This window comes from Myripristis murdjan, chromosome 10, assembly GCF_902150065.1.
Source record: "Myripristis murdjan chromosome 10, fMyrMur1.1, whole genome shotgun sequence".
Classification (NCBI taxonomy): domain Eukaryota; kingdom Metazoa; phylum Chordata; class Actinopteri; order Holocentriformes; family Holocentridae; genus Myripristis; species Myripristis murdjan.
This window is the reverse complement of record NC_043989.1, coordinates 14,157,667-14,212,059: the sequence shown is the minus strand read 5'-3', so window position 1 is coordinate 14,212,059 and position 54,393 is coordinate 14,157,667. Positions and strand designations below refer to the sequence as shown.

Here is a 54,393-nt window from a genome sequence, read left to right as displayed (position 1 = left end):
TTCTAAAGCTCCTACTTCCTCCAAAGGTTTTGTCATCTGTTGACTTGGGAGTGTTGCACACAGAAGACAGATCATGGACATTGACACCAACAGCCACCATGGACAGAACCAGTCTGTGGTGTTCATTAATTACTTTAACTCCAGCTGCCGCTTCGATGAGGAGTTTAAATACATTCTGCTGCCTGTGTCCTACAGTCTGGTGTTTGTGGTCGGCTTGGCACTGAATGCCCTGGCTTTGTGGATGTTCCTCAAGAAGATGCGGCCCTGGAAACCCAGCATTGTATACATGTTCCACCTCGCCCTGTCTGACTTCCTCTATGTTCTGTCCCTTCCCACGCTCATTTACTACTACGCCAACCGCAGCCACTGGCCCTTCGGTGTGGCAGCATGCAAGATAGTGCGCTTCCTGTTCTACGCCAACCTCTACTGCAGCATCCTCTTCCTCACCTGTATCAGCGTGCACCGTTACCTTGGCATCTGCCACCCCATCAAAGCAATGACCCTGGTTAAGTCACGCCACGCCCACCTGGTGTGCTGTCTGGTGTGGGCTATGGTGACAGCGTGCCTGGTGCCCAACCTAATCTTTGTCACCACCTCCCAGAGGGACAACGACACACTGTGCCACGACACCACCAGCCAGGAGGCCTTTGATCAATATGTCGACTATAGCTCTGCTGTTATGGTGCTGCTGTTTGGTATTCCTTTCCTGGTCATCATGGTGTGTTACTGCCTGATGGCACGGGCCCTGTGCCGGCCCAGACGGGGATTATCTGCCAGCCAGCAGGGTGGCGCCTCCCGCCAGAAGTCCATCAAACTGATCATAGTGGTGCTGGTGGTGTTTGCTGTGTGCTTTGTTCCATTCCACATCACACGAACCCTCTACTACACCTCTCGTGTGCTGGATCTAAACTGTGAATTCCTGAACATTGTCAACTTTACTTACAAGATCACCAGGCCGCTGGCAAGTGTGAACAGCTGCATTGATCCCATTCTGTATTTCCTGGCTGGGGATCAGTACCGCTCCAAGCTGGTGACAGCACTGACAGGAAAGAGACAGACTACCAGCGGCCGATCACCTGACCACGCACAAACACCGCCTAACAATAACCATGACATTGCTCTGGTCTATGCAAACTCTCACCTCAAAGATCGTGGGGAGATTGAGAGATAGAGGGATGATCACACCTATCATTGTATAATCTCACCCTTGTAGAAATCCATCAGATTTAAGATTTCTGCTCTGGGCACAGCGTACATTTCGGGTGTCACAGCTACAGGCCTTTGATGGATTTTGCACTCAGAGGTTCAGAGCTGAGAAGATGTCCTTTAAAAACCAAATGTTACGCATTGACACTCCACCAAATATTTGTATTGCCACAACACACAAAAAGAATGCCATACTGAAATACTTTTAACCCTAGACAGAGAGTAGGCTAGTCTAAATGACTATGTAGTACAGTGTATTTATAGTACTATTTATATAGTAACTGTAATCAAAGCTCTTGAGGAAAGTGGTGCTTATATAGAGTGCTGTACATTCAGCCTTCATAGGAACATCACTCATTGAGAAATTTGTATAAAAGATGAGTGAGTAAATCATAATCTTGATGAGAGTGCCTAAGTTGGATGTGACATCTAATGAAGTAAATATTTAACTAGATATCAGACCAAAGATGACAGACAAGGTCTTGTTATTGTCTCAGACATGAAGAACTTCTTTGTGTATTATCAGCAGTGACAGTGTTTGTCCCAAACAGCAGCTACAGCCAGTGCAGCTCCTGCTCCCAGCTGTTTTTGTCCTTCAGCTCCAACGCCCCACAGCTGTCTGTTGCTCCACCGTGAAGAAAACAGAGAGAAGGAGGGACTGACCAGCACTGGCCCAGTGTAGGCTGGACAAGATGTCTCTGTATGCAAGCAGCCCACGCTTCATCGGAGGGTCGAGAAGAAGGGATTTTCCTGTACAGCACCCTTTGGGACTGACAGATGGAGTTTTAATGGCATTTTCTTTCATAAGCCCGAGGTCAATTTCTTAATAGTTTTGCATGATGTGAAGGTAATGCTGGAAAGTTTGACTCAATGCTACAGAGCCCTTGCAGTCACTCCATCCTTGTTTGTGTTGCTGTTGTGTGTGTCTGAGCAGATGCATTCGCTCTCCACAGAGACAGTGGGATAGAGGTGCACTCAAGTTTTGTTGAGTCCTCAGATATTGAAAGCTCTGGCACTGTTAGTCAGAAAGCCTCCTGACATTTTGAATCTGTTTTCACGATGAAGTTATGTAAGGTGTTTTTAATGTGCGCATGGATGATTCTTTGCCAAGTAACAATCTTGTTATCATAACTTTATGAAATATGTCATATGAATACTGTCTTTGGGGAGTGTTTTGTAATGACATATTTGATATGGATTGTAAAGTGTTATTGTATAAGTTACTGAAATAAGAATGTATCATATTGTTATAATAGTAAAAACTTTTTTTTGGTGCTTGTACCTCTCATGACTGAGGTTTTGATGTAAAGCAACCTAAAACTATCAGCCAGACACATGAAATTTGTATCCTCTACCTATAATAGTCCTTGCTTATGTTGCCTGACTGAAACTAGCCTCATTGTGTTTATCTGAGCTAAATGGAGTTATCACAAAAGCAATGTGTGGAAAAGTGGAAGGGGTGTATCTGACTTAAAGAGGAAATATTTTTTAGGTGAATAACTAATATCAGTTAGGAGGAGCTGCAGAGCAGGTTGGGGGAAAAAAAATCCTCATGCTGAGTGTTTCATCCTGGCTAGGAATGGTTATCTCTGCTATCATAGCCACTAATCAATGGATGTCAAGAAAACAATGCAGGCTCCTTCATGATGAGTGTACAAATAAGGCTGTTGCTGGGTGATCCATTGTAATAAACCACTAATTCCACATTGCTTAATACAAAAGAGGAAAAGCATGCTACCAATTACACCATTTAAAAAACAACCTCTCAATCTTTTAAAGTATGTTACATAGTATAAACCTATCTGAATGGTCCACATAGCAAAGTGTGCATTTGTTCAGGAAAAGAAAATATGATATATTATTTTCCTTTTAAGGGGAATACCACTCAATTTAAGAATTCACATGTCTTATTCCAGTGGCAAGAAAGCCAGAAGGTTATGAACAATTACAAACTTCCCGCATTACTCGAAGCCATAGAAGTGAGACCGTAACCTGTGATGCCATGTCTTCAGCTACTCTCCAAAGTGAACGTGGGAGCAGACAGTGTGAATTCATCTGTGGTCTTCATTGAAAATACAATAGAGCTGGGCTGTCCATATAATCATTTCATCAGGTAAGGTAACATCTGGTAATTTAAATTACCTACTGTCCATGATTTGTTTTATCTTTGTGCTGTCAAACATTGTGTATCTTGTTTTTCTCAACAGGATGTCTCATTTTGCAGCAAAATGTTATGAACACGTGTACGGTTGTATTTACACATTAATTTAGCTTCCAATCTGAAATGTATCTACATCGGAAGGCCTACAGCAAGCTGTGCTACGATACATCTAACCTGGCATTCTCTGCTTATTTTGCTCATTTCATTACCAACAGTTTACTTCACAGAGGCAGGTTTCAGCTAACTAGCGCCTCCCTGTGGTCGGACTTGGTCATGACGAACTGGCTGGTTGTCTCGAGCAGGTAAACAGTGCTGAACTTATTCAGGTGCGCTGTGGCTGTGTAATCACCTCAGATGGCTGGAGTCGTGAAAAACTTCTCAAATATGAAGTTGGTTTTGAAAGACGGGCATATTTTAAAAAAATAGTTTTTCTGTTAAAATCATGGCCAAAGGCTGCTGAGCCCTCAGCGCTGTCTTACAGATAACACAGGCGCCATGCTCGCTTGTTTCACCGCCGAGACACGGAGAGGTAATGCACTTAAAACCTGCTGCTAAAGAAATGCGCTCTTTCTACTGCTCAGAGTCTTTGGCATTCTTCGAAAGTCTTTAACTAAATCAAGTAAATGTAGGATATCATATTAATACCACGTGAATGGTATTTTGTCAAAAGCCCCTTGTTAATGCTCAGGCACAGCAGCATTGAGCAACCTGTCTGGAGCACAGGCTGATGGTTAGGAAAAATATGACAAACCGCCACCCTAAAAACCTGTTTGGCAGTTACTTCAAACAGGTGTGTGAAGGTTTGTCCTGATTAGAGACTCTGTTTTGCCATTTTTTTTATTTTTGGCTTAGCTGCTAAATTTTCAAAACCCCTTTTAGGTTAAACAGGTTTTAGGATAGCCTCATTATTTTATCTTATAGGCCTATTTTATGATAGCCCATAGGCTGTTATTTGCTATCATAGCTGGAGGGGGTCATTGTTTTGCTTCAGGTAGGTTGCTACTCAGAGTTGTCTGGTTGGAATTTCACTATTCAAGTCTATCACTATGCATTATATGAAAGTAAGTGACTTGGTCAGGCTGACTTGTATTTGTTTAAATGGTTTCAGTGATTCTGCCACCAAAGTGCATGGTAGGCTACAAGGTTCAGTAGCTTCCATATGTCTTAATGATGGCACCTGTCTTTGTTGTTGTGAGTTCAGCAGCTCATGATGACACCTTCATACTGTGGTCACACTACAGGTTTCCTCTAGTGAATAGATGATCCGACTAGATTTGACATACCTGGCAACATACATTTCCATTTTAATAAGGGAAAAATGTTTTCCTTCTAACTCCAATAAAACTTTAAGACACAGAGTTCATGTTAAATCTGCCTATGTGTTACCTTGAAATATTTATTAACAAATTAATTTGTTTAATCGATGACCTCATTCATGGTTATCAAGGCAATTTATGGGACATGTGGGAGCTCCAATGCCACTTTTACAGAGAGGAGAGGTCTGATGTAGCCTACTTCTGCACTCTGTAGTAAATTAGCACTTTTGCCATTTGATGTAGGCTACAGTCTAAGACCCTTATGGAATGGTATTTGCAAGAAATGCCAAAAATAAGGTCGGTGTAACACAGAGGCTCAGTATCAAGCTATGTTTTGCGCAAAAAAAGAAATGTTATCCACATATTATTTTTAAAATGTTTTTAATGTGTGTTTGAGTGGTTGAGGAATGATTTGTTTTCGGTAGATTGACATTTCTGTGTTTGTGGTGAGTTCAGGTGTTGGCCCGTTTTCCACTGCAAAGAAACGCCCAGAAAGCCTGTGAGCCCTGTGAGACAGCGCAAAGGGCTTAAACAGCCTCTGGGCTAAATCACTTGCCTTAATTCGTCCTTTATGCCAAAGATTTGACGGTTATCTCCGCGAGGGTTGGGGAAAGCAGCGTTTTACTCTGCCTCATAATCGAGTGTTGATCCGAGGGTTTAAAAAACGGCGCTGCAGCCTGCTTGAACTGACAATTATTTTTTTCTATAGGCCTACTTCTCCTATTTGCCTAAAATAAGCCAAATTTAGTGGCACAATTTGCAAGATGATTTCTGATCCGTCAGCAGCTGTTCCGTGTCCTGTTTATTTTAAGTATTATGAATCGATAATAACTGAGGACATTAGATCTTTTCCAACTTTTAGGCCTATTGTTGGCGAAATAGGCTACATGACAAAAATAATAATAATAAAAAATAATAAAAAAATACACAAGCCTATTTTCAATTTTTGATGTCCCACTGAATAAAAATAGTTACGCTTTAAAAGCTTTCAAACTAACAAGAGACTGCTAAAAGATATAATTGAAATGTTTTTGAAAGATTAGAGTTAGGCCTGTGTTAGAAAAGATTAGATTAGATTACAGCAGATTGAAGATTAGATTAACGTGAGAATGGACCGTTTTTAATAAAACCGCAGGGGAAAAAAATCGTTTTATTACAATAAAAGTCGGGCCTTTGAGTCTGTACAGTTCCATCTCTGATAATAACAGGCCCAACCATATTCTTCTGAAATGAAAAATAAATAAATAAATAAATAAATAATAATAAAATATATGATTTCAAATGCGTGCAATGTTGTTGAGACACGGTAATAATGTTTGACAACGAAAAAAATACACCCTGGCCATTTGCAGCCTTTTAACCCAAAATTGGCTTGACAAACAAAATTCTCTCAAGTCTGGCTCAACGAGGAATGAACGTCTCGGACAAAACAGAGCTCTAATTGACCAATTGAGTTTAACTGGCCTCATTCTTTAATGGGCTTATTTTGTCTAACATTGGTCTGTAAACAAACGCGTGTTTTATTTTTGATCGATTCTCCAGGCTCATATGAATTACTTGCAGGTTTATTATCGACCATCACAGGAGCACAGACCCACCCGACCGGCGTCAGTGAATGAAACACCTCATCTCTCCCCAGGCGGTGCAGAGGTCTGTGCTCAAGGACGCGGCAGACGCAGGAAAAGGTGCAATCCGTGATTGCAGTCACGACTTAGAGAATGGCAAATAAAAGATTATTGTAGTGGCAGAAACATCGAACTCGAAGAAGCAGCACATTTCAAATTGCCCCAGATTTGTATGTGGCCTATAGCATACACCTATTCAACTCCCTCCAGCCACTATCATAAAAAGTATCCTTAGCCTATGGTGACCCCCTTTAAAATATTTCCCAAGAAACTTTCTATTATATTATTTAGAATCCTATTGTGCTCAGATTGACTCCCTTTATAAGGTGTGTACAGTTTAGGTCAAAGCACTGTAGATAAAGACCATGCTTTCCCTTCACTGGTAGAGAGTTATAACAAATACACCTACGCCTATTCCCTGTGAAAAAAAAAAAGACAATAAGTCAAAATTAAACAATATTCTGCCATTTTGCATATATTTTTCATCAGGCTGAATTTTGTAAGCTCCTCAGTTCACTATAAAAGTTCATGCTGCACCACTGAGACGATCGTACATTTGCATTTTTAGAGAACATTGATGTTGGGGGACATGCCTGTAGCATTTTGAAAAATAAAATATAGCTAATTGCACAATGTACGCTCAGGAGAAATTGAATCACAATTGATTTGATAAAGTCAAATTTTCTTTAACTCTTTATAACATGATGTGTGTCGGACCTCAGTCTTAGAGTTCTTCAAACTGAAAGGCCACATAGCTTTTCTTTTTTAAGAGTTTGATGATAAAGACCATGTTGGTATAAATGATGTTGATCATATCAACATCATATGAATATAGTATGCCATCATATCCTGTGTAATCGCTCAAGGCTAATTTTATTGAATATAGAGTCAAAGCTACTGAAATATTAAACCGTAATTACTTGTGTTGAAAAATTAAATGTAGTTGCTTTATACACATCTGTAGACTTTCCTGTGTGCACAATTGATTTTGAGATAGTCTACTCCTACGCCTTGGCCTAGAGCGATGCATTTGTTGAGCCTTGAACATTTTTTCTGTGTTTTTCTCTTGTTTGGCAAATTATAAGGCAGAGATGAGGGATTTCAAGGACGCATGGACTCCAATTTAATCGAAGAGGCTGAGAGTGGAGTGGAAGAGTGACATACAGAGGAGAGAAGTTCATTATTCTGCTGAAAAGGAAACCAATGGCTTTCACAGTCACCATGGTAACTGGCCTTTCTTTTGCCGTCAGACCTATGATAAGGTACTTCACAGCATTAAGCACAATTATTGCAAAGTAAAAGGGGAAATATTGCTTTCCAATGCTAATAGATGTTAGATATTGATTGGCATGGCGATTCATGTAGAACTGTGCCCCAACTGTTTCACCTGCCTGGCTCTCTCCTGCCTTTAGAGACAGTGAAATGTAATGTGGATGGAGGTTTGAAAGGCCTGCATGACATGGTGGGCCTTAGCTGCTGCTGAGTCTGTACCTCTGGCTGCTTCCTCTCGCTAGAACTTGTCATCATTACAGTATGTCAGGAAAAACATTTTGATTGTACAGATGAGGACAAATTCACAATGAAAGAGTAAGGCAAAGTCAATGATTTTCTTTAAGAACTAAGGAAACAAAAGGCAGGTGTCATGATTCGTTATTATTTTTGATGTATCAATGATGTAAGAACTCCCTTCTTAGAAAGTTCAGAGATATCTTTTCTGCAAATCCTCTTCTCACTATAAAATGTGCCACAACATATAAATAGTAAACACCTCCTGCTTCCCATCATTAGTATGTCATTCTGTTGCCAAGTGACCCTGCTTGCACTCTCCCACACAATGGTGGGCTGGCCCTGGCAGCAGTGAGGTCAGGGCCAAGTACAAGAGCCTAGTTAGTGAGCGAGAGCACCGAGGATTAGCATAGTGGAAGGCAGGGAGGCTGGGTGGCTGGTTGGCTGGGTGGCTGGGAGGGGGGTTCTTGCACTCCTGGCAAATTGTTTTAACCCCTATTACAGCAACTGCATGGCGCTTCTCTTATCTAGGCTGCTGCAGCCACTCATTAATATTCCGTACATATGGCAGTGCTTTCTGTATCATTGTCTATTAATGGGAGGGATAATCGCTCATTCAATTATCAGGCAGTCAGCGAAAGACCAACCCTGCCTGCCCACCCCTGGTTCACACAGCGGCACAGCCCAAAACAGAGATGCGCCAGTGAGAAGGTGAGAGCGATAGCGGGGATTACACCATATTAGCTACTTAAATAAGACAGCCACCAGGAATAATGCGAGCCAAATAGGATCTGTTGACGAACAAGAAACACGCCTGAACTCTGTGGCAATAAAGAAGGAGGGCACTGGCTTAGAGCTTCTTTCTGTTCAACTTAAAAGTCACAGATGGCTCTCACACACATCAGTGTCATGGCCACGATTCATGTTATGATTTCAGATGGCATTTCAGGCTTTTGAATGGTAAACAGCTCGCTGTGTTTTTGACCTGCTGTCAGAAATGGCCTGCGATAGCATGGTGATAGACTCTCACTGGCTTTGGTGTATAGAGCTTGACCCTGACGTCTGTGGGCCAAAGGTCTGCGAAGTGATCAAATGCAGCGTTCATCTCTGTTGATCTGTGCTTTGTGGCCTCAGAACCCTGTGCTGTCTGTCTTCCTGCTGTGGAGGCCGTGGCCTGGATATGAGGGGGTTACTGATAATAGAGTGACCCCTGGCTGTTGTGACCTAGAGAGACCTGGTTGAGTCAACACACACACAAACACAAATGCAAGCATGCACGCACACATGCACGCACACACACACATGCACACATGCATACACAGAGTTGGAATAAGGTTGTTTAGTTATCCTGTGCACCCAATTTCTTCAGGAGGTGGGCCAGAAGATTGGGAGTGCGGCAGTGCTACAAGCGGGGGAGTTTTGGGGAGTGTGAAAAAGATAGGAGGTGAAATGTTAACAAAATCTTATAAAATCCGTAGTTTGATAAATTTTCGCATTTTGAATGAACAGAGGCGGCTGTGGCTGTGGAGGGCCTTTGTTGGAGGTCCCATTTTCTCTGGCAGAGCCGCACGCTCACAGGGTCAGCGAAGTTACGAAAGTAATTAAAGCTTGGTGATTCACTGCCTGCTGCAGAGAAAAGAAAGCAAGCTGTCATTCTGATTTAGAAAAATAAATTACAATTTTAATAATGGTGGAGGATGGGGGTGCGAGAACGTCTAGAGCCTTGGTGGGTTGAGGGGAGGGGGGGTGGGCATGTTGGGTGGGAGGAGGGGTCGAGGGGGTTGCTGGCTGCCTACTTATCAATAGTTGCAATTTTTTGAAACCGCATCGGTAGTACATTGCGAGAGCACAAGTGCCCTTAAAAAAAGAAAACCCTGGAACATTAACATACTGATTTCATGCGCGTGGCAAAGGGCCTGAGCCAATATCAGAGAGGACTCAGCAGTCCTATTGTCTGCTGGGACTCTGGTCCCCTCTGATATGAAAATTCAATTATTTTATAACTAGATCTGGCGCTGCGTTTTGACAGTCGACGGTAGCGCCTTGCCAGCTGCATCAGTGTGGGGGACCAGAGGCTCCTGATAGCGAGAGGGAGGCCTTTCAGACATTGACATGTTTTTGGGGGACAAGATTGCCTAAATGTGTTGCATTTAAGGAATGAAAGTTAATCTAATGCACCGCCATTATCTCACTCAGGTAATTCCAATACCATCCTCAATCTATGTTTACGCACATGCACGCACCCGCATACTCGCACATGCATTCATTCTTCAGCACTTTGAATCTGATTCCCAGGCTTTCTGCCTCCAAACAGGTTATGTATTTATTTATTTTTCAGTGGTGCACATTCTCAGGGAGCTAGAAACTGTATAAAACAGAAGTTGTTTTCTAAGAGACATCAGCAGTTTCCAGGGAGTAATTCTGGAGGGAAAACACACAGGAAAATATACTCAATATTAAACAGTACTCAGTGTCAAGAATTTTCTCAAGGAGAAAAAAAAAACAGTTTTGATGTACTTTCATATTTATGCATTGTTATGCACAAACCGTCTGTACATAGTTATGCACTAAGTTATGTACAATTCACTTTGTATCAGGAATGAAAACACATAATTTTCCAAATATGATTGAAGCAAAGAATTTTCTTATTTTGTCATTTGCATTTTGTTGTCTCATATATATGTATGTGTGTGTGTGTGTGTGTGTGTGTGTGTGTGTATATATATATATATATATACACACACACACACACACATATAATGTCTATTTTTTATCAGGAAGTTCTTCTGTGTTAATATTATATTTACACCAATACAGGGACTATAACATTAGTGGTAGCATCCACGCAGACACCTTAAGCTGGCCTTCTTTCTGAGTTTCCAGGACAAATCCTTTCATTACCTCTGCTGTTCATTGTGAGGGTTCTGAGGGGGTCTGTTAAGATTAGGGAAGAGGAAACAGCCCCCTGGTATGGCCCTCTTACTCAGACCTCACTGCCTTGTGCTTATTACTGTAACCCAGCCTGGGAGAAGACGTACCTGCCTCTGCTCATTAGGCCGTGGTGGAGTACACGCTCAGCCCACAGAAGAATGGAGCATTAATTAGTATTCACTGCAGGGGGAACTGCCATTAGCACTTAATTAGCAGTAAGAGTACCATTCAGTCAGCCGGCCAGTTAGTGTCCAACACAATATGTTCTGTGTCTTCTCCCCATGTGTAATTGCAAAACACTGAGGAGAGACCTTTTGTTTGTGCATGTGCGGTTGTGTGGCTGCAAAGAGTGCCGCTTCCATATGCTTGCCAGATTTGTTTTATGTTTCCTTTCTTATGCCCTGATATGGACATTCACTTTGTATGTGGCTTAAATATTTACCGGACCTAAGAAGGAATGGGTTGTTGTTTTTATGGTTTATATCTGTTGAGCTGAGGGATAAGACATGTTTTTTAAAACTGGGAAATCCATTTTCTTCCTGAAAGATATCCTTGAAAGATAGTCATAAGGAACACTGTTTGCCCGTGTTCCCAAGTCTCTATTCTTACCTTTGTGAGATTTAACTCTGTGTGCCGCCCTCTTGCTGCTGTTGACCTCCATAAGGGCAAACACTGTATGATCATCTGTGTGCACAGCTCAGCTAGATTTGGTGAGTGTGTGATTAGGAGGTTGAGGTCAACTCTTCCCATTGATTGCAGGGAAGGAAGTTCTTTTGATCTGCTGAGTAGGCATTCTTCTCTCTTTTCTCTGTGTACCTGTCCAGCACCGTCACAACCAAGCACGACAAGGGAGATTGTTAACCCACCTTGGTCCACTCCTTGGCCCCACTGGTCCTCGCCTTCCCCTCTGTTCCCCCTCCAGCGGCTTACTGCTTTTGGAGCTCACACGGATGGTGGCGGTGGTACCTTTCACTTCCCGAAATCTGAGAGGCGGAGAGCTGTCATTTGCCAATTTGGCCTGAATGGGGCGGACGGCGGATTGAATGTCGTTTTCCCACCAGGCTGCGCCATCCAGACCAGCAGGGGAGGGAGGGGACCGCAGGGAGGGGGTGTAATGCTAGAGTAAAATTAGTGCTTTGATGGCAGCTAATAGTGTGTGATGGGTGGCACTGATGTGGATTTCCAGTAAAGACACCACAGGTTCACTGCCTCTTTCTTCCTCTCTCTCTCTCTCTTTCTCTCTCTCTCTCTCTCTCTCTCTCTCTCTCTCTGCCTCCCAGCTGAGTTCTGACACACCTATGAGATTATGTGGGCCTGGCCCTCTCTCTCAAAGCTGTAATTTCTCCCTGATCAATGTAATTATACATCTCAAACTCAGCTGGCCCATGTCAATGGACCAGACCGGTCCTGTTTCCCTTGGCTCAAAAAGCCCCCCTCTCTCCCTCTCTCTCTCTCTCTCTCTCTCTCTCTCTCTCTCTCTCTCTCTCCCTCTCTCTCTCTCTCACACACACACATACACACACAAACACACACACACACACACACACAGAGAGAGAGAGAGAGAGAGAGAGAGAGAGAGAGAGAGAGAGAGAGAGAGAGTCCTTTGAACAAGGGAAGACACTGACAGAACAAAACTCAATGTTCCCTCTCATATTCCATGACCAGGTGATACATAAGCAGGCACATATTTGGTTACACATGTCCTCTACTATATATTAGCATTGGTTGGTATATTGCAACACTGGAAGTGCACTGGTCACCAGCTTAGTCAGCAAAAAAACTGCAATAGTTAGGCACGTTAAGATAATGTCTTGGTAGATGAAGGATAGCAAGCTTGTTGGGTCTGCTGGAAAGGGGCCCAGGTAGTGGTGGTGTTTCCTTCAGTGTTTTTACAATCTACATTCATCACTGAGGCCCCAAGCCTCCCCTCCCACCACGCTCCCACCAAAAGACACGAGGATGCACGTAACACAATGCTGGGACCTGCCTTGGGGCTATCAGGTACACCACACATGCACACAGGCACATACACACACACACACACACACACATATTCTTTACATTACAGTTTTTGATAGCTTCCAGGGCACGAGCGGCACTCTTATGGTCTGACAGATGGAGGGTTAAAGGCTTCTTAAATATCCATATCAATCTGCACAGTTGTCACCATGACAATGACAGAAACAGAACACCATTAACTGTCAGGTCGCGTCAGGCAGTATCGGCGTCATCTGTGCAACATCAGAGAAATAGATGGCTCTCCGTGAGACATTCCTGTGGACATTAGCCAAGCTTGTGCAGGGTGACGCCAATGCTACTTCAGTGTTTATAATAGGTTGTGGTGGCAAAATGGAATTTAAATACCTGCTTGTTGTGCTTGTGTGCATGCTGCAGGATTTTGTCTATTACATAAATTTGATGTGGTTTTTCTTTCGTGGGTTTGGAGTGGCTGCCATGGGTAGGAGTGCGGTTCAGAAGTCAGAAATGCAATATCCTGTTTTAAAATGGATCTGATTGCATTAATTTCATTGTTCTGTTTTTCTTGGTAATGCAGATATGCTTGTGACCGTGCAAGGTGATTGTCCTCTTCCTGCCACACAGAAGGCATTGTATTCTGCTCTCCCGGGATGGGAGATGTTTTGTTTTTTGAGTTCTTTCACACCAGCTCTCCCTTTTACACAACGGCCCTCTCTCCTCTCGCCCGGCATGGCAACCCTTTCAAACGGGAAGCTCCAGGTCAGTTTCCCTTGCCAAGTTTTGCGGCCTGCCATGTTGTCTATTCTGCTCAGCTATTTAAAAAATGTTGAATATCAACAATGGCTTTCACTGGTGCATTGTCAACTTTTGTATGAAGCAATCTTGGCTGAATGAGATGGGTCCCAGAGCAGGGAGAGCTCAGCTGCAGTGTGCACTACCACACCAGCGCCTGCCCGACTCTCTCTCTCTCTCTTTATATTTCTCTGCAGCACTGGGAGCTGCCATGGTGGTGGTACTCCTGTCTGAATGGCCGTAGCTGGAGTCTGGGCTAGGCTCTGGGCTGTGGATGTCATTGCTTTGTTCTAGTCCATTCGCCTACACCTCCTCATGGTCCTTCTCGTGGGCCAGGTGACAGCCAGCAGCTGAAGGTGTGTTTGTGTGACTGTCAGAGGGATCGGGAAGCAGCAGCCTCGGGGCCAGTCAGAGCTGGGTGAGTGTCCTCAATTTTCTGGCCAGAGCAGGAGGAGGTTAGAAGTAGAGAGAGAGAGGAGGAGGAGGGGGTTCTTCAGGGAGATGGTGCTAGAAGCTTTGTGCTCTGTGAGTTCTGCATACTCATTTTGTCCACTTCAGCACAATGTAAATATTCTTTGAAATGGGAATGTCACTTCTAAATTTCCCAATCTGTTTAATCTGTTCCATATGTATTTGTTAATGCATTGTTTCGTTTTATTTTTGGTTAAATTATCTTATTTCTACAGACACCTCCTGGCACTTGTGTAGATGTCATTCTATTCCTGCGTAATAGAACAATTACAGGTCTGCTGTCCTTTCACATTCAAAGCACATGTACATATAAACAAACATAAAACGTAGCACTCAGAGCAAATAGTGACATGGGCTCTGTAAATCAGAACATGTTAACCTACGTTTGTTTTATTTGCACAAAGCATCCAGTCTCCACTCATTAACAGTGTAGAATAAAACATTTTCCCTGTTCTATATGTACACTGGATGCATCAGTGGGTTTATGCTGAGCACCGTGTGTTTGCACAAGCACATACATCTATGTTTGTGTAAGTGAGCGAGAGCGGGATTGAAAGAGAAAGATGAAAGCAAGAATGAGAGCTTGCTTCCAGATAGTAGTAGCTTAGGCTCTTTGTCCTGCTGTCAGGGAGGAGAGGAGCGAGGCTGGGAGAAATCGCTCCAATGCAGCGGCAACATCTTGTATGTTTCATTGACACATCAGTCTATGGGGCAATGAGCTGTCCCCTCTGCACTCTTCTTGCTTCTGGTGTGTGTGTGGGTGTGTGTGTGTGTGTGTGTGTGTGGGTGTGTGTGCGTGTGTGTGGGTGTGTGCGTGTGCGTGTGCGTGTGTGTGTGTGTGTGTGTGTGTGTGTGTGTAAGTGTGTGTGTGAGTGTGTAGGTGGTACCCAAAGACAGTCCTATCTATTTAGCTGTGAAAAGCATTGTGCATCCTCCCATCTACCATATACCAGTATTAGTCACCACTGATTAGACCGTGAGGATCAACTTATACTAGAGGCTGCATAGTGCTTACCTTAGCAGTTATGTTAATGCCTTAAGAAAAATAAACATTAACTTCTTCTTCTTTTTTTTTTTTTTTTAAATTTGTGCACATGTACATCCACTTCCTTCCCAAACAGTAGACACAAGAGAATAATATAAAACAACAGTTTATGGAGCTGGTTCACCAAGTTCAGCAATTCAGGGCTGATTCTGTGGACATTGTGAGTCATTTTCTGAGGATATGATTACAGTTTCTGGGTCCTTATATATAAAATTTTAGTCATTTGGAAGTAAAAAAAACTAAAAGTTTTCATGAGTCCAGGTTAGCTGTGGTTAGAAAATTAAGTTTTTGCCGTTAGGGTTCCAAAATATTGATTGAAATCATTTTGTTTTGTCACTGATTTTCTGAAATATTTATGTAATGAAACATTTAAAATCATAACTGAATCTTTAGAGATGATCCTAAATGAAAATGTCACCTCAAATTTTTCACTTTTTTTTGTATGCTTTCATAAATTAAGTATAATTTCACATCACATGTCACATCTTCAGTACTAATGGCACTAGAATTTCATTTCCTTTAGATTAATTAATTATCTTGCACTTTTTTTCTCCAGATAATTACCTGAAGGCAATAATTGTCCCAAAACTCTGTGTGCATTCTTGGACACAGATTATTACTCAGTGTGTTCCCAGTAAACAGAGCTGACATCGTGCCTTCCTTGGAGGACCTGCGCTGTCCTCTGTCTCACCTCTCTGAGTGAGCTCAGCCCTTTAACCCAAGGCAAGGTGACCAAACTCATCTCAGGCCAGCCTATCCATTATCTTGTCAACACAGCCAGCTTCCCACCTCAGTTTGCTCTGCTCCCAGAACACTGACTGTAATGAAATAAGCAGTAATCGCCACACTCATCTCGTCATGCTCAAGGTAATTAATATATTTAGAGGGCGATGGCTAACTCTTAATTAAATTATGCCTCTTTTAATGAGACCTTGACTGGGACTAAATTTATGACCACTATCTCCTTTATCAAGTGCTTGGCACGCAACAAAGATTTGTCATTTTCTCCCAAATCACAGCTAGATTACGCATAATGGTACACATGATTAATATATCAATTTATACTTGTTTGTTTCTTTATTTAAGGTTTAATAAATTATCTTTTGTAATTACTTAACCCAGTTTTGGGTTCCTAAAAGCCCCAATTTCTGCAATTAATGCACAACGTATTTCTATTACATATTCATTTTGGAGGAGAATACAGATAACAACTTGGTGGCATTAATCATATTACAAAATTGGGTGTATTTAATTAATTAAAGTTACACTGCAAATTAATTGCGCATTCTCACAATATTATCTTAACCTAATGAAGGCTTGACAAAGAGACTGCTTCATTTTTTAAAAGGGGCTAGATTAGTGGGATCTCAATTATGGCTAAAACAAAAGAGTGCTGCTTGCTGGGGCAAGGCGCAAAGCAAAAAGTGGCGATTCAGCACTTTCTTACAAACAAAAAACGGAGAAAGTTTCCATTGTTTTTGGAAAACTGTAGAACATGGCAATGATTCAAAAGATACATGGAAAATAATGAGTGCTGTAATTAGCCAGGCAGGCAATAACAGTATTTAAAATGATCATCATATAGAGGTGGTTGATAATGTCATTTACAGGCGACAGTTTCCAAACAGCAGGCTTTTGCTTGCTGACAGACTATCATAACTGTAATGATGGAGCAGTAATCTTCTGTAGGCCTAATTTACTGTGGATTTAATTTGGTTGAACATATGCAGCGTTTGGTATTATACATATTGCATATCATAATGCTCTTATGGAAAAATATATCAGGCATAAACCCTTGAGAGCAGCATATGAGGTGTTGTGTGTGTTTAGGTAAATTAAAGATGGCACAGATTAGAGGTTTTGAGTGTGAGGAGATCTTTAGCTGAGGAAGTTTAGGCAGCAGACTTTGTTCTTGAGCAAACACACCAGTGATCATGTTACACCATCGTTCTGAAACACTGGGTGGCTTAATCCAGCCTAACCCAGTGGCTCAGAAGCAGAACCATATTTATCGAAATTTTCTGCCTAATTAAAACTGAATTGAAATTAGCTTTCAGTGAATACGAGCTTATAATTCAGAGTAATTTAGTATTTTATTTTTCATTTAACGGGTCATATACCAAATGTGTTAATATGAATGTTTCTCCTATAATCTGCCAAGTAAACGTAAAGAGTAATCGTCTAAGAAATGACTTCAAGGAGCTAATAATCATTGTATATTCATTTAAAAATGCTTCCACTGATGTCCTTTACTGTGATGTAATTTTCATTAGCTTTTAGCTTCATTACTCAATAACCACAGTGCAAAATGCATGTGTCAATTATGAGACCGCCAAGGGTCAGTGAGTATATGAATTTTTAACTGCACTGATTATGTTGAGTGGTCTTGTAACAGTTATTAATCCTGTGTGTAGGTGTGTGTGTGTGTGTGTGTGTGTGTGTGTGTGTGTGTGTGTGTGTGTGTGCGCGCACGCGTACACAACTGAGCAATTGTGCATGCAGTTTATGTGTTAAGCATACTTGAGAAAATGTGTTTCCAGTACGCCTCCATAAGTGATAACCATGTGATAACCAGAGAGGGTTAGGTGGTGAAGCGCAAACTATTCCCTCGGCTAAGTGAGATGGAGCAGGGAGTGTTGGGTGGTCACGCCTTGTCTGCTCATGACAGTGGTGGGTTAAAGAGATTACACCAGGGTCTGTGTCAGCAGCCTTGGCCTGGCCCTGCTCACAGAGGAGCATAATGAGCGAGGACATGCTTGGCCTGCTGGGGGCTGGGGGGTGGTGATGGGCTGATGTTTGAAGCATTCCTCACAGACAGCCACAGGAGGCAAACAGCTTTTTGCATGTTGTTTTACAAGCAGAGCTCAAAGTGAGATGGTTACAAGGTGGCCGCTGAGTGCAGACATATCACTCCTGGGCTGCATCCCCTCGCCACAATGAAAACAGAAATAACTCTGCAACAGCAGAGACAAGACTACAACATTCTCCATTAGCCCCAAGTCCTCCTAACAGACATGTGACACTCCACTAAAGCTTTCCTGGAAAATTAAGTGTCTGTCCTCTGAGTGTGTGTTTTTTCTTTCTTTTGAAGGTTTGAGTGACAGTTGCTGCACTGAACAACTGAACTGAGAAGCTTGCAGAGCTTTGGATGGGCCCCCATCAGAAACCATGGTCTTCAGCGTTGCATCCCAACACTTGGTGAGTTGGATAATCTGTCTGCTACGTCCACTGCCACTCTCTCTCACAGTGAGGACAGATGAGGCTAAGGCCACATACCAGTTGATTAAAAACCAATCTCAGAAAAGTAAGTTCTAACAGAGAGGTACTTCAGAAAATCACATTCCTCTTGGGCATCAATGTCTGCATTTATCCTGTTCTCTGAAGCACATATGTAGTATTATGCAAAGTCAACACCGTTTTGTGCCTATTCTTCTTTATGTTAAGAGTCAGTGAACAAAACCACTGATTCAACATGTCATCTTAACAGTTTACATCTTTCATGGTTTTTGGAGCTTCTTCATTTAGAATAAGTTGCCTTTATTTTTTTCCAATTCCTTTAATTTTTGTCATATGTTTTTTTGTTTTTTCAATATGATCATAACCTGAGAAAGTTTTCTCAAGCCTGTCTCAGTTACATTTAACTGTATCTGTAACTCAGTTAACTCGTTACATTAATTTGGTACTTGCATCCCAAGAGTTTGCCATAGTTCATGAGACATAATAGTTTTTCCATGCGACAGCGCTTTCTCAACTTTATGCAACATTAAAGAGTAACCAGTGTTTATGATCTGTTTATACAGTTATTTATGCTATGTGGATATATATATATATATAAAAAACTACTTGGAAATTAACAATATGGGCTATTACTTCATTATGGTTTCAAAGTAACCAAAAACTTGCATATTTTTGGTCAACTTTTGACAGTTGGCACTGATGAGAAACCAGTTGCCTATTAATGCTATTTTGCTTTTTTGTATATAATCTGAATTGTGTGTCATTCATGGCACCTGTTGCCATAAACCACATTATGTTATAAATATGGATGTGCTAAATTTTCAAAAGCACCATCCAATGACTTAATCTTCACACAGGAAGCCTTGGTTAATTTTATAGCATGCCTTGAGAACAGAAGGAATGTTTCAATGAGCTGTTTTTGAATATTACATTTGTAAAATAAAAATATCATAGAAGTGCATAATAACATGTTATCACTGCAAGCAGTGGGCCTGAAATGTCATCTCTGGTTGCTGATAGAGTAAAACGATTGCTCAAGCAGTAATGACTCTGCATTACACACAGACATTAAACACATTAACCTATTTTTTGTTAAATATTTGTGTCAACGACAACGCTTATAGTTCAAATAAGTCAAATTAACATCAAGAATACTACTTGGTGAAATACAGAGGTGGTAATAGCACTACTTCTCTTCCTTTAAATGACCCGTGAATATTATTTTACCTGTGTTGAACTGGGGGGAGGACGCAACCATTCACGCCAACACAATAGGAACAGCAGACCGTGCGTAAATTGCATCTTCATTTGCATTCCTGGTCCAAAAATCATGCAAATCTTAATGAGACAGTCTCTATTGTGGCTGTAATTGAAAACCCATTCTTTGTTAATTACTGTTTCTCAAAGGCCTTGTCCGCAGTCACTGAGCTGAAACAAAAAAAAGTTATTGATTCTAGAGGTCGTGGGGTTTAAATGGACATCTAAAGTGATGTTTCCGAGTTGGTTTGAGATGCCACTTCCCTTGCCAAAGTTTATTGCTGTCCTGTAACAGCAGACCTGTAGGCTAAACGTGCACACAGATATAGAAGCAGTAATGTCATGAATTCTAAAATTAGTCATCAATGAGATATTGTGAACAGAAAAAATGCAGACATTTGCGTATGCGTCCATGTGTTGTAATACAGCTCTCTTTAAAGGGATATTTTCGATAATATTAAAGTATTCCCGGATCTGTGCGTCTTGCAGCCCGACGTTAACACATTGTCCGTCATGAATTCAAATTCTCTGACCAAAGCTCTATTCACAGAGCCGTGACATTGTGCAGATTAACTGAATTGCTTTCAAAGGTGGGATTAATGCAGTTTTGTGTCAGTTAGTCACGTTGAATAGATTTTATTTCCCCAAAGCTTTTGGAAAATATTGCTGCCACTTTTCATTTAGGTTAACAGCCCAGGCCCGTGTTAGAGGCTATAGGTTACCACCAGGCCTGTTCTGCACCCAGAGCGGTTCAGTTAGTTATTTGTGTACTTTTTTTCTTTTCTTTTCTTTTCTTTTCTTTTCTTTTCTTTTCTTTTCTTTCTTTCTTTCTTTCTTTCTTTCTTTTTTCTTTTCTTTTCCTTTTTGATATGTAATCATATTTACTTCTGAATATTAACTTCCACCAATGTCTTATTTAGGCAAAACAAAGCCCTTGTTTTTAACTAATTGGATTTTGTTTCCTTTTTTCACAGTTCTGCCTTTTAAAATATATTTAAAGTAAACCAGATTAAATCACAGTTGATTTTTGTTGTGTAATTCGATAGTCTGAGAACACTGTGTTTTGATTCGCACATACAACATATGTCAAGCAGCCCATTCATTTTTTTTTTTCCGGAGAGAAGGGACTTAAAACACTAAAGAGGACCTGGTTGGATCCGGGTTGTGTCACCCTTCAGGACATCACCGTCTATATCCCACATTCAACAGTGTGATTCTGCAGCCGCGCGCCCTGAGAGCCCCTTGGGCTATGAAGCTCGCTGAGGCTGAGGCATACAGGCTTTGCTGGTGGTCCTCCGCTCCTTAATTAGGAAATTAGCTGCACAGAGGCCCTCATTACCGAAGCCCGGGTTACTCCTTTTTTTCCTTTTCCCGTTACTGGTCAATTTCCATAAGAAGATTACAAGCGGATCAGTTTTTAGATCTGCCCAGATAAACAAATAACTGGTCTCTGACAATTAGATAACTACTAATTGGACGTTAGTTTTGTGGCCCTTGCTGTTTATAACGCCCCATTGAACATGAAAATTAAATTCATGAAGTGAAGTCTCTTTTCAGTTGATTAACAAGAACTATACGACTGTGAGAGCAGGCGAGACCAATATTTTCATCTCTTTAAGATATGAGCAAAAATGATGGCTTAATTCATTTATTTGTCATATGTGCCTTCACAACGGCTAAAAGTCTTATACATAATAATAAACATTATTGGGTCTGCTGTTTATTATTATTATTATTATTTGCGGCTTTTTATTCATGCCTTTTTTGTTACTTTGGCCATAAGACTACTTGAGAAGGTAATTAGGTTTAGGATAATAGAATTCGACAATTTGCATTGCCACATTTGTTTTCAGACTATTACATTTTAATTAGGCCACCCGGTGGACTTTACATCTTTATTTTCAAAGCAAAACTTCCCAACTCGTTGACTACGATGGGGAACAAAACGGAGCAATGACTAATTTCTGGCAAGTATTGTTTGACTAGTGCATGTGATAAATGAGTAAAAGTAGCTCAACAGACAGTCAGCTCAGAGGGAACACTGATCCTGCTCCAATGTGATCTGATTTTATTAATTAGATACGATTTCCAAATAGATTTCTTGCTTTCCTGTGCGACTCTTGGTTCCTCCCAATAAACGACATAAATTATAATAATAATTGATGTATGCACGTCTAAGCCATTGAAAATTTTGATCCCTCATGATGAAAGCACTTCTGACTGTGAGGTACAGCAAATTTTGACGTTGTAAAGCTGGGCGAGGTGAAAATCCTCTCAAATGCACACGGTGCCACAGCCCTGGAGCTACTTTCCATACTGAATGCTTGTGAAAGTGTTTATCGACGTTTTCGATGGGCGATGCCCATGTAATCATTAGCAGGTGTGAAGTTTGCCCTGTTGAGCAATTGGTTTCACTGCAAAGCAGCGTGTCGGCTCATTTGTAAAGAGACACATGGAAATCAGGGCCGATTCACGGTCAGCATTTTAATAACCATTAGCAATGCAGAGCGAAAACAATTTAGCGGCCAGTAGCCATCGATTTTAGCGTTGAGCTGCCACTGATATGAGCGGCCTGTTTGTTTGCCAGTGGCTCAAAACAAACTTTTTTCTGGGACTTGATCGGAGATAGCCCGTCCCCTCCACAAGAGGTCGTTGATGTATTAAATTTTTGCAGTGTTACTCTGCACTGCAAAAAATATCCATATGACTTAAGGGGTCATTTAATCCAGAGTTGAACATTAAAATTCACACACATGACATATGCCAACAACGTGAGAGAGCATCACTCGTTTCCTGCACAAAACAACTTTATCCGCGGTTAGTGTTGACTAATTTGGCATTTTATTGACACTGGCGCATGCAGTGACCGGCCTTATCTTTTCTCATTTCAAGATATTGACACCTTAGGAAACTTCCTAAAACAAGTGAACTTGCATTAGACAGAATCGGAATTACCTCATCCAGTTGACACTTTTTCCACTTTCTAAAATAAAATTATTTGAAGACAAATGGAGACTAAATTACTTGAGCTGGACTTTTTTAGCAGTGCAACCTACAACGCTAAGACAGAACAAAACTCAGGAGACAAAGTTCTGCGGAGGATATAAATTCGTTGAAAATTGGTGAGACAATCTTAAATAAAATTTAAAAAGTGTAAAATGTATAGCCTATTATTGTCCGATTAAGTGACGTTAAACTCTGCTCCAGGGTTTAGACGGATTCTTGCTGCAGGGAGACTCCATTTATTTTTCCAAATGTTTTGTTAAATTAACGTGATTGAAAAACTACAGTGACGGAAAGATGATGCGCAGATAATACAGGATATGATTTATCCGTGGCATTTAGGCTATTCCGATATAGTCCACTTTTTGGTCGCAGATTTTCGTTTAATAGGCTATTAGACTTTTTCCCTCTGTTAAGACCCGCCTCTGAAATTAAGTTATTGACACACATCAATTAAGAATTTAAGTCTGTGGCACGCGCTGCTACAACTATTTTTTCTATTGGCTCAATTATTTTACTCAGTTTATATGTAATTGACTTTTTCGTTTTGTCCGTGATTTATGCATGTTTGATCTCTCTTTTGCAGGATTACCCTCTGAGTTGCATGTAACAAAACACGCCCTTGTGAGAGATTTGTCTTTATTTGTTCCCTTTAAAAATAATTTAATGCGATAGCACGGCTTACTGTTGCCACGGGTTACTCGCGAAAATGATTTCTGTGCCGCAGTTTTCGTTCACTAGTTTAAATGAAGCTCCATAGGCTGCATGTGGTCCGTTCTCAGACTACAGGCTGTAAATCTATCATGCTTTATTTCCATGCGTTTAGGTTGCAGAGCTGTGCTTTAAAACTTTTACCTCTCTTTTCCTCCTACAACTCTAACCAAAACACAGCGCTGCCCGGCTCAATTGGTTAGACGGTGGATGTGGGAGCTGCGTCGTGATTGGTCGGAAGCTCCTCATTGTCATGCTGTCAATCCAAAATCACATGGTCCGGCCACTATTAACAGATGAGCTTGGCGAACAAGTTTGCAGACTTCTGTTTCAGAGCCGTGGGGGACAGAACAGCGCTCAGCGGAGAGAAAGCAGAAGCACCTGCACACTCTTTTGCCTCTTTGGGCAGAACTTTTTTCACCTGCTTATGAGACTGGTCAGTATCTCTACCTCTTTGACTTTTTGGCGGTGTTTTGGTTGTGAACTTTTTTTTTTTACGTGCCCGTGAGTGAACACTAAAAGTCGCCTGAATGTATAACATGATGGAAACCGAGATCAAGACCCCGCTCCCGCAGTCCAACTCGGGCTCAGCGCCGGGCGCAAAGAACAACAGTGCCAGCGACCAGGACCGAGTGAAGCGGCCGATGAATGCCTTCATGGTCTGGTCCCGGGGACAGCGGAGGAAGATGGCACAAGAAAATCCCAAAATGCACAACTCGGAAATCAGCAAGCGGCTTGGGGCTGACTGGAAACTTCTGACTGACGCTGAAAAGAGGCCATTCATCGACGAGGCTAAGCGTCTACGCGCTATGCACATGAAGGAGCATCCGGATTATAAATACCGTCCCCGCAGGAAGACCAAGACCTTGCTCAAGAAAGACAAGTATTCTTTGCCCGGGGGACTGTTGGCGCCAGGTGCCAATCCTGTCAACAACGCCGTCTCGGTAGGGCAGCGAATGGACAGTTATGCTCACATGAACGGGTGGACAAACAGTGCTTACTCCCTCATGCAGGACCAGTTGGCCTACCCTCAGCATCACAGCATGAACAGCCCCCAGATCCAGCAGATGCACCGATATGAGATGGCAGGGCTCCAGTACCCGATGATGTCCTCAGCGCAGACCTACATGAACGCAGCGTCCACGTACAGCATGTCCCCAGCCTACACACAGCAGACCACCAGCGCCATGGGTCTCAGCTCCATGGCATCAGTGTGCAAGACCGAGCCAAGCTCACCGCCGCCGGCGATCACGTCCCACTCTCAGAGGGCGTGTTTGGGGGACCTGAGGGATATGATAAGCATGTACCTGCCGCCCGGCGGGGACAGCGCAGACCATTCCTCCCTGCAGAGCAGCCGGTTACACAGCGTCCATCCGCACTATCAGACCGCAGGGACTGGCGTCAATGGGACGCTACCCCTAACCCATATCTGAGAGCAACAGAAAATAAAAGACTTCAAACTCAAAAGTACTTCGGATACTTGAACATTTTGGTTGCTAAAGAAACGACGTTCGGTAGTTTTGTTAAAAAACAATTTTATCTCGATATTTCCTGAGTTGTCCATTTTAAAAGCATTTTAAGACTACATATCATGGACCGAAACTGAACGTTGAGCCCATCAGAGTAAATTGCATTGCAAAGAGGCTTTTTATCACAAGTATAAGCAATCAACTTCTGTAGAAGAATTGGACTTCTATATTTTAAATAATGCCATATTTTCTCTCTATGAAAAGGCATGTGGCCTCATGAAGAGGCTGTTGTATTTCAGAAAAGCTGGATGGAGAGTTGGTTCATAAATGTTTACACTTAATTTGTAGAATGTCAGTTGTCTCGGCTGTGTCCAAATTTTGTAGTCTTATTTTTTCCCCTTCATGACCTAGGATATTTGAAATGTTAAGACTGTGCGGGTCGCAAGCGCAAGTTTTATTTATAGTAAGATGTTCATCCCCCCCTGCCTTTTTTTTTTTTTTTTTTTTTTTTTTTTTTAGCTTGTGAACCCTTTGTTTTGTCACGTGAAAATGTTCCATTTTGTTTTGTGAAATTTTCTGTTCTGTGATGGTTTTGACAGTGTCACGTTTACTCATATCTTGAACGAAAAGGTTTATTTAAACTGACGTTTCTACTTATTTTAAGACCATCCTCTATTCTTAAATGCTGAATAAATTTGTACGAAACATGATTTTTTTGACTCTTTCTTTGTGTGTAATATGACACGTAGAAATTTGACTTGTCTGGGTACCGTTTAGAGAGCTTGAGTGCTAAAAATCTGTAAAGTGGGAGATGCCTCACATGAATGAACTGAGCGTAAAATTGAAAAGCAAAGTGGTTATGTTGGGTGATGTGTCAAACGAAGTGTGAAGAGCGAGATCTTAAACACACTGAATGAATGTCTGCTGCTGTCTGGCCCAACATTATCAAAACAAAAAATGTTGTGGAAATCACAGTCGACATTATAGATAATGGTCTATATTATAACCAAATTTATTGTCAATAGTTCTTAAATTTCCAACAAGCGTATTATGTAGTATTTGATAACATTTAGAATTGTAAGATTTTTAAGGGGGGACAGGCCCTACAAATAATTGGGTCTGTCTTATTCCTTTTAACAATGATATTGAGTGCAGAATAGTGAGCAAAAATATAATTTGCACTCCTGGACGTCCACTAAAAACACTTTTTAAGATTTTGAATTAAACATACCAAATTGTGGTTAGGCCTGCAGAATTTCATTCATGTTTTTTTTACTAATATAATATTAAAGTTGTGGTAAATATATTTTACAGGCCCTTCATCAGTTTTGGAATTTAATGTTTATAGATAACTGGCAGCACCCACAGCTTTCTTCAGTGTGGTTTTTGAATGTATTTGTCATTGAAGTAATTGCTGAATAGGGAGCTGTATTTGTTTTGCCTAATCTAATCATTAATATTTCCAGCTCCATTCACTGTAAACTTTATTCATTTCATTCTGAACTTGATTAAGTATTTATTTTAGTTGAAGATAGGCCACATCAACATTTTACTTGTGTCCACAGGCTGTCATCGGCACAGGGGCCACAGTTAATATAAATTCACCGATCACACTTGAGAATTTTATTTAAACAATTTGAGGGTACTAAAATCTAAATTTTTAGAGTCAAATATATTCATAAATAAATGGATACAAGGAAGGAAGATGACCACATCGCTTCCCATTGTATAGTGGTGTAAAATTACACACTACACTGGTTATACAGATATTCTGTTTCGTAAAAGGCATGATCGTGCCCCATAAAATATGAGTAATGTTTTCTGAAACTTGTGTTAAAAGATCTGTAAATGTAGTTAAAATTGTGTCAATCTTGATGTGCCAAATTATAATTGGTGATATTTTATTTGACAAACAAAATAAAACACTTATAAATGACTCCTGTCTGTATCAAATACATTTTTAAAGTTCACAGATTGACAAAATATGTTCCTGTTTGGTCTATCCTCACAGGTCAGCACTGGTAATTTCTGATGAGCACAGACAGAAACTTTTTGGTGTGCTGATGTTCTCATGTGGAACGTTGTGGAATTTGTGAGCACCGTGGCAGCCGTTATGCATTCATCATGCTGACTGAAGCAACTTTTATGAGGTGGATCTTCGGTTTCACTAAATGAAACTGAAAACGTTTTGCATTCATTCACTTAAACTTGTCAGGAACGCTCATCCAGGTCCCTGAGCACACTTGGCTGACACCCCTTATACCACAGCAGTGTTTTGAAAAAGAAACGGGCCTGCTATCGCAAAGCACCATGGGATGAATATGCCCTGGCCACCAAGAGGGCCGAAACACTGGCGGTCCCGCTGGCCTTCCCACACTCCCTGTAGGATTTGATCCATGGCTCAGCACAGCGGCCTGGATTAGCCCCACGCACCTTTGTGGAGGGAAAGATTATCCAGACCTCCCTGCATTCACTGACAGGGTCTTAAGTCACTCCAGTGCGCCAGCAGCCACCCGTCACCTAATCACAATCTCCAACTCATTTTTTTGCAATTAAGCAGCTTTTCTCTTCCTGCTCCTCTGTGTCAGAGGTGTTTGCTGTGGGCTGGACAGAATGAGTTTTTGTGTGAGTGTGTGTGTGTCATCTGTCAAAGTGTGGGGCATCAGAAAGTTATGTAACCCTAGGATAGCCTTCACAACTCATTTGATAAATTGACTTGAGTTCTGCATCACTTTTCAGGCTTCCAACTTAAAATATGATGCAGACTCTGTTTAGGTTTGATCAGCATTGTAACTGACCCATAAAAGCTTGCCTTCCCCACATAACCACTCGGATTTGCTTTTCTAGAAACTGCGTGCCTAATTTTGGCAATGATTTGGGAGTGAAAACGTGTGTTTGGTGAAAGGTGTATAGCTAAACCCCACATGATTGTGTTTGAATGTTCTGGCAGTGAGGCCATCCGTGTTGGGCTGGGGTCCCCCCTCCCTCTCCCCCTGCTGAGCGCCCGGAGGGCCTCTCTCTCTCTCCTGTCATGTGGAGCTCTGTGCCCACTCAGCAAGTGCAGGCATATCCCCACTTCCATCTGCCTATGACCTCACAGGCCCTGTTTGCTTAACCTCCTCTCCAAAAACTAACCTAATTATAGCTCTGTAGAACATGGATTCAGCGGATTCCCAGTGGATTCTGCCACTGTGTGTCGATGCTTGTATATGTATTCAAGTGCTGGTTTGCACCATATGCAAGGCTCCGACTTCAGAGCAGCAGTGCCATAGGCGATATATCCGTTGATCTTGTTTTTTACCGGTGTCCTCCCACATATTATGTCAAGACATGCCCTGCCATTGCCATGTCATGTGGGAGTATGTGAACAAGGTGGTAAAATCAATATTAAGTGTGTTAAGAGCACCTTTTACGTCAGTGTGATGAGTGGAAAACTCATTCTAAAAGTCTGGTTGACAGACTGACGTTGGTAACATTACAAACTTGTCTGCTCGACCGGCTTGGCAACTTGCAATGGGAACACTCCTTCCTCCAAAAATATACACACCTTTGCATAATCTCAAACTCAAAGCTGGATCCTCCTCTGATGTGCAGATCAGAGCAGACTAAGTACACATCACGTAATAGACAGCGCAATTTGACCGTAACGGACGGCTGCTATAGGAGTTACAGGTAATGTTGAGAAAAAACAAGCCTAGAAAAAACAAGCCTAGATGCTCCCTTGGCTAATGTGTACTTTTGCTGGAGTCAGGTCATATTGATCTGCTGTGGCTGGGATCTCCAGGAGGCCTTTGAGCTCAGCCGGCCTGGAGGGGCCTAGAGTGGCCTGTCCGGCTTGGGCAGGCCTGTCCAGAGTGGTGAGACTCGTGTGAGGTACTGAGATTGACAGCAAAGGGGTGCGTGTGTGTGTGTGTATATGTGTGTGTGGAGGTGCGGGGGTTGGGGGTGGGGGTTAATCTCCCTGAACTGGGGCAGATGTTGTTAACGAGCTCCTCTCAGGTCGGCTCCCTGCGTGGGAAAATGGCATCAAATCCTCCTGGGGTCAGGGCTTTTGGGCTGACCCACTGAGAGCCATCCCTCTCCACTGCACCGTCCTCTCAAGCCTCCTCCATTCACTCACCCACTCACTCACTCAGAGACAGCACTTACTAAAGACTCTACAAAATCACATTTGACCATCTTTATACCTCTCATCTTTAAGTACACCCCCAGTTTTCATTTGCAGTTCCTTAGCCCCAAAGTATATGAGCAGAAACAGACTTGTTTCATAATGCAGATCTCTCGTTAATGATAACTGTGGTTGAATACTCATGCCTTACAAAACCACAAAGAATGCCGAGTGGGAAATTCTTCAAAGGCAAGCATACCGCCACTGTAGAAACTGTGTAGGCCCAGGAGCTAGTTAGATTTATTGATGTCTGTGCAAAGTAAATGGTTTAAATGAAAGGTTTGTAGAGATACACAAGCTATAGGGTAGGGCACCTAAAGAAATCAAGAGGTCACATTTTAATTTTCATTGATTTTCAATCAAAGCAAAGAGTGAGGTTTCACATTTTGTGAATGGTGTGTTCTTGCCGCAGTAGTCAAAACAAGAAAGATACGTAGGTGTTCAAAACTATTTGACTGAAACAGATAATGCTGTTTTTGATCTGTCAAAAAAGATCTCCAGTGAAGGATAACACAGATTGCTATGTTACTTGGCATGGACTAAATGTCATATCAAACCTTGTAAGCTAAGGGAATCCACCTACAATCTAGCTTAAATGTTGAACATTCATATATGGATTTACAATTATTTCCTTAGGCTGTAAACTGTTCATACATTCTCAGAGAGAAGGGAAGTTATCAAGTATGGTGGCTTTTATGTTGCCCTGACATGTGTAGGCTACTGTACATGCCTCACACCTGAGTCAGTGCAAAGGGTGTGCTGGGTGACCCTCAGTGATAAGCTGAAGTTACTTCTCTCTGACTGACAACACCCAGAGTGGCCCTGTCCATAACATATCAACCTGCCAGCCTTCAGGTTGGGCTAGGTTAGACGCACTGTAGGTTTTAATGTGAGGGTCATCCATTAACGTGTTTGACTCTGTGGCTGTGTTTGCCTTGGCCCAGCAGGTGCAAGTGAATATGATACTTGTCAAATATGAGACAGACTTAACCTCACTTTGGCCCAAACAAAACAAACACAAATCACACGAACAGATGAAATTGGAGAATTCCACGTTGTTGTTACCCAAGTTGTAAATAGATTTTTTTTTTTTCAAGAGGGGATTTTTTTTACTTGACTTTTGACTTTTACTTGGCTTAAGTACTGTTGAGATTCACTTCAAGTTGTTTTGGAGAATGACTGTAATTGTGGTTGGAGGCAGATGTGTAAAACCACATACACACACACACACACACACACACACACACACACACACACACACTCTCTCTCTCTCTCTCTCTCTCTCTCAAACAGCCAAGAGCAAAAGTGGATTAAGAAGCTTCCTCCTGAATAACCTGTAAGGGCAATTACATAGAAATGGTTGTCTTGAATGTGCGTCAGGGAAAGCCCAGGCACCAAGTGAGTCTCTCTTGTGTAAAAGTGTGGCTGCTGCAGATGGTCCCATTCTGTAGCACACATCACTTTGTCTATGAACACTGGAGCATGTAGCGTGGCTTTTAATTTGCTAAACTAGAGTTCTGACCCCACTTTTGACCTGTCTAGGAAGGCCAGAAAATGGGCCAAGTGTATATGTGCCGAGCCTGATGTACATATGCCTTGGGACAGTAAGCTGAGTATGGGATTGTGGCAAGACAATGTGGAGTGGGGGGTATGGAGGTAGGGAGGGGTGATATGGGGGCAGATTAGGCTTCTCATCTAGGCCACATATATTGATTAGTGTTGGTTGAGGACAGCGAGAAGGAACACAGATTGACAGATACACAATGGTGGTGTGGCAGCTCCTCTCCATCAGAAGCTCTCTTATCATCTTGCTATTGTCAGGAGCTGTGTTCACTCAGCACCCACATAACCTGTACCCCCCAGCTCCAAAACTAACCCTACCCCCAATCACCACCTCCACCTCACATAGAAAAAAATAAAAATAAAAATGCGCACTTCCACATACACTTGAGCGCAAGTACAAGTTATGTTCTAAAACAGAAATCATTTATTTATCCCTGGGGCACTGGTCAGGATGGTGGACACTTAGTGTTTTAGTGCAGCCCAATCTGTGTGTGTGTGTGGTTTATGGGCGACTGTAACCCTGGGAACATGGGGGGAGGTGAGACACACTCAGCTATGGGTCAGTCTTGACTGACTCTGTCACTTATTGATTAGTTGCCATGGAGAGTTAGTCAGGCCATCTTTCTTGGAGGTGTGTCCCTTAGGGCCAGCACAGCCCAGATGAGCCTGTGGAGGCTTTGTCTGCAGGGGGTTGGTGTGTGCGTGTGCATTTGTGTATGTTGTGTGTGTGTGTGAGTGTGAGTTTGTGACCTCACTAACTTTTCTCACTCAACCTCCCTTTGGCCTCATCCCTCTTCTTTTTCTCCTGTCATGCCTTTTCCTTGTGTTCTCGGGGTTTGTGCATCAGTGGGCGAGTGGCTCTCCTGAGTGGACCAGGCCTCAGCTAATCTGCAGTGCAGCCTATTTTCTATCTTTGAGAAAACGCATCCATATTTATGCTTACACGTAGTCCCACGGGACCTGTGATAATGGGGATTGTAAATAAATTGTCCAAAGTTATTGAGCTGTGAAATCCCCTTCATAGCCCTTGAATTTGCCTACTCATATGATCCCCTCTCATCTTTATACTAGTATTGTCATGGCTCCCATGAAATTTCAGATGGAGGGGTGGTATGGGTGGGTGCAGAGTGGTGGATGGGATCCCGGATGGTCAGGACTTAGTGGTGCCAGGGATCCACCTGCAGTAGCTGATAGCTCCACTAACAGCCCTGCAGGGGACAATGGTGGGGAGGGTGGGCTAGTGGGCTCTTCACACCTCTGGGGGCATTAATATTCCCTCTCTGGGACAGCTGGGAGGTCTGAACCTACAGGTGAGGAACATGGCAGAATACCTGTATGGAGTTCTGAAAGAGGATAGAGACTGAGAGCTAAAGAAACAAAAACATATGACAGTCCAAACATATAATATTAGGACTCTAGTGGCAAGTTTCCTTCCTTTGGCCCAATTTTATAGCTATAAGGCGGCTTTTATTAAGAACAGCCAGCCTTAATGCTTCTCCTGTCACAGCATTAATATCTTGCCATCAGTTTTACATCGTTTTATGTTTAATTAATGTGGAGAAAAAATACTTTTTTGTTTAAATTTTTTTCACTCACTTAAAATGTTCATTTTATAGTTGCAGAAATGCAAACTTTTTTGTCTTTGGAGAAACTGCACACTTCAATTCTTCAGTTTAACCCGAAACTTGACGATGGGCCCCCACTATCCCTCCCTAATATCACACCTTGGATGCATAAACATGCCTGTGCTCCACACATCACCCCACCCCGGGGGGCCTGCATGGCTTTAGTGCCGCGCTGTGACACCAATCAGGGGAGATGGCGGGCTCCTTTGTCATGCAAACACCAATCGCCTCTTGTCTTATTCAAATGTCTGCCCTCTCTCTTTCTCCTCTCCCTCACTCTCGCTCAACTCCTACCCCCTACGCCCGTCCCCCCCAGTCTTCATCCTTCTCTCCCTCCCTCTCAAGTCCAAGTAAATCCACACTGAGAGAAGAAGGAGCCTCTAGGCCTTGGGCTGCTGAGGCAGGCCTCTCTCCTGGGGGTCAGCCTGTGTCTCAGTGCATGGGGCTGTTTCCAGGCCCAACCGAGCCCATTTCATATTCAAATGTTACAATCAGGCCTCTGACCCACAGGGGGCTCTTTATGGCTGCGGCCTCAGGTCACAGGGTCAAGATGGTGATTTAATAGCTCAGGCAGAGGAAAGGAGCAGGGGAGCCAAGTGATTTAGAGGATGAATGAGTAATAAAAAAGCATTTTTCCTAAGTTGTCATGTAAATTTCAATCCTCTTTCAATATGAGGCTCCCTCCACACTTGTGATCTTCCTCAATGGTTTTCCAGAGGACTTTAGTTGTTCAATATTAAGAAAGTCCACTTTCTGCTTTTACTCTTGACTTGTGGTTGGTGTAAACAGTAGCTGATGGTGCAGCGGCCGGGGATTAGGGATGAAGATAAGGAGACGTTAAAGAGTCATCATGCCTGTATGGTGCCACTGTGTCTCAGATGTCCTCATGCTCTGGAGTGGCCTGTTATTCCTGTCCCCGAGGGTGTGTTCCCCACTTGTGTGTGTGTGTGTGTGTATGTGTGTGTTAATATGTGTGTGTAAGAGAGAAAAAGCTGCAGTCTAAGTGCACTTGTGTGCTAGGATATGTGTGTAGGCCTATGTGAGCACACTACTGGAGTTGATAAAGGCAACTAATATGCTTGGTTGTCTACAGGGAGAAGCCAGAAGTACAATCAACACTTGGGTGTGGCATACTAATTTTAAAATATATTGCTGTTTCCTCTAGGTCGGAAGGTGTTACTCCACTGGCATCATACCATGGTCACAACCTGTTGCATCTGTGACTCACATAGTTTGCTCTCCTCAGGCCTTCCTAAAACTTGACTCATTTAAACCACAAACCCATGATTACATAGTAACGTCTCACAACCTCTTTGATGATGAACTTGGTTTGATGATTTCTTTTCTTTTTCTTTTTCTTTTTCTTTTTTTTTGCAACATAACACTACTGGGTTTCTGTGCAGTTCCATGGGGTCAGCTGCTCAGGATAACAGTCATTAAAGAAATGTAGGGTGTGTAATGATTTATGTACCGTGATTAGCAGAGCCTAATCTGTACATTCTGGAAAACCAACAAGATGATCAACTGTTGTGTGGCAGTAGTCATATTAATCCCACTATTAAACCAAGCAAGTGGAATTTACAGGGGGGTTCTTTTACCTGGGACTCCAAACAAACAAAAAAGAAGTATCAGACCACATATCTCCCCTCCAGATTAAGTGGTGTCACGAGCTTCCAACCTGACTGAAATGTAGCATTTTCTCAGATGTTCCACTCCAGCGATCTTTCATTAGAACAACACAAGGAACAAAAGTCAGACTCCAATCCAAAAGATGGCGATTTGTTGATAATTTATCATACTACAGAGTGTTAATGTTACACTGAGGATAGGATTACATACCTAAATTGTAAAGCATGACCTGTATCATTGTGCTTTATGGGTGACCTGTTTACAGCAATAGTGATCAGAGCCAAAGCTGATAATTATCTGCGACTGTTGCAGGGTGCAGAAAGTGAGACTGAAATGCCGGGTTAACTTGTTTACACTGAGCTCAAATCCCAGATGGTAGTGGGATTTTTGTCAGTACAGAAGGACTAATAGTAGCTGAGTGGTAATTGCCGAGGCAAAAATGGTGAGGTGACACTGAGGGGCCAGCACAGGGCAAGGTAGGCCAGGCCTCAGTGGGCACAGCTGCAGCTCGCTGTCATTACTGCTCGTCTGCTGGTTTAGAAGAAAAGGTCCGCTCCTGCCACATGCCTGCCCTGCCCACGCCTGCTCCCTGTTCCCTGGACCCTGCCACACACACCCGGGAAGGCCTGGTAGCGCCAGGCGGCACCACTCGCTGTTTGCACTCTTCTCACGTGTGGTAAGGCAGTCGAGCAAAACAGAGGTTTGAGAGGGTAGGGGCAGAGTTGAGATGGGATGGGATGGGGGGATGGAGAGGGGGTTAAACCAAGAGGCGAGGGGGGGGGGTGGGGGGGGTGCTCTGCTCCTTCCTCTCTTATCTCTGACTGACCATTCTCTTTCCCACCCCCCACCCCCTGTCCTAACTCCCTTCTTCCCCCTCTCTCCCCCTTTTGTGGCTTGTGCACCTGCAGCCCTTGAGTCTGGGCAATAAAGCTGAAGGATTTGAGTCTACTGGAGGTCGGAGGAAAAGTGGGGGAACTATTAGACGGCATGAGAAATACAAAAGCAACAGGTTCAAACCATTGCTGCTTGATATGGTGCTGTGCTGTGACACAGAGGGATGGTCCTGATGTAATGTAGTTTGACATTATAAGGAGTGAGTTTAAGCAGATTTGCCTCCAGATTTGCAACCTGTTTGGGTTAGTGTCACTGTGAATCAGTTTGATCTGACACATGATCAGCTTTCAACTCCTGGCAAGCTTTACTTTTCATTTCAACACTAAAATGAAGTAGCTGCAAAACAGTCTTTAACATGATATTTAGTATTATTTTTTTTGCAAATATTTTTATTTCATGGAGTTTCTACTGTGAGGAATCAGGCAATTGTCAGGCAATTAAGCTGTGCATCTAAAAGAACTGACAACACTTGCATTTTTTTTTCTTTTTTCTTACTTTCTAATATGAGCTTCAGCAACATTTTAATTTTGTGATGTTTGCCAGTATAAAAGTAAATCTTTCTAAATGTATCCTTGCATTTACTCTTCATTAGTAATTCAGCCGCCATGTTCCCTGTTCTTTGTTTTGAGGTTCTTGTTCACATGTCAAAGTAGAGCTGAATAGCTTTATTACCCTTAGATTTAAGTTTCCAAAATTAACTTGAGAGAGGGGCAGTCTGAGCACTGATGGTGACTACGGATCACCAGGAAAGCTAATGTTGGTGATTGACAAAGTGAAAATGTTCTCCCAAACTGAAATATTGGTTTAATACAACGCCTACCCAAAGTAAAAATGTTCTCCACCATGATCTGCAGAGTCTCTGCTCAATTCCCCACCTTTTGTAATTTTATGTTCAGCCATGTAGAACTTTTCTCTTGCCCCTTGCATGCCAGACCCCCCACATTGTAAATCGGTGCAAAGGAAAAAGATTCAGCTCTTTTAGAGTGCGACCATGAAGGCAGAGGAAATCACTCTAAACGGTCTTAATTCTGCCATTAGACGAAAGGGAGCGCTGTGGGGATTGGCTGGCCCTGTGCTCCATATTCACAGAAGCAGGATGAGGCTGGGAAGCCTGCTGAGAAAATGGTGTCGTAATCAGGAGCCAGCAGTTCTGCCTGATCAGGTACACTAGCCCCTCTTCTCTCCTCCTCAACCTCCCCCTCCTCCTCATTTCTCTTCCCTTCCCCTGCCCTGTAAGGAGATCCTAATAAGAGTTTGGACATACTGAGCTTCTCTTATGTGAGGACTTGGCAGGAGGGAGGAGAGATGAGGCCTGAGGTGGGGGTGGAAGCCCGAGGTTGTGGTGGTGGGATGGTGGGGGATAGTTTTTTTTTTTTTTTTTTTGTTCCCACATTTGATTATTCAGGTTGGCTGAACTAAATTCTAAACCCATAAAATTCGTATCCCCTCTGGGGGACCATTTGCATATATTTCAGTAACCCCCTCCTTCACATCCCAATTCCCCTTTTTTCTCAGAAAGTGAAAGAGAGGGCGAAGCAACCAGGCCTGTCTCGGCTTTAAGATGTCACCGTGGTGTGAAATATGGGCGAACAAGCAGGGTCTTTGAAACTCAAACTGACCCCCCCTCTAGCTGCTGAGCTGCTACCACACACACACACACACACACACACACCAGTCCTCTCTCACCCCCTCTGTCCTACCTAATCTTGTGCCCGCTCATGGCCAGGTATACATCTCTCCTTAAATTATATCTGAGATAATATAAAAATCTTCTCCATCTAACATATTATTATGTTGTGGTAGTTGAAACAGTCCTGTCTTCACAGATTATACTTGAATATGACAATACTTGTGTATGTTTCCGTTTCCATAGGTGTGGGTACATTGGAGTCTGTCAGTTGTTTTTATTGTACTTCCCAAAATGTGGAATCATCTGTGTCTCAGTTGTGTGTGCTCAGGTATTTACGAAATAAGATAAGCATAACCAGGACATGGCAAGCTGTGCCATTACATCAACAGGTCAAAGCTGCCAGAGCCCAGGAAGAGTTCCAAATCTTTGATAAACATGTCAAAGCAGTAAAGCCTGGACTTGTAATTACGCCAGTTTTACACTCACCGTTGTCGATGTGGGGGATTAATTTTCAGACAAAAATGTTCTGCAGCCAGGTCTTAAAATTCCGTTTAGGATGTGTGGCCAACAGCATAAGGATGAAGGGAACACACTCATGCGGCCAGGCACAGACTCGGCTTGAGAACCTTGCAGGATCGAACAAGGCTCCACATAGCTAATCAGCCATGGGAGACACCTGTTAGTTTGTTTGGCTAGCAAAGTTGAGGTTTTGTTTTTCACTGTGCCAGCCAGGCCCACTGGCACTTGTTTTACTGCCCATCTGTGTCCATGGTTGAAGTTAGACGATGTTCTTTGACAACGGGGAAGGGGGAGTTGATACTTGATGGCATTTTGGTCACATGGGGTGAGTTGCTGTCATCCTTTAACCCTCCCCCCCAGACCCTTTCCCTCCCCCTCCCGTGCCCACTCCCCGGTGCACAGGCAGAATGCAGTGTCAGGAGGGTGAGCACTGAGCGCCCATTGTGTGTGCTAACCAAAGCGGAATGCCCGGGTGACAAAAGGGGGAGGAGTGGGCTCAGGGCACACAAAGCCAGGGGGAGGAGAGGGGTGGAGGAGGAGGAGGGGAGAGAAGGAAAGGGGGGGCAATCTGCTGGGGGCTAAACAGACCCACTCAGCCCCAAAAACTCTAGTCACCCCTAAAAATCTTCTCTCACCTCCCCCACTGCCTCCTCACCCTCAGCCGGCCCCTCTGCTCCACCCCTGGGGTGTACAGTACGCCAGCTACTGGAAGTTGCCCATTTGTTCCCAGCAGTGTGAAACCGGAGCACGTAAAACAACTGAATCCCCAAACTACAAATGTTGGTTTTGGTGTTATGAGTCATGCCCCCAAGGTCTAAAACAGGATGTATTTGCCAGCAGTGGTCATGGTTTCCAGGCTCTATCATCAGTCAAGGATGGCCTATAAGCCCTCTGTTTCACTGTCAGATGTTTACAAAATAGACCAAGAATTCCCTACTACTTGATCCTAACATAAAACTTCAGAGTAAAACATTTCAGATAAACCGGTTCCGTTCTTGTTTACAATCTGGTGTGGTATCTAATATTACACCAAATAGGAACTTTTCCTGCTAATATCCACTTTTCACATTGTACTTCCCTCTAAAGTAGTCATGCGAATATTCACTTTCAGTGCTGTGTATGTGTGTGTGTGTTTGTGTGTGTAGGAAGGGGGGCTTACATGTGCATGTACTCACCTGCCTGTTCTGGAAGCTGAGAGCAATCTCGTCTGTGTAGTATCACACGTCAAAGCCAGCCTCTCTCAACTCCCACACAGGACCTGGGGCAACAGCGCGGCCACATTAAAACACCCAAGATAAACCCTGTATTAACTCTCTCTTAATACCACTATCTTCTCCAAATGCAAGTAGGAGCACATCCACTTTAAACAGGCACCTCGTAGCTGCAGGACCTCGGTACCATCAATGTCATCCTGACTTAGTGGTTTTAATTCTGCAAGATCTTCACCGTCAAACTCAGATCATGTCTCAAGGTCACTCAGGGACAGTGAGGTGTCTTTGTAAGATTGATCTATTTCCTGCAGACAGAAGTTACCTGCCAGCTGTGGATGCTCCCAGTGATAGGTCATTTCTTTGGGAAACCACAGGGTCACTTTGAAGAGGCCTTTCCTCCGCTGCGGTCCTTCCTTTTTCCCCAAGTGATGTAACGTGGACCGGGCAGATCAAAAGGTATGCTCTATAGAAAACTCTCGATGGTGTCCCACCCCAACCCCGCCACCCCCCATCCCTCTCTCCCCCACTTCCCTCTCATCCACACTTAACATCTGAAAACACCCTTCATTCATGCAAACCTCACCCTTTCCCGTCTATTTACATACCCCACTGCAGGGCAAGGACAATCTCCCATTTTCTCTGTTTGCTAGCACAGGGTTCATAGGAAGTAGCTTGCTGGGTTGTTTTGGTTTATGTGTTGTTAGTGAAAAGCAAAGGGTCAAATGCAAGCCCTAAGGCAGGGTTAGGTCATAGTGTAAACCTGGCAGGGTCAATCCCAGCAGGACCATGAATGACACATACAAGGATGTAGCTAGCTCAAGGTGAGAGTGTGTGTGTGTGTGTGTAAGAATGTCAGTGACTGTGAGTAGGAGTGTGCAGGTATTGTATGTCAGTGGCTGTTTTACTCGTGCATGTATGTATGTCCGTGCGTACATGTCAGGTGAGGTAGGCTGTCTATGATGGTGCAGTCAGAGCCTCTCCATCAGTGCTGACCCAGGCAGCTATCATTGTTCTCGAGCTGTAAATCACCCTGCTGCAATCAGAGGCTTGATCTAGGCTTCTCTGAGACCCCATCCACTCCAGATGATTCCCCCTCCTGATTGGGCTAACTGGACTCCTGTCTCTGGGAGCAGATTAGCATGAATTGTTTTTTCTCTATGGCATACAGATTGAGCCATGTTAGCATTCACACCTCCATGCAGCGCCCCAAGGCTCCATAGAGGCTTCTCACTCCAACATGCTGAAGAAAAACTGACTTCATTCAAAGCTCTGAAAACTTTTAGGACAGGATAAGAAATATGAATGCAGGTTTATACACGTGCACAAGTGTCATATCTTCTCACACAGCGGCAATCTGATCCAATAAATAAGATTTGTTAAAATGTGTTCTAACAGCACGTCACTCTTTGAGATCAGTCTTTTTATTCGTGCTGTGGGATATTCATTTAACATCTAATTTTGTTTCTGGAACTTGGAAAAAAGTTACAAAGGCAAAAAAGGCATTATATAACGTTGATCATCATACTATCTCAGCTGTTCATTTGTAGTATCTGATGAAACTTGGAACAGTTTGTTGTTGATTCTGTTTCTTTGTGCTTTTGGCATATTCTCAACAAAAAGATCAAGTTTCTCTCTGTCATCACTGACACTGTATGTGACTCACTCCCTATTTTCCCGCTTATGTTCTTTCTCGACTTGGTGAATCAGTCAGTCAGCATGAGTCCAGTGCACTCACAAGCTGATAAGGTGAGACTGCATGTTCCTGCAGGGGTTCCCACCCACTGCAGAATATGTAGCTTTAACTGTCTGGGTCTTTTGTTGTCCCAATGGGGGCCCATTAGCCCCTGCACCTAGGCAACGGCAATCACGGAGTGACCCGTGTCTGGCAAGGCAAGGCCCATCACCTCCCATGGAGAGAGACTCAGTAGCTACTGTATGGAGCCATTATGGGAATGATGAGGGTCAGTTAGGTGATGCCAACCCTAGTTTTAAGGACACCGGCAAAGTGTTAATTTCATCGACAAAGATGATGAACAATGTTTGTCAATGACCTTCATTTCCATGACCCAGACGAGATGAGATGATATGAGGTAAAAAATAGATCATAGATAATAACAACTATGATGACGTGTATGTTCGGTTTTCATTGATGAGATGAGATGGGATGAAAATGTTATTAATAGACTGTCAGACATTCAAAAATCCCCCCTCTTGCGTGTCTCTCAAAATATAACCTTGCAGTGTGCCGGCCTGTCACTGGTGAAATTGAGTGTGGATTCCTGTCATTGGTTGAAGTGGTTGGATGAGGGCGGTGCCGTCGACCTAGCCACAGCCACACAGGTTCACAGAGTTTGCCATATTCCCAGTGCTGCGATTCAAACAACACTCCAATCAAGCTCACTGGCTTTCTTGGAAAAAAGAAGAGATCTGTGGACACACTTTAATTATAATGCTGCAGAAAATAAAACACAATGCACAATAGTAACAGAAGAGATTCTGTGTGCTGCTGTTTGACTGGCCTAGTCAGTGTGGTCATCTGTCAGGTTTCAGGTTGTCCGCCTGTCTTTCTGTCCTTCTGTCTGTCTGTATCGACATCTTTGCATCCGTGCCATTCTCATGAATACAATATCACAGGAACGCCTTGGAGGAATTTCAACAGTCCACTTGGAATCAAGGATGAACTGATTAGATTTTGGTAGTCAAAGGTCAAAGTGTGACTGTGACTTCAGAAAACACATTTTTGGCCATAACTCAAGAATTCATGCACTAATTATTATGTTAAGTTTCACACAAATGTCTAATAGCATAAAATGATGAAGTGACATTCTGTATCCAAAAGGCCAAAGGTCAGCTTCACTGTGACATCATAATGTTCTGCAAAGACACTTTTTTGGCCATTATTTCAGGAACAGAAGGGGAGATTGTGAGCACATGCCATGTTTGATCAGATACTGAATTGGTGTGAATGTGTGTGAAGCATCCACGTTTTAGAATTTGTAGCTTCTTTGCGGCCACGGTCATATCTGAAGCACTGTCTACTGTCACGGCTACAACTTTTTATACTATCAGAAACAGCTTTTTTGGCCAAGCAGGTGAAAACATGCAAGGAATTTGATTCTGTTTCTGTTTCTCTCAGTGAACTTATACACTAGATAGACTTACAGCAGAACAAGCGCAACAAATCTGAGGCAAGGGGAAACACAATGAATAACAAGCTACACAATAATAACAAAAAGAATAGTTTTCCAAATACAATTGGCTAGGGTGGTTTGCCTACCACTGTAGCTGAGAAAATAATCTTGCAATGAATTGGTGAAGAGCCAGTGCTGAAAGACTGGAGAGGTGATGAGCTGAATGAAGGCAGGTGCTGAATGAGTTAAGTCACTTGTTCATAGAACAGCAAACAAAATCACATAATGGTCACTGTAGGAAGCAGTTTGCTATACATGTATTTTTTGGTTGCTATACACACAATCTAGTGAGGAACCACTGTTATGAGTTAGGAATTTCACATGTTGCTGAAAGCAAGGTTAAAATTTCCAACAGTTATTGATGGTTTGCTAGTTGCACTCTTGAACTCTATTAAGATGTGAAATATATTTGGGAACACAGTCACTGAGGAGGTGGGTGGTTTCTACACAGTTACAATACATAGATCAGCATGGTCTGGGGTTTTGATGTTAACACACTGCAACTCTACACCTGTGTCATCCAAAGCTAGTTCACATGGCCGACATTGTATTAATTTGTTGACATACTGTAGGCGCATACTCCACTGTCTGGACACACATGGATGCAAACTGCAACTCACCGGTTGGCAGAGGAATACAACTGTGAGGCGATATTTCTAGTTTCTCCCAGAAAGTTCAGGTTGTGCTGATTTGCAGTGAAAAAAAAAAAACAAGGAAGGAAAAGAAAAGAATATGTAGGATTTCTCTCCCTGGTTTCACCCCGTGACTTGCCCCTCATTGCTTCTCTTACTGTTGGCCACAATACTTTTCACGCTACAGAAGTATGACTCCGCGGCAGGTTCAGGTATTTAGTCTGCTAGATTTCTCTGAGGTGTCTGTCATGCATCGGTGAGTTTTTCCGACTGCTCCTTTAAATAGTTCACACAGGGATTGTCGCTCATGGGAGCATGTTCTGATATGTTTCTGATCTGGGGCTTTTGTTTGTGATCCCCAAAATCGGCCTGCGAGTGGAAAATCAAGGCTACAATCATGTAGTCTGAATTTGGCAAAAGCTGGGTAAATTAAAATATATACATGTTTTTCTCTGTTTTGGCTTTTGATTCACAATAAGCTGGAGTTCTCCCCTTGTGATAATGGGGCCTTTAGGAAATGTTCACCAAAGTGTTTAAGTTTGAAAACTGTCTGGAATCTGTCCTGTATCGTAGTGTGGAAGAGGAAAACTGAGCTTTTTGAAAATGCTGATGTCGGATCGCCATGTGGTCTAGAAAATGGTCTGAAAATACTGGTGTGGAGCAGTGTAGATGGAGCACCAAAAGCAATATTTTCAAATTTACCCAGCTTAGTGTGGACATGGCGTATGTTTTGAGCATGTGCAATTTGTTTTAGGGTCAAGGAACATGTGTGTATGTGATTATTGGTGGAACTCTCTATCTCTCTCACACACACACACACATACACACTAACCCCTGCTCTGTGCCCTTAACTGGTTGAGTTATGCTGTCGTGGAAACGGCGATTGTCTAGGCCTCATGGAATCCCAATGACATCACAGTTGTCCAGGCGCTGGTGCGTTTGGCAATCAGTCCACTCCGGACAGGCCTCATGTCTGGTCCCACATAGTTGATCGGAGGGAGAAACACAGACAGAGGAAGAGAGAGAGAGAGAGTAAAAGAAAATGACTTAGAGATAGAGAGAGGAGGAGGAGAGAGAAAGAAATGAGACAGACACAGGGACAGAATAAACACTTCTTTGCTTGCAGATGTGTTTGAACAGTCAGAGATTAAGGTATGTACTGTACGATGAGGTGTACGTACCATTCAGCAAAATCAGTTTGCAATATGCAAACACATGATGTGCCCGCAGAAGGGCAGAATTGGTTCTGCTCTTACTGGCAACACCAACTTAAACAGTTTTAAGATGACAGTGATTAATAGTGCCCACGATTGAAAAAGTGAATACATCATCAAAAATAACAAAAGAAATCATTTTAACTGCTTAATGACCTGCTTACTCCTACCGAAGCTACATTTCTCTAAATTGAGGTACAACTGAAGACATGCCTACCCAAAGGAGTAAAATACAGTATAAACTATTAGAAAATGTGACATTATCAACTGCAGCTGGCACATCAGTAGCGGGGGATTAGAAAAAGGAATTTGGACTCAATTGCTCTCTAACCCTATAATGAGAGAGGTTGCTCAAAGAATATCATTTCACTGACTAAGATAGGAATCAGGACTCTCGTGGAATCCTCCAAGAGTGAGCGAGGGGAACAGAGACAGAGTCAGAGCAAAATTGCTTCTGGTTTACATATCCTCATGTCTGATAATCCCGCCTCCTGTGTCTGAGTGAGCCTCTCTCAACACTAGAGCGTAGGTGTAATGGTAATTATGGAGATTTAAGACTTGTCTCACCAGTTGGTGCGATTATATCACGTCATGTGTGTATATTTTAGCTTCACCTGCCCAGGGACATCTAGGGAATAAAAATTTGCTGTACAATGCTTCAGCTGTCTTGGAAGTATATGTTTTTAATTGTTCATGGTCCTTGTAATAAAATAAATAACAGTATGAAAAAAGAAAGCATGGACTTGTATGTTTTGGAAGAAGATTATGACCAACTGTAGGGCGTTTGCCACTTTAGAAGGGTTTCATGTGTGTTGCCCTCGTTTGTGCATGAGTGCGTGATAAAGGCGTGTATGTTAGCATGAGCCTGTAGCCTAGTGTTTGCCAAATGCTCGCATGTGTATGTGTTGACATATGTGTTTGCGTTTTGTGCGTGTGTGTGTTTACCTGTGCAGGGGTGGGCGTGGGGATGGCAGTGTCAAGGGGTTTGGAAAGGGGGTGTTGGTGGGGAGGGGTGCCAGGTCCGTAGCTCCCAGGAAGCTCGTGGTGCTCCAGAAACCCGAGCCCCAGCCTGCTGAGACAATGAGAGGAACACGTGAGACTCTGGCACATGGTGGCTAGGGTTACCTGCTTGCTTTGCCTCTCTCTGAACTTTTGGCCCTGGGAGCAAAACCTCCCCACCCTGATGACTCCTGCACTGCTCCACCTGCCTCCCTCCTCCCTTTCAGCCTCTCCTTCATTCATTCCCTCCCTTCATCGCTCACTTTCTTATTGAGTCCTTTTGGTTTCATTTAGTTTTTTCCTCTGGACAGTTTGTGTTCCTTGTGCTGCTGCTGTACCTGGATATTTCAAAGCATCATATTTTTCTGTGATCATGTTACCCCTCACCACCACCACCACCCATTCTTTCTGTGGTACACAGGTCATTATGACTAATGATCTTATGAGTGAATTGTTCATTGACAACATTCCTCAGTTTTTGTATGTTTGCATGTTTGCTGTCTGTCTCTGCAGACAAAAGGCAGGCTAGGCCCCTGCCATCAGGTCTCCATCCATCCATAGTCCACAGGTGAACTCCTTCCACCAGGCAAACCTGACTTTCAAGTCTCCCACCCACACCCATTGGACTGCTGTTCTCTCACCTGTGCAAATACGAGACAGAGGGAGTGAGAGAGAGGAGAGAGGAGAGAGGGAAAAAAGTGAAATGGAAAGATATCCCTGCCTTTGGTTACTGGGTGGGGCGCAGAACAGAATACTGCACAGCTGAGCAAACCTCCATAGCCATAGGACTTCACCTGTACACTCTCCACTTTTCTCCCCTCTGTTTTCTCTCTTAATCCAATCTCTCTTTCTATAACCGGCCCCACAGCGATAGTGCGCTAAGGCGTTCTTTTATGGCCATTGAATAGGGATTTCCTTTGAGGTTATGGAGTTGATACACTCTCTAACGTCACTTTTGTGCCGTGGACACAATGTGGAGTGATTTACTGCCTTAGGGGACACATACTTCTCTGTAGAAGTGTTCATGTGTAGGCGCAGGTTTTATCTGGATATTATTCAGCAGATCCTTTTATCTAATGATACCTGCAGAAGAGATTTGACTTAATTTGGAAGTGCAACCTATAATCTAGGACTCACTATACTCAACCAACTTGGTGACTGTGGAGCTCAGATGACATTGTGGATGGCAGTTGTAGCAGACCATGTTCAACACAGTTAAACTAAATATGTGGGTATAAAAAGTGAAATGAAAAAGACAACTATAGTGTCCTGGGGAAGTGAAAGCTATATCAAAACTAACTAAATAAATACCAGCATAGCAAACCCACAGTATTTTGTACACACATATTACATACATGAATGTTGAAGCTAATTATTCAATGGAAACCAAACAGGAAGCTGAACTAGAGTAACTTCTGATGAAAAATGCAAATTGCGCTTGAAAGAGGAAACATAAACTCATAACTGATCCTAAACTGGCACAGTGTGCAAAGTGATTAGACAAACTATAACAATCAAATATTCAAGTTCAGTCACTGTTGCAGCCAATATTTCCTTTAACACCAACGCTGCAGGCTGATGTGTCATCAAACAAAACAAATAACCTGGTCTCTCAGTATTCCTTGCTTTTGGTAAGAAGGGTATTTTTTAAAAAATGGAATCAAATCCAATAACAGAATGAACTGTGGTTATAGGAATTTGCTGTTGAAAAAATATATATCATTTATATATAACATTTACACATTTGCTTTCTTTGTTTTGTTTTTCCCTGCCATATAGCCCAGTTCAGAGTATCCTAGTTAGTAAATAAGATGCATTACGGTGTGGACCTGACAGTGCCAGGTGCTTTTGCAGCTCAGTAGTGATGGCGAGGTCTAAGTGAAGCATATCACAAGAAGGCAGGCTGACTCTCACACCTATTTGCTCTCTCTCTCTCACCCTCCTCTACAGGTTGGGGCCTGAAAGACGTGCCAGACCTGCTGCCAAACATCAGCCTCCACCTCACCCTGCAGACATGGCTAAACGCACACGCACAAGCGCGCGCACACACACACACACACACACACACACTCACACAGGACAAGCGATAATCACGCATGTCTCATATGTGCCTTCAAGTATATAAACATATTGCACTTCCTCATATTAACATGCATCTACAGCACAACCCTCCCAAAGTTCCCTCCTCGTACACACACACACACACACACACACACACACACACGCACACTCACACACACACGTTTTCTCTGTCGTCTCCTTGTTCTCTCACACACACTCACATGCCACTTGTCAGATCTATAGCCAAGTCACATTCACACGGTCTTACACGACAAAAACATAAACACACGCATGTGTACGGCCTTTCTGTTCAGTCACTCTGAGGCATGCCCTATTTTTAAAATTGTAAGCACACCCACACACATTCTCCCATGCTCGGGCACACCCACCAAGGCCCCTGTCTTACTGCTAGACTGTCCTCACCTCTCATTCTGCCTGGTCTCGGTGAACACCCTACCAGTGTTAGACAGGGAAAATTAGTCAGGTGCAGTAAATCTTCCCTCTTGACACCTGACACTAGTGGTCTCTCTTTAAAGTTGTTTGCGCTGCCGCCCCCGTACTTAATGGTAGAGCACCTACTGATTATTCCACGCTCTGAGGTAGCCTGGTAATTGCACAGTACATACCTGTTCAGGGTGTAAGCCCATCCGCTGAACATGGGGCCCCAGTGTTGGACGGCTCAGGCTATTGTCGTAACTGAGAGAGGGAGCCCCCTAATCTGTCTGTCATCATAAATGTACATCTCCTCTCGCTATGGTGTGTGCGTATGTGTGTTTGTGTGTGTCCTACAGTGTAAAGGTCATTTCATACACATGTCCAGAGAGCTCCTGACTGGCCTTTACAATCATATCCTCTTCAAGAAGGTGTAATGCCGCCCTTTCTAATGAAAATGAGGGATGTGGAACAGCGTGCGAGTGCTGTTTAGATTTTCACTGTGTGCTTTAACCAGCAGGTGTTTTTGAGCACATTTCAGTCCAGTCTCAAGTAGCCATCCACCATGAGCTCGAAAACTTGAGGTAACGTACAGAGGAAGAATCACCTCTTTAAAAGTTAAGTCATGATGGTTTTGTGAGTCAGTATATATGTTGGCAAGTGAATCAGTGCACCATTCTTAAACCTGCGGTTACTTTCATGACGTTTGAATGACTCAGACTCTGTGTTTATTTGTTTAGTTGATTGTGATGGTAGGCCTAGCGGCTGACTGTAGTAAAGCCAAGAGAGATGGCCAGTTTTGCTGCAAATGATGAGACACCCCTGAAGAACCCTAACATTTTTTCTTTAAAGGATCATGCAGTTATTTTCTCATCTCTATCAGCTGTTGTCCCATTTATAAAACAGTATATTGAGTTTGGCCCCCACTGATCTTTACATGTAGTCATAGTGCACTTAAATCTCTTATTCTTTACATATGCTTGTGCAGTTTATGCAAATTTGATTGTTTTTGATCAGCATTTAAAAAAATGCATTTAACTTTGATTCAGTCAGGCAAGTAAAAAAAAAAAAAAAAACAGATTCTCACTTGTAACAATAACTTGATAAGAAACAAAATGCTTCTTAATTTTGAAGCTGTTGGAAAGGAATATAAATTGTAAATTGTAGTAGTAATATTATACAGTGTTGGAATAATAATTGTAATAAAATTAAAACTACATTAAAGCAAGTATAGAAGAATAGTAGTTGCATAAAGCAGCAGAAAAAGCAGTGAAATGACACACAACAACAAAAACATAGACACAACTCAAAGAAATTTAATGCAGCACAAACACACAACAGCACTGTCTGTGTGCTCATTTTGCTGAGAAACAAAATGTTTGTGACAAAATTTCTGTGAGTCTTGAAGCCAGAGAGAGAGAGGAAACTGTCCAGTTTCAGAATATTTTGCAGCTCGTTTCAGTGACTGGGAGCAGCAAACTGGAATGAGGAGTGGCCAAGGGTTGCTTTAACTCTGAGGAAAAGTTGCTCCCATTAGCCGTGTCTGAAAACTGTAATCACTGTCTTATTATGACAAATTCAGCCATGTCTGAGTGCCAACAATACTATAGCTGGTGAGGTCACTCATATATTTAGAGCAAAACAATATCAGCTTGGTAATTTGCACTAAATTGATGCCAAAATGCTGGATAATTCAAAAAATGACTTAACCAACATTTGTGTTGCTCGCATAATTTTTTTTTTTTTTCATCCTTTTCTTTACAATTTCTCTTTTCACACTGGTGTCTTGCTCTCAAAGTGGCCAGCCACACACACTTACAAGACATCATACATCACAATGAAATATGTGTTTAACAGATATATTCCTAAATAAACACACATAAATACATGTAGGACATTTTTCTTAAGCATTACACAGAGTGCCCCACTGTGTTTTCTGAAACATATTTTATAATCATCATAACCAAACTAAAGCAATGAATTATAGTATAATGTACTAAATAAATTATTTTTTATCAATGTCTGTTCACTCATTATAGTTATGAAAATGTAAAATAAAACAAACAAACAAACAAAAAAGATGTACAGTCTATTCTAGAATATTTAGTGCTCTAAATATTGGAGTAATATTGAGCATTTTAAATTTGCAGTATAGTGAAAGTGCATTTTAATCATGAGTGACAACAATCAAGGTTTTGGTCAGCCTCAGTGTGTTTAGGGAAGAAACATCAGTTAAGGTTGAGAGGGCTTCCATTTCTGCTTTCATGTATTTCACAGGCAGAAATGTCAAAATCCACTCCATACTGTAGCATCATTGAAGGGTATTTTTCAAGCAGTTAACACAGGAGTGACAATATTACTGCTCAAAAAACTTACATAGCTGAAATAAATAATTAATTTGTGAAGGGTGCTTTTCTAGTGAGGTGATAGATGAAACTGAAGGTGTGAGTGTAAGCCACTGTACGAGTAAAAATAACTCACTAATACATGTGGTTTAAATAGAGGTGTTAGACTGTATGACTCGCCAACCAAATCAAATAGGATCCATTTAATAATGCTTTTTTTCTCTTCTTTTTTTTTTTTTTCTCAGCAGTAGCATGTCTACCATCCCCCCCTCACAAATGTCTCAGTGGTTACAAGATAGCGGCGGTGTGGAGGTTGTTGTTGTTGTTGATTTCCTAAGGCCTGTGGCTCTTCCTGGGTGACAGTAACATGAGTTAAAACCTGTAAATCTTCACTAGTCCTCCTTCCTCCCCTCTAATTCCTCATTACCTCACGGTAGGCTGTCCCAGGAGAGATTTAGAAGGCCTGCAGGGCTCTTTCGGTGGAAGAGAGTGTGTTACTGAGTGTGTGTTAACCCATGTGGTGAGTATCTAGGACCGCAGGGACTGACTGTGGGACGTGGTTTTAGGCCAGGTGTATGACCATTGACCGCAGGCAGGTAACACCGTATAGATTTCCATTCCTGGCTGCTCATGTTAGTGTGTGTGGTTTCATACTCCTGGCTTATAAAAAGATGCTATGTTCTGACTAATCTTTGCAAAACCCACAGCCGAAAATAAGAACAAGAAAAACTAAGAGGCAAAGAAACTGCCTTCAGTGACTTGCCAACACCAGTTCTACCTCAGCTCATTATTGATTTTCAAGTGCCAGACCTTATCCTCCCTACTAATTATGCTTAAATGTTTATAGAGAAACAAACGTATTGATAGCACAGACACACTTGTGTGCTTTGTCAATTGTTTATTTGATATAAGTGCATTTATATTTGCTCTCTGGGTTTGCTCATCTTTTCAGTCCTCATCAGTGTAACTTAACACCCGGCCTCTTCGAGCTAGTCTGTCTGTTTATCTACCTGGCTGTCTGTGTCTTAACCTTTGTCTTTAAACAAACCCATAAAATCACTGTTGGTTCCCAACACTGTTCAAACAACACCTCTTTGGGTTGGAGCCTGGAGGGGGGACCTGGGAACCTCGTCTCATCTGTTTACTAGCTCCCACTAGTGGAACAAAGCAGTACTGTGCAAGCAAGTATATCAAGCCATTAGATAACAGTTCATCCCTATTTCTGCATATCAGTCAAAGGAAATCCTATCATCCTGTATATGATAAGGAAAATAATGTTTTGTTTTACTGAATTAATACAAGTTATATTACATAAATAGTAATCTGTACTTTTAGTAATCTTGATTTTATATAAGGTTGATAAGATTTCCCAAGCAATTAATGACTCTAGGCAACTGCCTGATATGTTTATTTAGTAGCTGGCAGTGGCACATGAATATGGCTTTTTTTTTTTCTCTTTGCAGAACAAGAATTTTCTGCAAAGTAGTCGTAATGATCCCCCCCTCCTGTCTTCACAAGACTATCCTCTTTGTGAATGCATGTTGATGTGGTGTTGAAGTGAATCATTCAGCAGTTTGTGTGATTCCTCCTATGGCATTGTGCCCCCTGTGACAGTGTTTACTGATAATTGAGTAATTACCTGTAAAAGATAGCACTCCCATGGCTCTGTTCAGCTATAATCTTCCCTGTCTGCCTCCACTGCAGATCAGGTTTTAGTTTGGCAAGACGCTAAACACAGCAGTTTAGCACCACTGTCTCTGTAAACAGGTGTGTGTGTATCTCTCTCAGTGTGTGTGTGTGTTTGAAATATGCATAGAAACTCTTGTATGATGGCTAAAATGGTCTCAGAGACAAGGAAATCACAGGAAACAAGAAAGTATTTAGAACTCATTTGCCCGCTCTGACAGGACGATGGTTTGAAATTCACAATTGCACAAAATCGGAGGACGGCAATTTGACATTTTTTTTGTTAGTTTCACGGTCCCACACTGAATAGAAAGTTGTAACAGGCACTTTGTGCACACACTTAGTGGCCTCAGCCGCTATGGCATTTGAAAGACAAACAGCAGTGCGTGCTCCTGGCCAGAGCTCCACACAAAGTGAAAGTGGCCGTCCTTTTTGAGTTGCAGCAGCCAAAGTTCAACATAATGTCCGTGTCATTACAGTGTAAAGAAACCTTTGTAAGTCAGCCTCTCTCCCTCGCCTGGTCTCCTCAGGCTATTCTCTGTCCAAGTTTTATCTGTTGAGCCCTCTCTCTCTCTTCTTTCTCACTTTCTTTCTCACTTTCTTTCTTTCTTTCTTTCTTTCTTTCTTTCTTTCTTTCTTTCTTTCTTTTTTCTCTCTCTCACTGTCTCTCTCTCTTTTCTCTCCCTCCCTCCCTCCCTCTCTCTCCCTTCCTCTCTCTCCCTTCCTCTCTCTCCATTAACAAAACAGCTGCTCATCATGCTCCCTCACCTCTGGCATGGGAAGCCAGCACAATGGGAAACCTAACATATCCTGCCGTTTCCATACACTCAAGTAGCCTACTTTCTTTTCCTCTTTTTTTCTTCCTCTTCTTCTTCACCACATACCAGTTCCAAACTGGGCCTCAAACCAGAAATGAGTGGTACAGGCTGGAATATTCGGTTACGGATGCATTTCCATTCGATTGTCCTAAAAGGGGACGAGAAGAAGTAAGTGATATGACTTAAGGGGATCATATTAATGTAATGTACACACACACAATAATCCCAGAGGACTTCCTTCCCATTCCCATTAGAAACCACACCCAGGAGGAGCGGTAACAGGAGAACACCTTTCACAGGGTCAGATTGGAAGAGGTGGGAAAAACAGGCAAGGTTGCTCTCTGATTAGTTTCACCTCCTCATAGCTCTGCCTTCTTTTCTCTTGATATTTACTTCACTTTCTCTCTGCCTCCTTTCTCTCTCTATCTTTCGCCTTCAGACTATCTTCCTCTTACTGGCGAGGTATAACATATCTGATCCATTTTAATATTGGTATCAGCTGATAATTTGAAGTGCCTCATGCATGCCATATACCCAGGCTGATCAGCCAATCACTTTTTTTCCTCCTCCGGCATTTGCCTAAGAGTTGGCTCTCTCAAAGGGACAGTAATATCCACTGATGTAATGTGTGAGATAGGGATCTTTTGTGTGCTGCGTTATAAATTGTCACCGTAATGCGAGTGCGCAGGGAGTTGGGTTGGGGGAGGAGGGACCGAGAGGAGGGGTGGGTGGATGAAGCAGTGTCACTGGAATCCACAGTGTTGTGAGAGCCCCATACCTTTCAGCTTCATTAAACCAATTTCACGCCGAGGTGAGCTAAGAGAGGAAGCTCTGAATCTCAGCAGCGGCAACAATGGTGCATTGAAGGGATGAGGCGAAAGTAAATTAGGTACCACTTCACAGACGGCAAATTAAAATCTGAAAGTTGGATAGGAAAAGTTGAGGGGAGATGATTATGTCTTTATTGTGCCCTCCCCCCTCAATCTAGAAAACCCTCCCTTCCTTTTAGCAACCACCTTTGCCCCCCCTTCCATCCCCACAACCCGATCTTCTAAGAAAAAATAATGATCTATTTCTTGTCTGGTAATTGGTTTCTAAGATGCCCCCACTCAAAGCCCAGATCTCAAATACCAAGCTGCTTATGGCCCTCCTTTCAGCCACTTAATTTGCTAGAGCTTATCAGTGAGATTTCATATCCAGGAAAATCATATAAATTGAACATTAATGTAGGGCTTATTTCTGCGCAATCATTGACCTCCCATGGCCATTGAGCTGCCTTATCTGGCTTGGGACTAAGTGTTTGTCACTCAAACTGGTGTGAAGTTTTCAGCAAACCCTCTTAAACACAACCGTGGCCTTAGACTTGAAAAGCACTTTATAAAAAAATTATTTGATATAGGTTGTTGTACATGATCTTTAAGGCCAAGGTATTTTGCCTTATACTGTATATTTACCTTTACATTTTAGCTATTTTCAAGATTCAAGATTCACTTTATTGTCATTATACAACTACAGTAAAAATCTGGCAGCAGCAGTCCGTGTAAGATCAACAATTTCAAACTGAAGCCACTGTTTCTATGTGCACGGCCAACTTGTCCAGACGCTCCTGCAATAAAGAGTACATTTTACAATTACTGCAACTGTATAATGAACATTGATTTCTAGACTACCTTGATTACAAGTAATAAGTAGTTCAGTTACAACTGAAGGGCCACATGAAGCAGAAGAACTAGTAAAAGAAGTAAAGGTAAAGGCAAGGGAAATACATTTGAAAAAAAGTGAATATTATTTTTTTTCCATTTTACACTTAGTCCCACAGCCTCAAGTGTGTTATTAATTCTTGTATTTTTGTCCAAAAAACAGAGGCAAGTTGTAAGGATTTAAAAACAAAACAAAATAAACGAGACAGAGAGTAGAAAATGATATCAAGAGAAAGCCATAAAAAGACGGTTATTAGTGTTTTGAAACAGGACACCGGGGGAAGCGATGACCAGTACAAGGCTCTTGGGACATCTGTGTATGCATGTGTGTTTGTGTGTGTGTGTGTGTGTGTGTGCACCTTTGTGTTTGTATGTATTTGTTTGCATTAATGTAAATGCCCATATGTGCGATACTCTCTGACCATGTGTTTGAATTACGGTGGGCGCTACAGTGGGCTCTGTGGCAGGCTGGCGGGGTCACTCCGGGAGCCATGGGGGCCCCACACAATGCCCTGGCAGCAGCACGGCTTTTACTAGGCCTCGCGCCGCTGGCTTTACGAGAGCTAGACAGACGGATCCCCTTCACGCCATAAAGCCATCAACAAGGGAACAAAGAGGGCAGGTGCTGAGGGCTGCATTGAGAGCTCACCTGCACCCAGCAGGGAACAGGCTGTGTCCAGCCAAGCCAAGAGGCCCTCCACATTCACATCCCCACTCACTAGGCGCTAACAGGTTAGCGTGGGTCCACCGCCAAAGGAGATCCATTCCTGTTTACAGACAGCTGGGGACCCTTTGATGAAATATAGATACATAGTGTAGCAAATGATTTTTTTTAATGAATGTTGGCATCTGCTGTAAAACACAACACAGGTTACAACAGGTTGCTGCTAGGTCTGTAATTATCAGCCTTTGACAGGTAGAGAGAGAAAAGCGAGAGAGGGCATTGGGAGGCAGCCAATTAAGACTCCTTTCCAGAATTTTATCTTAAGAAGTAATTTTAGAGGGGAATGCGAGGGTGTGTGTTTATTGTGGTGACTGGGGGGTGGTACACATCTAGATAGGATGGCAAATACATGGAGACAGCCGGTCGTAGATGGGCTGACCAGTCAAAGAAACAGGTGGGTGAGGCGTTAGGAGACAGAGAGACGTCCGGGGAAACAGGCAGAGGCCCAAAGGAAAGGCAGATGGGGAAGCTTAGCAACAGACCAGCGCCCAGCCACAGGTAGGCATGGAAGCAGGCAGGCAGGCCGGCTGTCAGCGGGGGCAGACTCTAAGCAGTTGCCCTTGCTGAAGTGACAGATGTGTGGTGAATCTTTAACTCTCCGCACTCCCCACTGTCACCGCATCTGTCCCCGAACTCCACAAGGTT

General features: G+C 42.7%; 2 protein-coding genes across 2 annotated transcripts in view; both read left to right on the top strand.

Annotated features, from left to right (window-relative positions):
- LOC115366551 (P2Y purinoceptor 4) overlaps positions 1-1,423 on the top strand; it is a 1,844-nt gene extending 421 nt beyond the window's left edge. The window contains exon 2 of the mRNA XM_030062056.1: positions 27-1,423. Within this exon, the coding sequence (XP_029917916.1) occupies positions 74-1,171 (1,098 nt within the window). The 5' untranslated portion in view covers positions 27-73 and the 3' untranslated portion in view covers positions 1,172-1,423. The remainder of the gene's footprint in view (positions 1-26) is intronic.
- A 20,981-nt stretch (positions 1,424-22,404) lies between these two features.
- On the top strand, positions 22,405-25,417 carry sox3 (SRY-box transcription factor 3). The gene is made up of 2 exons (XM_030062275.1): positions 22,405-22,646; positions 23,419-25,417. Exon 2 carries the CDS (start codon positions 23,769-23,771, stop codon positions 24,669-24,671), a length of 903 nt encoding a protein of 300 aa, XP_029918135.1. The 5' UTR covers positions 22,405-22,646; positions 23,419-23,768; the 3' UTR covers positions 24,672-25,417.
- The last annotated feature ends 28,976 nt before the right edge of the window (positions 25,418-54,393 follow it).

What these genes read in the sequence shown, in the direction of transcription:
- sox3 (XM_030062275.1), top strand. Translation starts at nt 23,769, where the DNA reads ATGTATAACATGATGGAAACCGAGATCAAGACCCCGCTCCCGCAGTCC.